Here is a 72089-nt window from a genome sequence, read left to right as displayed (position 1 = left end):
AACAGAAAAATAAATTACAATACTAATAGAATATATATTGGAAAAAGAAAGTTATAAATAGAAAAATAAATTGTAATAGTAATAAACTATAATTTGGAGAAAAGTTCCAAATAAAAAATAAAAAGATATACAACGCATAATATTTATAGTCTTAAATTTGTAGAATAACTTTTGGGTGGCAATTAGGGTTGTATAAAGAATTTTCAATTTGATAATTTTTTTAAAAAATTTAAAAGGGACATAATAAGTGATAAATATGAAATCAAATTCCTTGCATATATTTGAAATAATAAATTTGATAGTTTAAGTTGAAACACATATAATCCTTTTGATGATCATAATATTTATAGATTTAATATGAAAAAGCTATTTGAATTTTCAATACCTTACGTAAACTTTTCAAAGATAATTTAATTCAAATTAAGTTAAAGCATGAATTTGAAATTTAGTTCAATTGATTCATGCAATGCCTTAAAAATATAGCATCTAACAGGTTTGAGATTCAAATCTCAAAACTTGAAATCTCTTCCCTATTCTTCGTTAATCTTTGTAATTCTTAAACATGTCGAAAGTATTTTATAATTAAATAATTGATTAAATAAGGTTATTTGTAAATACCTAAAATTATTCACTACGAAAACAAAATGTATAATTCATGTTTTTAATTTAAAAAAATCTCATTTGGTTTGCAATTGTAATTTAAATAATTTTGATATTTGATTAAATTTGGGATTATCCAATATGTAATTAAATTTTGGTAGATGTGAGTTTAATTACTATAGCAGTGAGATTGTATAGTGTAATGGTGAGATTAAAATCAATTATGGGGATATATATTTAAATACAAATATAGCAGTGGTGATAAAGTGAAATGTAGTGAGAAGAGAAATAACCTTTAAAGATATTAGATTAAATTTTGCATGTAATGAAAATTTTAAATTATTTAACATTTATAAAATTAATAATAATTGAAAAATATTTAATTATTATTATGTCAAATAATAATTTTGTTAATAAATAATTAAAAATTAATAAAAATAATAGTAATGTATCAAAGGATACTTTTCTTGAATTTCTTTATTAATTATGTAGTTATCTATTTTTAATTGAAATAATAATAATAATAATAATAATAAATTTTACTTTTAGTTCATAATATAATATTTATTTATTAATTTCTAATATAATGATAAATGAACAAGAGCCAATCCATTATTCTAAAGTAGCATTTTGTATCATTTTCAAAATTACTATGATATTTTAATCATTAAGGTGGTGTTATTACTAAAGTGATCTTATCACTTCTAATCTGAAGCCATTTTATTTGATTAAGAATCATTAATTCTTAGTAATTTAAAGATATTGTGTTTGGTATTATTAAAAATTAAATATTATTTTATTTGAAAGTATTAAAATAATCATGCACATTATAATAGTTATACAAGTTAATGATTTTAATTTTATTTAAAAATAATAATTTGTATATAAAATATTAGTAATATTGTGTTTACTTCATAATAAATATAATAAAATTATTAAATTAAAAATATATTTATTGATAGTAAACTAGTTTTTATAGTATAAATTATGTAAAAAATATTGGAATTAGAAAATAAAATTAATATATTAAAATCAAAAGATTATATTATATATAAATTTTAAAAAAATCACACAAAATATTTTTGAACATATTATAATGAATATTAGTTTGAAAATGTAAAATTATAACATAAAATAATTACAATTAATTTAAGAAAAAAATAAAATTTTAATTCACTTATTAAATGCGTAATATTAACTATTGTTAATTTTACATATCATTTTATCCCAGTGATAAAAATTTCACACCTTTTTGGAAAGAATTAGACATCCTCCAAGGTAATGATCTAATTACTTTCAATTATCAAAGATCACTCCCATGTAAGATCGTTTAGTAGTTACCAAACAGGATAATCTAATCACCATAGGTAAATCACCATACTTTTTGAATAATCACCCTATACTAAACACTACCTAAGGATAAAACTGAAAAAAAAAAAAAAAAACACCCTAATTGACCATTGTACACATCTATTTTATTCATATTGATTGGAAATAGTTCTCAAATTTCATTTGTTATTAAATGTGCCCGATTTGAACCTATTCGACCACTTTGATCTAAAATTAGCTTGTTAATTGATTAAACTTTATTTTAAATTGATTTTTCTTAGGTCAAAGTCCAAATGTGTATAGATAATTTAGGCTTTATAGCTTAAAATCAATCTCTAACACCTTACAACTACCATTACCCCCAGCTCACCAACCACCACCATTCATAACCTTTATAAGTTTGACATAGTCTCGCAACCACTATTAGCCAAAAAAAAAGTAGCCTACAATTACCCACACCCGAAACAAGCCAAACACTACACCATTAACAAACAACCCTAAGTCAGTGACAAATAGCAAAAAAAAACCAAAATAAAAAAACAACAACCAAAAACTATAGAGATCACACTAATAAGATGATAGATAAAAAAAAGTTTCAAGTAAGGTATTCTCTAGAGGGTTTTGTCACCTGAAATTTAGAGAAAAAGAGACTAAGAGAAGAGAAAAGACAGAGTGGAAGCTTAGGGTGTTAGGAGCAGCAAAAAAAGGTGTTTCGGGGGTGTTAAAGCTACGAGTTTTAGTTTAGATCTATGGAAATCTAAAAGGCTCTAGGTAAAACTAGCTAGAAGGGTGTGAAAAGGTGAAAATGAGGAACTTATCAATATATTTGGTTTAAAACAGACATAGATGAGTGGTAGCCATGTATTGACAGCATCAAAAATTAAGTAAAGTGATGGCTACCAATTGTTTTTGTAGAGCTAGAGAGAGTGTGGGATTTGAAGAGAGAAAATGAGAATGTTGAAAATAAATTAAAAATTTTAGGGGTTTATTATGAATTTAAAAAAACAAGAGAGAAAAAGACAGACGAGTTGACCCACCCTAAGACCTGTGACTCGAACCCATATTTAACCCACTACCCAAGTTAGCCCTTCTTCAATGCTTGTCATAGGATTAGGATGAGGCCCAAATTTGTTTGAATTCAATAGATCATTGGCCTTAGACTCTTTTCTACAATTGGTTTTAATCAAATATTAATGGTAAATTTTTCTTTAAAGGGATTTTATTATCATGTTCCACTTATTTTTAAATGCTTACATGTTTGAATTTTAGATCTTGTTCTAGTTAAAATTAATAAAAATAAACAAAACTTAAATAATTGAATGACTATAAAATAACATTCGTGGGAAAATAAATTAATTCATTTGTATAATTAAATCTTTGTTTGCAACATTTGCATAATAAATGTTGACAATAAAAACAAATAAATCTAATAATAAAATTTTAGAAAATCACGAATAGGTGATTTTCAAGGAGATTTCTATGTGAGATTTTTTTTTTCTAAATTATTTATGAATGATGGATGATTAAGGTAAAAAATCCAATACTAAATAAAAATAAAGATATAAAAGATAAAATAATTTTGAATTTTCATAATAAAATTTGTAATAATTTTTCGATACTAAAATTTAAAAAAATCAAGAATAGTTGATTTTCTTAAAAATTTTAGGTAAGAAATTATTTTTAAATATTTTCAGAATGATAGAAAATTTAAATATACTTTCAGTATAAAAATAAAAAATAAATAAAAATTTATATAATTAATTTAAAGTTTGGAGTTGAATAAAACATTTAACAAAAACTGACACTCATGAGGTGAAAACTTTTTTTAAGAATTTTACCAAAACATTGGAGAGAACCTAACAAAAAAAATTCAAATATTTAAATTTCATAAAAGAAAATATGAATAAATTTTAAATTCAAATATTTAAGTAATGTTTTGTAAAAGAAAATATGAATAAATTTTTAATAAAAATAAAAAAATGAAATCAAATGAATAAATAAAATAAAACAAAAAAATTAGAAATTGAATAATAAATTTTCATAAAAACAAATTTGATAATGGAGTCTCTTTAAGGGAACATATGGTTTGTTTTTAATATCTTAAGGTGAAAAATTTTTTAAGAATTTTACTAGAACTTTTAAAAAAAATCTAAGAAAAATTTTTAATATTAAAATAATAAAAAAAATAAAAGAAAACAAAAAAAATGAAAATTTCAATGAATTCTCTCCATAAAAGGGAAAATGATAATCAAATAATAATGAAATAAATCAATTTTCTTCATAAAATATGTTATCAATCTAACAATAGAGCCTATTTAAGAAAATGTATAAGTTCCTTAAATATTCTTGATGTGAGAAAATTTTTTAAGGATTTCACCAGAATGATAGAAAAACCTTAAGAAAATTACAATATTTAAATGATAAAATTTAATTAATGTAAAAGACCATTAATTTAAACCATTTTAAGATAATACAAGAATAATTGGTACTGTTCTTAAACAAATATTGTATGTGCTAATTTTTTCCTACGCGTAACCGTACTTCCGTACTTAGCTCTATAAAGTATAACAAAACCTATCTTTTTTAAAGAACCTTACTTGAACTTACGAATTCTTTAAAAAGAATATATTCAATCAGATGGCCAATCGCACCTAATCAAAAAAGTTAGTGTCGACTCATTTTTTTTATGTTTAACGATCAAGTTTTAGACTCAAATGTTATAACAACTTGGTTACTCTACTGAAGACAAGTAAGAGAGTCGAGCTAGCAATTAGTTTTCCATTATCCTAAATCTTAATTTAATGGTCCTAATCTTTTTAACTTTAGTTCCTAAAAAAACATTTCTTGCATTCATATTTTTTTATTATGTTATCTACTTTCTGTTTTTGTGATATAGTTTATTAACTGCAAGGCATCATAGGTGTTTTGATGTTATTTGAGGTTTGACATATTTCTACACACACTACACTTGCATATGCATGCATGAGCTCTTGTTTCGAGTTTTATCCCTTTTAAGAAGGAGTAGTACTTATGGCTCTCACGAGGTGATAACATCCACATAGGCTAGTGAAATAGTCTCACTTAAATTGAACCCTTTTTGTTTGTAACTTGTCATGGGTGAGAATCGAGGTGCCTTATTAGTCCAGTATGGACTATAGTGAAGAATAATTTGGGAACTTTTTAGTTTGTTTGGTATCTTAACCCATCATATAAAAAACCTAAGGAGCCCACATTGAGTAGAGCAATGCCAATCTATTTTGTACAATTACCAACAATAATGATACATGAAAGATTTTTTTTATCTTAACACCTTTTTATCAGAATAATGACAATATATATATATATATGTTTGTATGCCTATTGTAACAAAAAAAATGCAAAATGAAAATTTAGGAAAAAATTTAAAAGAAGGGAAAAAAAACCATTTTTTCTTATGTTTAAATTTTTGGTATTATTGAACTTATTTTAACTTACCTCGGTTTGTCTAAATTTTATATTTTTAGAAGTTTTTTATTGTTGCATCCTAAAAAATGTGTTTTTCATTGCATTTTAACATTTTGTATTTTCAGAGTATTTTTTTGTTTTCCTTTGTCCTTAAAAAGAAAAAAAATTGTCATTATCGTTTTTTTTTTTTCAAAACAAAAAGTTTCAAAAAGAAAATTTTGGATTGCTTATGTAGTTTGGTCAATGTGTGAAAAATGTTTTGGCAAAAATTTCAAGAAAATGAAAAATAAATAAATAAAAAAGTGCATGATCAATCACAATTTTATTCATTTTCATTTCATTTTACATTCATTAGTAATATGATTTTTATATAAGAAAGTACATTATTTTAAAACATTTTTCATTTGTCACCATTCTACACATTTTATTCCTCAATCATTGTTGCATTCATGCATATAATACATTACTTGTACGCATGTACATAGCATTTTTTTCTAGAGACTTACATATGAAAAGATTTTCATAAATCAAACAAAAAAATTTCAAGATCTCGTCAAGATTTTAGGATAGTTTTTAGTGAATTTTTTTTTAAAACACCCTTTTTGTTATAACTTAAGTAAATGACACATGATCCTAATTTTGAAATTATGATAATAAAAGGTTTGAGGATACTTTGACCATTGAAGGTTTCAAATCAACTTGTCAACTACTTGTATAATACTTTTCCATGAGCTAGAGTTAGGGAATGAGAACAAATCGATAGGATAGATAAGATTGAAAATGCATAGGAAGAAATAAAAGAACATTTGATCACGATGATGACCATAGTGATTAAAATAAAAAAAGGGAAAGAAGTAGTGATGGGAAGAAGCTATCCAAGATTGGCATCAACAGTTGTTTACCTATCTCGCCATGCTAGCAACAAAGAGACCTACTCAATTTCAAGGGTACGCCACAATTGCTACATGAATAAAATTGTTAGATCCAATATATATTCATCATTTAGATGATCTAAGAGAACAAGAGAAACTAAAAACAAGAGCATCAGAAGTAAAAAATGACCTAAAGTCCTATCACAAGATAAATCTGTTATTCTTAGTACTTGATGTGGTTATTCCATTGAAGTTTAAAGTCCTTAAATTCGAAAAGTATGATGGGACTAAATATTTGATAACTCATATCACCATGTATTACCAAAAGATGGCTACCCACACCCATAATGATAAATTGTTGATCCATGTTTTCTAAAATAATATCATGAAATTTGTTGCTAAGTGGTATGTTCAACTAGATAAAATCGTATTTGTTCTTGAAAAGAGTTAACAAGAGCATTCATTTCTTAATATTAGCATATTATAGATTTAGCTCCAAATTGTTTGTCTTATCAAAACATAGAAAAAAAGGCCACAAAGAACTTCAAAAAATATACACAAAATGGCTATTCAAATACAACATCTCTTATGACTAAAAAAAAAACTATTGTCCTATTTGTCAACATCTTAAAAATTTCTTATTATGAAATAATAACAAAAAATGCCACTAAGAAATTTGTTGACATAGTAAGTCTAGTGAGATTATTGAAAAAACTATCAAGAATGGAAAGTTAGATGAAAAAGAGATTACCAATGCAAAAAAAAAAAAAGTGAAACACCTAATAAAAAAAATGAAGCTCAAGCTATGAGCTACTAGAGCCATCAATTTAAAAGCTTCACTCCATATTATCATTATCGAATGAACCCAAGCCATGTAGCATTAATCCATTATCCCTATTATCTAGCACTAACATTAACCTTTTAACTAATATTCCATCCCCAAACACCCACTTATATGCCTAGCCCTACTACTAAACCTATTGCAAGAGCAATTTCAAGGCCCAACAATTAGACAACAAAAAGAATGTCTCTTTTGACCTTATCCTTATGACATACACAGATTTATTCTCAAAATTGGTGAAGGATAATTTGTTGGCTTCTATCCCATGTAGGAGCTAATGAAACCTCCTTACTGAAATAGATATGATGCTAATACTCATTACAACTATCATTAGATGTTGCTTTGAACATAAGGTATAAGGTTTCATCGATGATAATCTGATAAATTTTAGGAATAAAAAAGGGCTAGATGTTGTTGAAAAGCCTTTGCCTAACCATATAAGGGTATAATTTTTAAAAGACTTTTATAATAAAGTTGAAGTTGCTTGTCACCTTTGGAGTTTTCAAAAAGTAATAAACATTAGGAAAGTCTTTTTTATGTGTTGATGTGTTTGTTTTTCATTTCAATAAAATGTCGAATGTATTTCATTACATATTTTTCTTTGTATCCTTACTTTCATATCTCACTCATTCCCTTATTCCAAACAATATCAATGTTCAGACAATAATGATAATAATTTGATATTTAGTTTTGAAAACTTTTTCTTTATTTGTTTCACAGAAAATAATTTTTGATAAATGATTTTTGTATTTTTAGGTATTTGTTTGATAGAAAACTTATTATTCAATGGAAAGTGAGGTAATTTTTTTGAAAATTGTCTTTTTCTTTTCAAAAGGGGTAGATAATTTTTAGAAAAGAGCTGTCAATGAGTAAAATTATTTATCAATGTGTTGAGCATAATTTTATCAAGTTAAACCTTATACGTGATTTTTTAAATTCAAACTTAACCTAACCCAACCCAAAATATTATTATATTAATAAATAATATTTTTATTTAATTTTACTTAAAAAATAAAATATTAATATTAAAAGTTTTTTAGTATTTTAATTTTGAATATTTTTATAATTATACACAAGTAAGACTTTGAATATAATATTTTAAACTCACACTTGATTTGATTCAACTTGAAATATTATTATATTAATAAAATTATTTTTATTTAATTTTAATTAAAATATTAAAAATTAGCATTAAAAGTCTTTTGATATTTCAATTTTAAATATTTTTATTTTGTATATTATTAAACATAAATATTCATAATATTTCAATAATAAATACTATTATATTATTATTTTAATAATAAATAATAACATATAATATTTTTATTATTTTAATAATTAATTTTAAATAATATAATAACACTATTTTCTTAATATGAATATTTTAATAATTTCTTTTTCTTTAGTTTAAAATATATAATTTTATATTTTATTTATTATGCTATTTATATTACTATTTTAATTATAAATGTAAATAAAAAAGATTTTTATTATGATTTAATAAAAAATACTTTTGATATAAAATATAAATTTTAATAGTATAAATATTTTAATAATAAATATTACTATTTTAATATTAATAATAATAATATTTTAAGAATAGTGATACTATTTTAAATATTTTAAAATATTAATATAAAGAATAATATATAGTTTTATTTCAAGTAGTTTTATATTAATATAATATTTTAATATAAAATATTATTATTAAAATATAATTATTCTGAATATTAATAATTTTAATAATAAATAATTTCAATATACTAAAATAATAAATAATTTTTAATATTTTAATAATTATATTAATATTCTTTGGAAAAAGAAATAAATTTTCCAGAAAACAACAAAAAACATAAAATATTTTTCATTAACTCAACCAAACAATAGAAAATTTCTACTTTTTCAAAAAATGTAAATATTTTCCAAAAAACATTTTTTAAAAGTCAATTTCTATGAAACAAATGGCAAAAGTGAACTCAAAGTTGCCATCCATTAAAAGGCAAAAGTGAAGTTATTTTATAAGCATGTGGCCATTTATAATAAGTTATCCATGTGTTTAATTTTATTCAATAAGTGTTCTTTAAAGAAAGTATTTATATTTGAAAAGAGAAATGACTATATTTCTTTTACCTTTTGCATAAAAAGAGAAATTATCCCTTTGTTACCCCTTTTAAACCTATTATAATTTCTTTATAAAGAAACCTACCAAAGATCATTTTTCGCATTAAGAGGCAAAGTTTGAAAAAAAAGATTTGTTCACAAAAAGATAAAATGAAGGTCATAAATGACTTCAGGGGCAATAAAAAAGACCTTTACTGTGCATGAATCCTTTTTGGAAAGAAAAAAAGAAATTTCAAGATGAAAGGCAAAAGAGATTAAGCGAATAGGTAAAATGTTAGGTGCCTCAAATGATGAGAAATGATCTTTTGGTCTATAACCTTTTAAGCATATGTTTTAAGCCTAATGTATCCATTTTAAAAAACAAATTCACCATAGCCTATATTACATGCCTTAAAAACCCCTTTTGATAAAAAATGATTGGTTGGATTAAAGAATTATGTATTGAACTAAGGCATGCACGTGGTAAAATCAAAGGATAATGAGATCATAATCTTTTCTTAGGATTGATACAAAACTTGATGAGAGTATGTGGTGAGTAAAAAAAAGTGAAAAGAGAGATAAAAAAATAAAAATAAGATGAAACAATAAAAATAAAGGAAAAGGAAAACTTAAATTGAAAACTTGAAAAGGTGATTTAAGTACAAGAAAATATTTTGGCCAAAAATATGAAAAAGTAGTTTGAGAATATAAGACCAATATCAATTGAAAATCCACGGAATAGGGGCATGATTTGGTTGATGAGTTAAAAGATATTAAAAACATCAATAAAATGAGTTTTTGATAAAGAATTCTAGATTTGTGTTAAAAATTGTTTAAATATTCATTATTTGGATGTTGTTGTATCCAAACACTTATCCTAGTGATATGTTTTGAAATTGTTCATCTGCCTAGTTGTTCTTTACTAGACTTATTCTTGCATTGAATATCATTTTCCTCAATTTACCTTATCATTTTTTTCCCATATTGAATTGAAGAGATATGTAATGAATTGCATTTTTCATGAAATTAGAATGATGATAAATAAATGATGAGACATATAAAAGATTCTTACATTAGTTCAGAGCTTAAGTCAATAGTGATAAGGGCAAAATGAAAATAAGAAGGAAATGATGAAAGAAACTTCAAATTTGGGAAGACTTATGGAGAATTTGGGTTAGATGATGGAATTAACAAATAAACATTTTGGTTCATAAAGTAGTTGATATGACAAGTGAAGATAGCTAGTTATGAAGTTATGATTACTTAAACGCAAAAAGAATGATTAGAAGTTGGAAAAAAAATGAGGAAATGAAAAAAATAGTCTTGAGATCTTTATTTTCTGAGTTGAAGTGCATTAAGGCACTACATTCATAACATTGCATTTCATGCATTGCATTCATGGCATTTATTGTATACATTGTAAATAAAAAGTATAGACTAGATTTGGAAATTGAAATCAACGAAAAGCTAATAATCTTTTAGGAAATGGACTTTAGAACTTGTCAATCCTTAGTTAGGAAAAGTTTTTCAACATAAGATTTTGATCCTCAATAAAGGAAAATTTTCAAAGATGTAACTTCCATCTTCGGTTGAGAAGAATTTTATAGAGATATATTTCAAATAAAGAACAAGATTTTTAAAATCTTCGAGTGAGATTCATAACACTTCAAAGAAAGATACTACATTGATTTCATTTTCAAACTTGGTTTAGTCCATGTCTATTTTGTTTTCAACCTTGGTTCAATCCAAGTCTTTTTTTATTTTCAACCTTGGTTTAGCCTAAATCTTTTGCATTTTTTACCTTGGTTTAGTTTAGGTCCTTTTCAGTTTCGACCTTAGTTCAGTCTAAGTCCATTTCATTTTCAAACTTGGTTTAATGCAGGACTCTTTCATTTTCAACATTGGTTCAGTCAAATCACATTTTTTTTTTACTTAACGTTTAGTCTTAATCACTTTCTTTTTTGACTTGTAACTTTGATTTAGTCCATGCCATTCATTATTAAACTTTTGAATCTACTTAGGTTATGACAAAAAAAAAATGGAGTCAAATGAAGAGTCAAGTTGAATATCTTTTTAATATGTTAGAAAAAAAACTAGTTTGTTTTATTATGTTTGAAACTAGAGTATATTGATATTTTTTAAAAAGAGAGAAATTTAGATTTTGTGTGTTTGAAACTTTTTACTAGGTTTGAGTCATTGTTTGTTGTTTAATGAGGTTTTGTTGGAATGCTAAAAAAAGGAACTTGGGTTGCAGTTTGATTTGTAATTGAGAATCATGTTTTCACTTTTTCGATTATGTTTTATCAAGAGTAAATTGGTTTGTTTGACAAAATTATTATTTATATCTTTGTCTATTCTTGATTATCAGCAATATGCAAAGAGGGGCAGTTGTAAATACTTAATTTTATTTAGGTTGATTACAATGAATCTTGAATTTCATTTGCTATTTTGATGTGCCCAATTTGAACCTATTCGAGCATTTTGATCTAGATTAGCTTGTTTAGTAATTAAACTTTATTTTAGATTGATTTTCCTTGGGTCAAAGTCCAATTCAAATGTTTATTAATGATTTGTGCTTTGAACCTTAAAATAAAAAATTATGACCCAAGTCTAATTTTATTAGAACAAATTAATCAATTTTGTTTGAAAAAAGTAAAAAAGCAAAATAGAGCGTGCCCAATAGCCAACCACCATCCAACCTTATCCATAAATCCTACCTTGTTAAACTTCTTTTCTTCATTACAACTTAGCCACCCTCATTAGTGAAAAATCTATTGGCAATGGGATTTTAATCTTTGAAACTAATGGATTTGGTCCTAAAACAACATAATAAGAACACAACAAAAAGAACAAACCAAAGGGAGGCAATTGATAGAAAAAAAAATCACTACTACGCCTATCAATTGAAACTGCCACTAGACACCGCCCTTTGCCTTGAACTACCACTCGTCCAAGCCATTAAAATCTCAATCTCTAAGCTATCCAAAGCACCCATCCCGACCAATCCATTAGCAAACAAATATCACAATCTGGCACTACCATGACCACCCTCAAAACACCTGAACTCAGCTTACGATCCTAAACCCCCCAAATTGAAATCAATTTCTAGCAACCTATAGCTATGCCACCCCACCTTACTATCTACCACCACTCACAACTTTTACAACCCTAACATAGTCCTATGACCACCATTAGCCATAAAAAAAAAAAAAAAAACTATAACTACCTACACCAAAAACATGCCTAACCCTACACCGCCAATAAACCACCCCAAGTCAGTGACAAACAACCAAAAATAGACCATAATAAAAAACCAACCAAAAACTAGAGAAATCACAAAAATAAAAAAAAAAAAAGAGAGAAAAGAGGGTTTCATTTGGAATGTTGACAATAAAAACGCATAAATCTAATGATAAAATTTTAGAAAATGATGATTGGTAATTTTTAAAGAAATCTCTACATGAGATTTTTGCTAAATTATTTCAAAATGATGGATATTTAGGTAAAAGAACCAAATACTCAATAAAAATAAAGATATAAAAGATGAACTATTGAATTTTCATAATAAAATTTGTAATTATTTTTCGATAATGGAATTCTAAGAAATTAAGAATGGTTTATTTTCTTAAATCATTTCTAAATATTTTCAAAATTATGAAAAATTTATATATACCTTTAACATAAGAACAAAAAATAAATTAAAATTTAGATAATAAATTTAAAGTTTGGAATTGAATAAAACATCTAATAAAATCCAACAATATAGCTTTTTTAAGGAAATGAACAGGTCTCGTGAATACTTTTGAGATGAGAAAATTTGTTAGGAATTCTACCAAAACATTAAAAATTTCCAATATTTAAGTAATGATTTTTAAAAGAAAATATGAATAAACTTTAAATAAAAAAATAAAAAATGAAATGAATAAATTAATTAATAAATAAAGGAAAACAAAAAAGATAGAATTTGAATAATAAATTTTCATAAAAATAAATTTGATGACAGAACTTCTTAAAAGGAATGAATGGTTTTTCTTGGCAACTCTTGAAATAAAAATTTTTTAAGAATGCTACTAGAATATTGGAGAAAACTTAATAAAAATTTTCTAATATTAAAATAATAATAAAAAATAAAAGAAAACCAAAAAATGAAAATTTCAATGAATTCTCTTCACAAAAAGGAAAATGGTAATAAAATAATAATGAAATAAATCAATTGTTTCATAAAATATTTAATTAATTTGATGATAGAATCTTTTTGAAAAAACAAATGAGTTTTTTAAATACTTTGAGGTGAGAAAATTTTTTTTAAAATTTTACCAGATTGAAGGAGAAATCTTAAGAAATTTTTTAATATTTATATAATAAAATTTAATTAAAGTAAAAGTCTGTTTAATTAAGACCATTTTAGGATAATACAAAATTAATTGGTACCATTTTTAGACAGGTGTTATAGAAGTGTTAATCCTTTTATTGTACTCATGAAATTAGCTTTACAATATAGATCAAAACCTATCCTTTTTAAGAAATATTACTTGAACTTAGTAGTTCTTTAAAAGTGGTAGATTCAATTGGTAGCCAATTGCAATTAACTAAAAAATATTGATGATGACTCATTTTTTTTACGTTTAGCAATCGAGTTCCCAGATTCGAATATTATAACCGCCATTAAAATTATGAAAAATATTGATATATTATTGTAAAATTTGTACTTTCTAATTATGAACTAATCTATCCTTTAGGAAAACTTTATTTTTGTTAAATTTCAAAAGTCAGACAACTTTATAAAGTTAAAAAGAATAATAAAAATGCAATTTCATATTTATAACTTTACAAAGAAAAACAAATTAAATTAAACAATTTAGAAAAAGAAAACAAGTTTAAAATGAAAAAAAAAAAACATATAAAGAAGATGATTACCTTTTACTTGCAATTAAAGTATTATGAGAATTATAAAGTATTAGAAGGCTTATATTTAAAGTATTATGTGATCAATATGCTTTTAACATATTGAATTTTTTTTTTAAATGTCATCGGAATCTCCTAACAAATGAATACTACTTAAGTAAAAAAATTAAATTAATTAAAGATTCAATCTCTTTTAAAAACTAAACAACAAATATGGATTTTTAACAAAATGAAATATAATTGACTTACTCGACTTAAACACTTTGACTTTATCTGAGAACATAAATTCTTTTTGACAATGTATTGCTTCCTTTGGATTTGATTGGGAATATATAATTTAACCAATCTTTATGCAAAATGAGAAACCCATATACATTGGAGAAAACAAAAGACACTATTAACGAAGTCAAAATGAGAATTATTCATGGAATTATTAAACATATGTAATCACATCTAATATGCAAAAACCTTAGTAAGATGCAATGTACATTATATGTTTTATAATTCTCTTACTTTTTTCTCCTTTATTGCATGCGTGTGTGGGGTGGAAAAGAATGACATGAAAATGCAATCTTCAAAATAATAAAAAGCATGATTGAGAATATGCAAGTATACAAAACCGAAACAAGTAATATAAAATAAATAGAGTATCATTCCCATGGAGAATGAAATATATGGAAGAGAACTAAGTATTGAAACTATTCACCCTTAATTATATCCAAAATAGAACTTGAAGAGCATGAATTACGAGATTTAAAAGCACTTAAAAAGAGAAAATAGAAATTGAATTGAACTGAAAGCAAGAACAAAAATTTAAGAAAGCTTAAATTGATTGAAACAAAACAGAACTTGGATTTAAAAAAAAACTAAAATTGAATTTTTCTTAAACTTAAATAACTTTAAAAAAGCTTAAAAACATGAAAAATAAAGAATAAGAAAACTTAAAGAAGCCAACTATTTCAGATTAGGCTGTCACTCCAAATCCTACTTCAAATTTTCTCAAAATAAATGATAGTTATTTATAGAACAAGAATCTTAAAATTAGAAGGATTGGTATATAATGCCTAAGGCTTTTTTAAGAGAAAATAGTACTTTTTAATTACTTTTAAACCCTCAGTAGCCTTTTTGAATAAAAACTTTAATTTGGACTAGGCTTTAACACTTCATGGACCTTTTTTAAATTGGGTTAAGTCTTCTTGAATAATAGAATGGACAATTATTCTTTCTTCTTGATAGCCAAGAATCTTGATATCTTTTGGGCTCTTTTAGGACAACTTATTCCATTAGGCTTGAATCTTGAAATCAATTGGTCATAGATTAGACTTTTAAAGTTTGGATTTATCTTCTAGTTGAAGAGTTCTTGGAGAAGAGAGAAGTAAAATTCTGAGTTGTGTCCTTTTCATATGCTACCCTTTTTTATAGTGTTTTTATTTTATCATTATGCAAATCCTATTTTTGGTAGGAATACCCATTCAAAATAGGATTTTTAGTCAACTTAGGAAAGACAACTCTAAGTAGATAACCAAGTGCTTTTCCTAATTAAGGTAGGAATTCCAAGTATAGATATAACTACCAAATCATCATGCCATATAAGCCCCCAAATCATGTCTTTAGGCTAATAAAAAAAGATTTATTGTCATGTCATCAATTAGTAATCCCATGCATTGCGTACTATGTAAAACACCATGAGCTTGAATTTAACTTGAAATTACACATTTATCCCTAATCATAGCCAAACATCCCTTATACAATTTTTGTATAAATTTTTTAAAATTTTCAACAAGATTCATCAATTCTAATGTCAATAAGTTCAACAAAGCAAATCTTGTAGAAATTTATCAATCCAACTTCAAGATTTCCAAAAATCAACTAGAACACAGCAAGAATGGTCCAAGATTACTCCAAATGTATTAAGAATCATCCAAGAGTGATCAAGAATCTCCAAAATTCTTCAAGATTCACCAAGATTCAATATTTCTTCAAGATTTCTTACAAAACAACAAATTAAACACATTAGGAGTAAAATGATCTTTATTTAGCTAAGAACTAAGCAAAATTAACTCATTTAAACACAAAGATATGTCTAATCACTCTATTTCATATAATTATCAAAGGACAATAATTAAGCAAAATAAGGGAGAAATTTTCCTCAAGTAATGGACCTATTATTACCCAAATGTTATTGGAATTTCTTAATAGATGAATACTACTTTAGTTTGAAAAAATAAATTAATTGAAGTATCAATCTCTATTACCTGAGAGCATAAATTTTTTTAGTTAATCCTTCATCTTGATTTGATTGGCAATTAAAGGCTTTTTTTTATCTCTCGAATGACTTTTCAAAATAGGATTAATATTTTCTTCTTTAAGTTTGGCTAGAGAAGGGGTTTTTATTACTTTTTGTTTCTTTAGGAGAAATGCTTGGACAATAATTTCAATCAAAAGAGGTGAAAAAGATATGAGATTTTTGGGTGTGTTTGAACCTCTAGATTGTTCTTCTTTCATCTCTCTTTCTTTCTTTCTTTTCGTTTCTCCTCTGATTTCAAAGTCATTGGCTATCTTTAGAATTCTCATCTTTTATTTTCTTTTTCCTTCTCTATCCCTTATATTTTTCTTTCTTTTTCCCCATTTGCAATCCTTCATTTATTCTTTCTCATGTTTTTACATTTCTAGAGTCTTCTTCTTCTTTCAAATTAATATAATAAAAATAATAACTTATAAAACAACTAATGAAAAGATAACAAATAGCTTAAAATTGGTTGTCTTATAAATAGTGCATGAATAATAATAATTGAGAAGTTATTTTGAATAATAGTTATAGATCTCCATAATAAAAAAAAAACTTATATAAAATATAAAAAAATTTATTTTGAAATTGAGAAAACTAAAAATCAAATGATAAATAATCAAATATATAAAAAAAACTAAAATAAATTAAAATACAAAATCAATATATGGATTTATTAAATTTGAATGCAAATTGAAAAAAAAAAATTTAGACATCTTTTTACAATATAAAACTTATAAAGAGCATTTGGATGAAACTTTGGTGTATTTTTTGGTTAATTTTTAGAGCGCGTTTGTATAAAAAAATTTGAAATCTTGAAAAATTTTGAAATTAAAACATTTTAAAATATATGAATTCAAAATAACAACACTTATAATTTTATTATTTGGATAAATATTTTTTAGAAATACATTTGTTTATATAAATTTAATTAGATAAAGAATAATTGTACAAAAAATAAGCATGCAATATGAGTATTATAAGAATTCTAAAATTATATAAATATTATCAATACAAATGAAAAAAATTAAAAATACTGATATTTTGTTTTTGAATATGATTTTGTTGGCTAAATAAATGGCACCAACAAGAAGAGGGTTGGTTGGAGGTAAGAGTGACCAATAATTCGATTCGATTAATTTTGAATCAAATTATTTAAAATCGGATTAATCAAATTATATTATTTTATTTTTGTTAATCGAATCAAATTTATTATTTTAAAAATTAATCAATCGAATTTAATTTGATCAATTCGATTAATTTTTTTGATTAATAAAATAATAAAATGCATTTAAATTAAATTTTATTTTAAATTTTAAATTTTTCATATTTAAAATAAATTAAATAAAATCATTCAACAAAATATTCAAATACCAAGTATTAAGTTAAAAACTTTAACAACTTATAAAATGAAATGGTCAATTTCATGAATTTTAATTTTATATTTGAGTTTTTATATTCAATTAAAATTTTGATTAATTCAACTAGAATTAATTGAAAACCAAAATTATTTTAAAATTATTTTTAATAATTTATTGAAATTAATTTAAAGATTGACCAATTAATTAATTTAAATCAATTTAATCAATTAATTTGATTAAAATTAAATACCTTTAATTGGAGGATTTCCAAAACCTAAGGATTTGAGGTGCTTTAATCTCCCTTTCAAACTCTCTTATATTCTCAAATGAATTAATATCATGAATGAATTATAAATTATATTAAAAAATTTAATATGATATTTAAAAATTTTTAGTATAATATTTAAATTATAAATTTAATAATTAATATAATATTTACTTTTAATAATGATAATAAATAACTGATAAATAATTTTTTAAATATCACATTGATTAATAAATTTATAATTTAACTAATATACTAAAATTTTTAAAATTTAAATAATATAGTAAATATTTTATTATAATTTAAGAGTTATACGATTCTTCAAACTCGGTTTTTGCCCAACCGTGTGAATGAAGAAATTAAATAACGCCCAGTCGAGCCTAATACGGATACCGCCCCACGCTCTCCTTCTTTATATTTATCTTATATTTATTATATTTTTATCATTTAGCCATATTAAAACGGAAACCCTCCAAAATTTCAAAGCCCCGAAATCCAAATAATTAAAAAAAAGTCCGCCAACTTATCCACACGACTCAGCACCACCGTCTCACGAGCTATGGACGATTCCATAACTATCGACGGCTCCAATCAGGACTTGGCACTCTCCAAGTCGGAGTTCCTGAGTCGGCAAGAGGTTCTTCGTCGGCGGTCGCGGCGGGTGAAGCAGTTGGGGAGGCTCTATAAAGATCACTACTGGAATCTAATGGAGGAGCTAAAAAGAAAGCACAAGGAGTACTATTGGGTGTACGGAAAGAGCCCATTCAAAGAAGACGAAAAGAACAGCACGGAAGAGAACGATGGAAAGAAGTTAGGGTTAGGGTTGCAGTTGAAGTGTCAGATTTCAGATTGTAAAGAGAAAGCGATGGCGTTGACGAGGTTTTGCCTTAAGCATATTTTAAAAGATTCAAATCAGATACTTTATCGTGGCTGTAATTTTCCTATCAAGAGGTTTGTTCTTCTCTTTCTATAATTTTAACGATTTCTTTTCTTTTCTTAAGTATGATTTCTTTGTAGGTTGAATTAGGGTTTAATCTTTAATTTATTTATGAATTAGGATTTTTTGTCGATCTTGGAAAAATAATTATGCACTTGGATTTACGGGCTTTGGCAATTTAACTTAATAAAGAATGAGTCTTCTATAAGATTTTGATCCCCTGCAATGATTTATGGAGTCTTGGGGACGAACTTTAAGAATATCAACACTAAATTCAGACTTTTTTTATCTTTTGGTTACTTGTGGGACAACACCTTCATACTAACAAATATAAGCGAGTTTTCTGTAATTTGAGTATATGCTATTTTTTCAACCCCAATTTTATGGATGGAAAAATTTGCTTGGTTAGACTGTTCACAAGTTTAGTTATGCTTGGTATGTTGAATTAATGAAGGTATTTTTCACGTTCTCTAGTTAAATTTGACTTAAAATGGAATTTAAATGCCATTGGAACTATGTTGCCATTGCAAGCATGTTGTGTATTCTAATAGAAGAAGTCTTTATGGTTGATATGATTGGTATTAAGGGAGAATGCCATTAATTAATTATAAGGTCACATTTATGATGCATTTAGTACACAAGATTATTATAGGATAGGATAAGATGATATTATGAATAGGATTAGATTAAATAATGTCATCCTATCTTTTAATTGATATATGCAAAGACTAGGATAAGATAATTAATTTATTAGTCAAAATTATCCTTCTTCAAAGTTTATACAATTTAAATTATTGATATAATTTTTAAGGGTATAATAGATATGTATGTTCAATCCCATGGATTAAAAATAATCCTCTCCACTTTGAGAGGATTGAATCATCCTATACCAAGAGGATGATTAATCTTGCTTATGATCTTATTTCTTTAGATACAAACTAAATATCATATAAAATAATTAGCATTGTATCTTATCAACCATCCTATGCACCAAACATGACCTTAGTGTACAAGATTGTGTATAAGATAGGATAAAGGGTTTAAGATAATATTGATGGGTAAATTGTCCTCGATTCATAAACCTGTGCCCCAAAGACAGTTTACAAGAAAGAAATAATCTATAGAAAAATGTGAAGTGGTAGTTGGTGGAATACAGTATTAAAGAGAGTTTGGCTTTGTTTGCCACAATTCCAGTTCTACACCAGCGAGCCATCTTTTAAAAACATTCCAGAAATTTGGATTACTCTTAAACTCTGTTGTGGATGTGAGAACTAATCCTTTCTGTTACTTTCATAGTCTCAACATTCGACTGCACTGATTTTAGTGTCCTTTGATGTTATTTCAGTCATTTAGGGTAATATTTGATTAAATTGTAAAAATTGATAAAATTTGGTGCTTGGGTCTATTGGGATGTAATAATCACATGCTTGGCATGGGATTTTACATTTTTAATTTATTTAGTAGAATAGGTTAAATCATGTATGGAATTTTTGGACCCTGGCACATGTTGGCTAGACCATATTTATATAAAGTTCTGTGATGTTTGCACCTGGAATTAATACTTGGGTGTCAATATTTTTTTATCACCTATGTAAATGACTAAACTAGGCTATTGGTGGGATCTGTGTTGCTTTCTCCATTTTAAACATTTGGTATGTGCATGCTAGCGGACACATTCAGGTACATAATTTTAGGTATTGTCTTATAGGTGCCAATGGTTATCGTACCTCTTCTCCCCTACGATAGTAATTGCATCATTTGTCATTAGCTTTATTTCTTGTGTAGGTTGTTATATTGGATAACCATGTTCTCCTATGTCAGTTCCTGTGCTCTATATTTGGGTTTGTGTTTCTTGTATTTGGATAGAGTACTTGTTTACAACTTTTTTGCATGTGGTGTATGTGTTCCAAAGGTTGACTTGTATAATATGTTGCTTATAGTAAATTTTACAAACTATATCTTCTGTGTATTCAGTGGGCAGATATGCAATAAACCAGTGCTAAGATCCATTACTCCTCCTCATTGCCCTGTTCATGCTCAAGCGGCTGAAAAATATCTTACACGAGCATTGAAAAGGGCAGGCCTCAATGTCACTTCACCAAATAAGCTTGCTCCCAAGTTGCACGTTGTTGTTGCTGAGTATGTTCACCAGATTCAAAATAAAAGAAGAGCTGCACAACAAAAAGCTATGCCCAAAATCAAGATTGAGAAAACTAGTGAAAGCTGAATATTTTTCTGCAAAAACATGTTAAGCCAACAGAATTAGGTAGTCTATTGCTGCTGGTGGTGCTTACATATTTCAGTCTGGGTCTAGTAGTGTATCCAATTGAGTGGAGTTAGAGTAAGATACTGTGCAACACTGGATTTGTGCATTGGAGATGATTATTTCTGCATATGATGTGAAGGTAGCTTTTCGCTGCTGCTCTCTTTTTCTATTTTTGTTGCATTTTGATGATAAGTTCATTTATGTGCTTTGGTCCTGAAAAAATGCCTTATTCCTTATACTTGGCAAATAAAGAACTCAAACTATTACCAAATGTTTTCCTGTGTATTTCCCATGTACTAGAATTTCACTCATTTATTTGGAATTTCACACTGTTGGTCTATATGTGTGTCAAAAACTTTCATTTGGGGCCTAATTATGGAATGACAGAATCTGTGGCTTGCATTTTACTTGTATTTGCTTTTACTGGTTAAATATGATATATGCTTTAGTTCTCCTAGGCTTTGTTTGGCATTGCTTTTTCTGTTGAAAACTGTGGTCTAGTTAAAAAGTGTCATTTGAAATTTGTAGCGAATAAGTGATGTTTGAAACTTGCAATGTTTGGCATTGCTGTGAGAAGGCGTTGTTGTGAGATCAAATGTCAAAACGGGACATAATATTGTAAATTTGTGGAAAAACATAATAAGTATATAAAAGTATTTTCTAGCTGAAGACCACTTCTCAAATTTTTGGTTTGAAAAGCACCTTTCAACCTTAAAAGCCAAAATTTTTCCAACTTGAAGAATGTTTGGCATTGACATTATTTTTAAAAGCACTTCCAACCTTTATGCCATGCTCACCCTTAGAGTGGTGACTCAATGCAAAAACTACTAAAGAACATGATGGCTTTGATATCATCCACTAAGATCTTACTTTTTGCAGGCTGTGAATGGATTATGATCCCGTTTTTCTTTAACTTGAGATAAAGTTCTTGCAATCTCTGTATGGCACTTGCTAAGTTGTCCATTTTTATCATTGATCATATTGTGTCTCATATTCTCAAACATTCCAACTATTTCAGGTTTTCTCGTAACACCAATCAAGATGGTTAGCTAAGTTAAATGGTGGTGTTTTTGGTGTATTTGGTTAAAGCTGACATATAAATTAGGCAAGACATGTAAGGGTGCAGCAGGTTCCTGTTCAACTTTCGCACCATGATACCTATATGTTTTGATATCTTTGCCGTGGAATTTTATATGTTTCTAGAATATAACTTCCCTTTTGTTTGAATATTGTTTCTTATGTTGGTACGTTTTCACTTTTGTTCCTCTAATGAAGTGGGAAAATTATACCCCCTCTCGAATATTTTTTGGCCACGTTTGACTTGGCACTGTTTAAGAAAAAAGTTTTCACTTTATTACATTTTATATTAAAAGTTTTTAGAATATTGGTGTCCAGTTGCTTTTAATGTCAAAAGACAAAAGAGCAGCCATGGAATACTAATATAAAATACGGAAAAAGTACAAGTACTATTTGTTCAAAAAAAGGAAGAGGATTATATTTTGAGACAACCCAAAAGGACAAATGGACAAAGAAAGTTGAAGAGGAGGAAGTGCTAACCTAAGAGAGTGGTACATACATTCTGAAATTACATTATTGGTTACATGTCAAATTTTGTTTTTGTTTTGGGAGACATTTGCATGCCTTTGAGATAAGCATGTATGAACTGAGCTTGAGTAAGCATATCCCGGAATCCTAACAATAAGTTTAGGGAAATAAATATTCAAGGATGAGAGTTATGATGGTGAAGAATGTTAGTTGTAAAAGGTTTCTAATTTACTTAAGTTATAATGCTTTCAAAGTATAAATAAAAATCTGTGCTTGTCATGTTAATTTGGCTGTAGAATGTTAAGTGTGTTGGAAAATATTTGGTGGCAGGAATAACTGATTTAGATGGCATTGCAGTGTAATATTATCAATACCTGGTATTACATATGCAGACCTTGTATGTAGACACAAGTATATGATTTTGATTTTGATAGACATAAGAATATAATTTATTTCATATCCCTTGTACAATCTAGAGTGTGTCTTGAGTTATGTACAAGTAATAATATACTAAGTAAAATACTTGCTATAAAAATTGATATGTGGGCTTATGATAAACCTTAAAATTGTTTAGAAGTTATCTCTGCTAATGATAAACTCTATGACTGAGTTTGGTATCACAAGTCAAGTACATCAACTTGGTGAATTGACAAAAAAATATCAAATCACAAAATGACAAATATGTATTAATAAGGCCATCTTAGTTATTTATTTTTCCTTGAAAGTAGGATTAGGATCCATATTCTTAAACCATTTCTGTTCCTACATTTTCTCTAGTCTAGAAAGCTGTAGTTTTCCAACTTTCTTTAATCTTTTTCATTTTAAGATAACTATACATTCTTTTCCTTTTTTCTGTGGCCCTCTTAATATTTATTTAAATAATCAAATTATTTTTCTATTTCACCTACATTGTGGATGTGCGTAGAACTAGTTCTTTACTCAATATATATACATTTACATGCATTGAAAACTTATTTATGGTGAGAAACAATCATTTCTCCAACAGCGACTGTGTTTTTAGGTTATAAAGCAATTAAGCCAATAGCGATTAATGTCTTTTGGACCTCAAGGTTCAACTTTAATTCAAGTTCATAAAATGTGGTAAGGAATATTATATGATGGCCAAATATGTTCACATATCAGTCTCCAAATTCCTCAACATGAAAGCTTGCATGACATTTCTGTGTCAAGCATGATAACTTGTTTTAGTGCTAAGAATCAAGATATATGTAGAAGCATAAAAGACATCCAACTATTTCTGATTGGTTATTCAGAATTATTAGACGGTCATTCAGAATTATTAGAGCTATAGTTCTTTCCTGAAACAAAATTTACTTCTTATAGGATAATAGTCATACATGTGTAAAGCAAAGTCCAAGCTATCTGCTTACAGAGCCTGTTCTGCTCCTAAACTGAAAGTCAAAATAGAAGTGTGTAGAAGATATTTTGCTCCCCACTTCCCCTTTTCTTTTCCTTCTTTCACACTATGTTTGGTAGAGAGGAAGGAGAATGGAGGAAAGGGAAAAAGGTGAGAAAAGGAAAAAGGAAGGAGGAAGTAAATTTATTTTTACTTCATTGTGCTTGCTATGCAGGATGGAAAATAGAGAGAAAGAAAGATGGTAGGGGCAAAGTGAAAATAAAATTGTTAATTTAAATTGAATGATTATTTTTTCTTTCCCACATTTGGAGTGATTGGATTTGGAGGGAAGGGAAATGTGCAACTCTACTCATTTTCCTTCTTTCTTCCTATTTTCCTCCTATCAAACGAAGGAAAGAATGGAAAGAAATTAGTTTTTCCTTTCACCCTTTTTTGTTCCTTCGTCTTGCCCTCCTGCCCTCCTACCAAACATTGTAAATGTTGTGCACAAGTGAAAAAGAGAAGGATTTTGATTCCTTGGTAGAATATTCATAGTATGCTGTGATTGAACAGTAAAAGGTTCCAAATTTTCTGTGATGTGAAGTTTGTAGTTGTTTCTTTTTAATTATCGTTATATAATTATTTATTTTATTTCATTTCTTTTTCATGTTAAATCCACTATCAATTATTTGTTACTGGAGTTAAAGAAATTTCTTGGCATAATTTCATCATTTAACCAAAAGGCTCTTGGAAATCCATTGTACCTTGTGCATGAAGTCTTCAAGACAACGTCTTCTGATTTATCAGTCAGTGATTCCTTATGAAAGGAATCCTGTTCGTGTTCCTCACCACTAACCAAAAGGTTTTTGATAACATCCCTTGTATTTATTCCATGCATCGCACAGATTTGTATAACAGTATAAGAATGTGGGTCTTACACATTGTTTTTATTCAATGCCCAAAATGAATAGTGAGGATTGCAGGTTGCAACAGAAATTCTGTGCTTAGTTGTAGGATTATGTTCCAGACAGTATATGGTGAAGTGACCTTTTGGCATATTTGTCTTGATCAACATCAAGGTGGATTTGATTGTTTATATAGGAACTTGGGTTGGTATTTTGGTGAATGGAAAGTAGATTGCACATTATACTCACTCTGCATCATTTTCTTTTATAGGATTATTTCATCATTGAATGTTCCTTTATGGTGTTTTAGATGCATAAACTAATGTGTTGTAGTAGGAATGGTTGGTTAGAAGCATGTTTGAGCTAGACTCAGTTGAACTACATGATTGAAGGTTTATTGACTTTTGTTGTGCATGATATTCATATTTTATCATTGTGGCTCCATGATTTTTTTCTCATGGTGTCCACTAATAATATATATAAAAAATTGTCGATGGATTTACTAAATTTGTGGGTGGAAAGGGTGTTTGGGGGAAAATTTTAAGGGTGTTCAGGAGAAAATTTTTCTTCAAAAATTTTTATATTTAAATATTTTGGGGTGTCCACCGACACCGTACTGCAAAACATGGATTCACCTCCACATTTTACACCTCATGGATGGTATCTTTGGAGGATAGTAATGCAGGTGAGATAAGGTTTACTTTGTTTGTTGTAGGTTATTCTTCATGTTATCAGATATGAGGTTGGTGGAGACATCTGAAGTGCAGATTCAGTTGTAAAAGCAAGGGGCAAGGGTGATGTGAGTTTTTGCATATAATTTGGTATGAGCACCGAGTAGATGCATAAAAAATTATATTAGTAGAAATAAAAGATGATTACATTGATAGATTGAACATTGAAAGATTAGGTCAAAACTATTTTGATTTTTTAATATTTGGGTGACCATGATGCATTGTTAGACGCTGGTCATGATGCATTGTTAGACGCCACTCATGATGCATTGTTAGATTTTGCTCATGATCTATGAATATGTTGGTCATATTTGACAATTTGAGATTATATTCATCGTCAACATATTGGAAGCTTAATGGGTCACACACATAAGGTGACATTGCCTAATTTAATTAGAAATATTCAATTAAGTAGGACTTGATTGATAGAAGCAAAAAACATGGATGGTAAAATTGAAGTCTATAGGGGATTGAATTGTAAAAGGTGTAAAAGTTACGTCTTTTTGTGTTAGGGCTAAAATTGAGTGGGATTATAAATACCCCTTTTATGCTCTTGGCTGAACATACTAGACATGCTAGAGGTCACTAGGCAATTGAGAATTGTAAGTTTGTGACACAAAAGAGGGCTAGCAGTAAAACTAGGGTTTTTCTTCAGGTTTGGTTACACCTTATCTTTCAATGAAGAAAAATTGTTTTCGGCCTCCTTAAGTAGGTTTTGGCAAGAGTTGTTGTGTGATCACCATTGAAATCAAACACTAGTTAGCTTAGTTCTTGATCTCCTTTGGTTTCAAACACAACCAAGGGTTGTTTGCTCATGATTATGAGATCTTTGAGTTCTGGTATAATTCAAATAAGATGTGTGCGTAGTAATATTTTAAATTACAAGCATAAATAAAGGTATGGTGCTTATGGTATACTCTACTATGATTGTTTGTTTCATTTCCGTTGTGTTCTTTGATACATGTGATGTATGTTATAGTTAATTGTTATCTGTTTGATGTCATATTTTTTGGAGGATAAAAATGCAGGAGAGACATATTTTGTCTTGTTTATTGTAGGTTATTCTTCATGTGAACAGATGATGAGGTTGGTGGAGACATCTTAAATGCAGATTCAGTTGTAAAAGCAACGGGGCAATGGTGATATGAGTTTTTGCATATAATTTGATATAAGCACCGAGTAGAGGCATACAAAATTATACCAAAAGATGATTACTGGGCCGACTGTTGGTAATGCTATTTTAAAAATTGGTTAATCTTTAAGTTTTCTTAGTTAATTAGTGTCAACGATTGATTGAACTTTATCTACAATTGATGAATAGTTGAAATTCATAAACTTTTTGTTTTATATTAACATACTTTTTAATGGCAATGCTATGCATTTCAGAGGAAGAAATTAAAATACAATGAAAATACTGACCTGGCATGGCACTTCAAAGGAAATTTAGTTAGACTGTGATCAAATTGGATTAATTTTTATTTTTTATTTTTGAATATGATGATTTTAAATATGATATAATAACATGATATGAAAAAAAGTATAAAAATTATACGGTTTAAAATGTTAGCAACAAATTTTATATGAATTTAGTTAAAATTAAAAAAATATAATATTTGATATGCCGATGCAAATTTTAATATTGTAATTTGCATGTTCTATTTATGTTAAACATAAAATGGATAGATATAGATTCAAATTTATATGAATTATTATTATTATTTTTAAATAGCAGCGGGTTAATGTGAGTGAAGTAAACAACTTTTTTGATGGATCGAAAAGCAAAAGATAAAAGAAGGAAAAGTTTGTAACATTGTAATGGTGTGCTACCCACAGGCACGGTCCGGATCGGTGGTCGTAAAGTCGGGTCATCGACGACCAATGTAGGGCTGGTCTTAACAATTTTGGAAGGTGGATCCATCCATTCTTTCAATTATTTTGAAGACCAACTATATTGGCTAGTGTGATCTAAGAATTTATATAAAATTATAATAGAATAAGATAATATTATAAATAGAGTTGATAGTTCTATCCGAGTTTAATGGATTATCGATTTTTTTTTTAAAAATAGGGTTTCGGTCGATTTGTGTATTATTAAAAAAAAATCGGGGGTCAGGTTGAGTTCGGATTTTAGATAAATTCGATCAAATTCGATATTATATTAAAAATTATTTTTTAATTTTTTATTTATATATAATTATATTTTTATATTTAAAAAATAATATTTTATTAATTTCGGGTCGGGTCTGAGTATGGTTTATGCAATATCGAGTTTCGGGTCGGGTTCGGAGGTTAAAAAATAAAAAAAAATTTAGGTCAAGTCGAGTACAAATTTTATGATTGTAAAATCAGATCGGGTTTAGAGCGAGCAAAATCTCGTCCCAACTCGACTCATTGTCAACTCTAATTATGAATAATATTATATTAAATAATTTATCTTATCTTGTATTTAATGTATGTAAAAATAAAAATAAGATAATTTATTTATCGGTTAAAATTACTTTTTTTCAAAGTTTATGTAATATAAATTATTGATATAATTTTTATGGGTATAATAGGACAGTAAATTCAATCTTAATGATTAAAAATAAATTTTTTTACTTTGAGAGGATAGAATCATTTTATATCAAGAGAATAATTCATTTTTTTTATAATCTTATTCTTTTTGCTAGATACAAATCAAACATATTATAAAATAATTTTTATCTTATTTTATTCATTATTCTATGCATGAAAAATTATCTCAGATCTTATAATTATTTTTTGATATATAAATAAAACAAATAATATGTCATTATTATAAGTGTAAATTGCACCCAATGTCATTCATTAATATTACAATAAAATTTATACATTCATGTTTCGATTCACATTATAATTTATTTATTCGTTATAATTAGGTTTTATTAAATTTTTAAAGCATTTACAAAATATACATTTAGATTTTGTTTAGTAACGAGTATGAAAAGGGAAAAAGATAAAAGAATTATTAACTCAATAATTAAATTTCCTTTTTTTTTTTTACTTTATAACTTAGTCATTGAATTGATAATTTTTTATTTGTTCCTTTCCGTCTTACAAAACAAAGCTTTAGTTTGTAAGCCTAATTGAAGTTATATTATTTTTTTCTTTCATAAGTTTTGGAGTGTCACTTTAAATTTATTTAATAACTAGAAAAATTATTCACCTACACTCGGGTCATAATTTTTATTTAAAAAAAATAAATTGTTTGATTTATTTTGAAGGATAAGTATTTTTTATTTATATATGAAAATATAAAAAGTTGTCATTTATAATATTTTACAAATTTTTATTTTAGGAGTTTTTTTAAATAAATTTCTTTTACTATTTAATTTAATAAACAATAAGTAAAATGAAATATTTTAGGATTTTTTTTCTAAATAATCATATTTTATTACTAAGTTTAAATTTTTTGGCCAGTCATTATTTATTATAATTAATTAAAAATTTTCATTAATTTTTTAATTGTTTTTTATTAAATTAATTAAACAATTATATAAATGAAAATATACACATAATAATTAGAAAAAATAAATAAATAAAATTATTCGTGCTAAGCTTGGTTTGGGGGTTAGAAATCTAAAATCATAAGGTCGGAGGTCAGTTAGAAGTAAATGTTGGAAGTGTCTTTGATATTTGTATTTTGACACTCAAGTCAGTGCTCGAAAGATAGGAGGGATAAAGAAAATAAGGAAATAGTTAAGAGAAAGATTGAAAGAGTCAAGTCTTTTTTTAACTGGAATGAAAAAGGGGTATTTATACCTGTTGGAAGGTGTGATTGGGTTGGAATGACCTATCCTAAGGAAGTGGGTGTCGAGTAGACATGTCTTGACTCGTGTCAACATGGTGTGTTGTCTTTAAATATCTAAAAGACACATTAGTGTCCCCATATTCATATCAGATAGGATGCTTGGCTGGCATTGTTGAGGTTAATTGGTCTACCACATTAGCTCAGCTTTATTATTAGAAATACCCTTCAGATTTTGTTGACTTGCTATCCATAATGAAAAGACAAATTTGCCTTTTAAACTGAAAATGCATTCATCATTTTGTTCCTTCATCAAATTGTCTGATGTGTCAGACTGAGTTATTGGGGTGTTGTATTTGGAATGATGGTCTTTGGTATTTTTATTTTTATGGCTGATCTATTTGGTTGGCTACTTAGCTCGACTGTGTACTTTTAGCTTATAGTAAGGTCTTGGTTTTCACCTATTGATTATATATGCTTGTACGAGGTCGACACACATGTACCTATTTACTATTCTTAGGTTGGTTGAACCTATACGTTTTTAGTTAAGACTTGTACCAAATAAGAGAAATTGACTGGCTTGCATTTAATGAAAAGGGAGAAGAAAATTTCTAATAGTAAATATTTTTAATTAATTAATTTAATTTTTGGTCGTAAAATTGTATTTATGATAAAAGAAGTCAAAAGGTCATCCTTGATCTTCGAAATGGTGACATGGCCCCATCTAAACCATTTGTTGATCTTAATATCTGCCTATAAATACTTAAATGCCTTCATTTTCTAACCATTTTACCATTTTTTAGCTTTTAGAAATTTTTAGCATCATTTCTATTTTGCTATCCTTTTGAGATTTTTTTATGTCAATTTTTTTTCTCTTTGTCTTTCATTAATCTCTTCAACATATTTTGCTTTTTATTTTACATAAAAATGCCTAACTCAGGTATTTCAATGTTTTCTTTTCCTATCCCTATCTTCAACGACCTTAGGACTCAAGGAGAGGTCAACCAACCTTCTAAAGTTAGTCAATGGATCAAGGTAAAGATCTTTGAGGATGATGTAGTCTCTGCCATGATCAATGGCAAGGACCATTCAAAGGTAGCTTTTTGGCTAAACTTTATGACCAAAAAGGCCATAGAGTAATTAGATGAAAATATGGGGTCTTGAGGTGAAATAAACCTCTAGCCTTCTTTCATATTTCTTTTTTGAAGCCCGTTTCATTTTCTTTTTGTTTGACATCCTTATCACTGAAGGAACCAAATAGGGCATTTTCCTTTTAAACATAGTTTTTCTTACCATTTTTGTTGATCTTCACTACCTGGTTAGTTTCGAATCCAACCTTGAATCATACGAGGTTGAACAACCTGCTAATCTTGAACCTTAAGACTTTGATCTTGAGGATCTCGTTGACCTTATTGTGAAAAATTCCATTCAAACCGACCTTTAAGGGGCTTTTTACTTTCCTATTTTTATTGTCTCTGAGTTTAGCTCGACCTCTACCAAAGTCATAAAGAATCTAAAGGGGCAAGCAATTCCCCAGAATTGTCCTAACATATATACATCCTACCATTTTTTCAAATTCAAAGTTTTGTTTGATTTACTAAAGTCTCTCTCGATTGAAACCTTTAGCCTTGATGATAGAGTCATTAAACCCCAAGGTTTTACCAAACTTTGGGTGTGTAAGGAGTCTATGTTCGCTACATGTTGGTTTCCCTTACATTCTTTTATTGTTCAACTATTAAATGTCTCTGGTATAAGTATCCCTTAGCTCGTCCCAAATGCATGGAGTTACACCATTAACTTTATCATTGTCTGTGAGCAATTAGGATTTACCTCGAAATTGAACCTGTTCAATCAATTCCTTATAATAAAGTTCCACCCTAGTGATTGAAGTTGGTATTACATAATAGTTTGGTCAAATATGAGGCTTTTTACCAACATACTGACATCGATAAAAAGGTGGAAAGTGTTATTTTGCTGTTTAGCTAAACAAAAGGGGTAGGAGATTGGTATGCGTTGAACTCTCATGAATAATATGGCCGAGGTATTTGGTCCTCTCTCTGAGGAGGAAGAGCACCCCAATTTTGATGCCATTAATAACCTTTAGAGATGAAATAAGGTGAGGTACTCATAGATGCCAGTAGTCTAACAACTAGAGATGTCTTAGAGGCAAGGACCAAAATAAGCCCTTAAATATCAAGGCCAAAATGTTTTTGCCAAATATGGTTTAAAGGGTAAAAACTTGAAATTATAAGGTTGAAAGTTGATTAGAAGCAAAGGCTGGAGGTATCTTCGGTGTTTATGTTCTAACACTTAAGTCAATACTCAAAAAAAAGAAAAGATAAGGAAAATAAAGAATTAGTGAAGAGAGAGATTGAAAAAGTTAGGTTTCCCTTTACCTAAAATGAAAAGGGGTATTTATACTTATTGGGAGGCGTGATCGAGTTGGAATGACCTGTCCTAAAAAGTGAGCATCGAGTCGACGTGGCTTGACTCGTGTCGATATGGTGTGTCTTTTTCCAGTGTTTGGGAGACACATTAGCTTAGCTATATTCATATCAAGTGGGATGCTGTACTAGCATTTGTGAGTCCAACTTTGACAAATAAGGTCGGATTGCTATATTAATTCACCTTAAATGTTGAAAATACCTTTCAGATCTTGTTGACTCATATTCTATAGTGAAAAGATAGATTTTTCCTTTGAATCCCAAAATGCCTTCATAAAAAATAATTACCTCTTTTTATTTTTTTAGTTTAAAAAGATATAAAAAATATTAAAGATCTAATTAGACGATAAATATCATCCAATTAAGCCTTCTGTTTGGTCTCAATTACTATTCCTATTACTTCATAGTGGTATAAATAGATTTTTCAAGAGAATCATCATCACCATAAAGGCTTTTGATAGAAAACCAAAATTCCAATAAAAACCTCTTTGAGCATGAAGAAGAAAAAGCCCGAAAGAGTAGCAAAACAAACATCTCTCTTCTAAAATTCAAAAAAGGCTAAAAGAGCCAGAGAAATCTACCACTAGTCTGATTTTAAAAGTACCTTATTGCCAAAATAAAAGCTTGATTGATTGATAGAGATTGTAAGAAGCCCGAAAAAACAAAATATGATACCTTTTACACACAAATTCTAACAAAATCTAAAATTAGTGGACATGTGTTAACCCTTAAAACTATTAGAAATTCTTTTAATATAAGGTAATATAGATAAGTGGGGATTTTTGGAGCCTTGGATACTATGCACCTAAAGAGATCCCTGACTTAACAATTTGTTTAGTGTTGTTGGTGAATTATTATTATTATTATTATTATTATTATTATTATTATTATTATTATTATTATTATTATTATTATTATTACAAAATTATTTTTTTATTTATGAATTTTAATTTTTATTTTAGAATATAAAAATTGAGAGATAAGAACATATTTTATAAATAATTATATATTTAAAATAACTTAGTTCATATTAATTAGTAAACGTTTTTAATGATTAAATTTCTTTTTATTTATTTAACAATTAAAATTAAGTATTTTCCAGTTGTAAATTTAAAGTAATATATAATTTTTTTAAAAAATTAAAATATGCATAAATATGAATATTTGCATGATTATTGATAAATTACATTATAATATAAATTATAATAAATTCATAAGATAAAGATTTTAAATAAAAATAATAATTTTATAAACAAAATAAATTAAAAGCTTACATTTAAAGATTACAAAAATAAATCAAGAAAAAGATCTAATATAAATAAAAGAAAGATTTTGTGAAACAAACTTTTTTTGTTCCACACTTTAATTTAATTTGATTAAATAGATTTCAAAGAGTGTCATGAGTTACGAGACCCATCCTTCCAATTTAAAACTGTTAAAACTAAAAACTGTGATGGAATGAATGGGAAATGTGATTAGTAATTAATATATATTCTAATCTATGATATATTACTATGTGCAAAATTCTTGTTACCACGACACTGGTTAGAATCTCTACTTGAATTACCAAAAAAAAAACCTTATGTCATTTAGTCAACTTTTTTTTTATTATTTTTTTAATTTGGCTCAAAATAAATAAGGATATATATATATATATGTTCACAAATATAATCAGTAATTCATAACGAGAGTTGTTACATAACAAAGTATTATCTTCATTTAATAATGTTTTATTTAGTTAATTTAATATTGTTTAACTTTGTAGGAGTAAAGTAATGAGCATAAAAAGAGACTATTTATTTATTTTTCTTGCAGGTTTTGATTTTCAAAGGAGATGTGGTAGAGAACTTTGAACATCTGTAGCATTCAGAGGCACGTTGAGGATTGAGACATTGAATTCAATTGGGCCAGGATAAAGTTAAAGGCAAAAGCTTCGGTCACTCTCATAACTAGGCTTATAGCTTTGGGAAGTCTCCCGTTTCTCATGGGTGACTTAATTTTTGATCGGAGAATAGTAGGTGACATTCGTGGATGGCTACATAAATTTAGAAGCATTTGTATTTCTTAACATTGAGGTGCTTTTGGATTAGATGGATAAGATCCATAGGTAGCTTGAGGAAAGAGTACGTTAATCCTATTAAGGAAGAAAGTAATATTAAAGTGACTTTATAATTAGGATTTAAAAGACATATTTCGATGCTTTAGTCAGTGATATAAAAGTAAGGAAGCAAATAAGATAGCTTTGAGAGAGTAAGGTTAGTTTTATCTTCTAGCTATTTATCTTGTAGTTCATATTTTTGAAACATAATTACATGGTTTGGATCATGTGATCCATACTAACTTTTTGGTCAAATTGTATGGATACTCCTTATACTTTATTGAAATGGTGAAATTAGTTCCTTTACTAAAAATAATAGAAATTGAATCTCTATACAAAAATAATCCATACAATTTATAAAATTGATAACGTGGTTAACTGTTGTCATTACTATAGCTGATGTGGGTGTTGACATTTCTGACATAGTTGTTGACTTTGTATATGTGATGAACTTTTTTGTCCATTTGGGCATTAAATGCTAATGTGACAATTTTTGTTTTGTCCATCTAGGAAGAAAATGCTGACGTGGTAATTTTTTTGTCCACACTTAAAAAAACTAATCTATCATTTTTTTGCATAGGCGGTAAAAAATTCAACATCATGTTAGCATTCACTTAAAAAAATTGATACTTCTACCTAGTTATGATTTTTTATTTCATCCAACTTAACTAATCTTACGTATGATTGAGGTCTAAGCATTGAGTTTCAAGCCTTGCTAGGGTAAAGTACCAAATTGAAATATGGGATGATAAAAGGTAAAATAAAGGTTTGGATGACAGAAGGACATTATTGAGATTAACTGAAATCTCAAAGAGTGAAATCTAAAAATGTCGAATACAAAAAAACAAGTTTGGTAAGTTTGAAATTTTTTGCTAATTTTTGTTTATAGTAATTAAAATAGAAAAGAGGTACGATTCACAATCAGATGAACCAAGCATTTATAATTATGAATAATAGTTACTTATTTGTTAATAATTTTAGTATGCTCATTATATGTTAGGACATGCAATTTTTATCTATGATTATAAAGGTGATCCTATATACTACTATTGTGGACTTAAAGCTCCATTAGTGACATCAACTAGTAATGATAACCTTGGAAAAAGATTTTTTGGTTGCAGAAACTATCAAGTAATTGATTTTGCTATAATGGATGGAATGGTACTTGATTTTTCTATGATGGATGGAATGAATGATTCTCTTATGATGAACATTTAGGAAAGCTTAGGATTTGTTGGGTTAATTTGAATGAGGTACTATGAAGAGAACTTAGGGTTTTATTAATTAAATTAAATGAATGCTACTTGGTTATGCAATTTTGTTTGTTAGGATACTTTGATTTTAATTTAGTTTGGTTATGTTTGGTTGTGTTGCATTTTAAGACAGTTTAGAACAACTCATGGAAGAATTTGTTAGTTGTATGCAAGTTGAACATTGTGGATTTTTTCTTTGGCATGATATGGAATTAAATGAGTTAAGAGATGCTAATAAAAAGTTGAAACAAGAGAATTCTAAATTGATGGAACATAACAAAGCATTGAGAGTTGAGCTAAAGAGTGAAGATGGATTTGTAAGGCAAAAGATGTCTTATAGAATCAGCACTATGGGTGTAATCAAGCTGATTTAAGCTAAGCTGATATAGTGCTATGCTCGAGCTCGATTGAAAACTTCAAATTCAAAGCTTAGCTTGAGCTTGACCGAATTTTATTTTTCAAGCTCGAGCTTGACTCAAGATAAAGCTCGAGCCAAGCTCAAACTCACTCAATTAATCTTGATATCTAGTAAAAATTTACATATCAAATTAACATGATTGACAGCAAAATCCCAATTTAACTAATCAAGACAACTGCAATTAACAAATTAATTATAAAAAAAAACTTAACAAATTAAATCTAAATAATAAAGAGTTAACAGGGAAGTTAAGAAAAGTTTTAGCATAGAATTAGACAACAATTTTCAAGGGCCTATTTCAAAATTCAAGAAAATGAATGTAAAATGAAAAAAAAAAAAAACTAAGAGACCTTACCTAGAATTGCTATTACAATCAGACTTGGTGTTATTGATGGAGAATAGTTGTTACTGCCATTGGCTTGAAAGGGGTATTGTTGGCTACAGTAAAGAGCGTTGAATCAATCTCAAGATAGAGAGAGGAAGAAAATTATAATGATGAAAGCTTAAAAGAGTAAGAAGGAAAGGTAATGGGTGGTTGTTGGAAATTTGGGAGGGGTTTGGAAGAGAGAGGATAGGGGTGCCTAGATTTAGAAAGGAATCAAGAGAGCAAGAGTGAGAGTGAATGAGATAGAAAATGGGCATATCAGTGTTAGAATATTAAATGAGTATGAATAATGGTGTTTAGGGTTTATATACATTTAAGGATAAAATTGTAATTTTTAATTAAATAATAAAAAAATATATATATTAAAATAGAAAAGCTTAATTGGGCTCACGAGCTACTCGAGTTAGGTATTATGATATTCGAATTTGGCTCAATTAATAAATTGATCTACTCGAGTTTGAGCTCTGTTCAACAATGATTGAGCCAAATTTAATTTTTTTTTGAATCGAGCTTGAGTAGCTTATGAGTATAGATGTATCATTTACACTCGTAATCAACACTAAAGACTTGATGGATAAAATTGTTACATTAAAAACTGAAATTGAGGTTCTCCAAGGAGGTCGACAAATGCCTAGGTTGATGGAAGAAGGGAAGCAAAAAGGAAAAATTTTATAAATATGCTTTGATATTTAGTTAGGTAATATTGTTTTCTTTAGTAGTAGGATATAACAGTGATGATATGATCCAAAATGATTTGTTAGGCTTGCCATAGTGGTTGTATAATTTGAACAAGAATGTAACAACTCATTATGTTATACGACCTTAATGATTGTTTTTAAGTTATATAATAGTTTTGTTTAGTATACCTTGTTTTTTGGCCTACCTATTTTTAGCATTTACACTCAAACATTAAAACTATAATTTCATATTTCAGAAACATAAGAAAGAATAACAACACATAATTTGGAAATGTATAATTTCATTTCATTTTCAAAATGTCATGAATTGCTTAGTTTCTAATATACAAAAAATTTTCATCACCATTATATGTCAATATACAAAAAAATAATGCCAGTAGATGCTACATACAAAAAATTTCCATCAATTATCATTTCAGAACTTATACTAGCAGTAGATGTTACATATAAAAAATGATGGCAGTAAATGTTACATATAAAAAAATTTTATCACTAACATCAAATTCCCAAAATGCTAGTAATAGAAACATTACACCATTCCTAACAACATTTATCATTCTAGAACTTTTTCTTTTCTTTTCCTGGATGTAGTTGCAACATTTTCTTGTGCAAAAATTGTAGACAACCCTAAAACTCTTATGGAAACCTCTATGGATTCTTTTTGTCTTGACCTTTCAGTTTACTTCTGATTCTTTTGTGCCTAATAGTAAAAAAATGAAAATATAACATTATTAATCCTAAAGAACAATATTGAATGAAAGTAATTGGTGTGCATTAAATTAATTATCAGTAATTGATTTATGGTAATGCATGGAACAGGTCTTCTTATTCCCCTTCCGGTAATTATCTCACTAGGTCTGCCTGGCTTTAGGAATAGAATTGTTTCAGTTAACATTATATAATTCTTTCAGTTACCAATATCATATTGTTATAGGCTTTATGAATAGAAATAGGATTAAAATATTACTTAAGTTGATAATAGATAATCCACTGTCAGGGTCAGGTGTGTTTTTTTCATTTTCTTTCGACTTCTTTCTAAAGGGTCATAAGTCTATTTGAAGCAGATGGTAGCACATTATTTTGGTTTTAATAATTAGCCTAACTATGATAGATTAAATTTTGACATAAATTGAAAAGTACCTTCTTCTTAGTGGTTGTAGATTTTTCATTTGTTTTTTTTGCACTAGGTTGAGAACTTTGTCCACAACCCTACAACATTGACCAATATATTCAACTTAAAAATAAGTCCAAGGTTAAACATAAACTAAAATAATAACATGATAAAGAAAACAATACCTTCTTTATTTTTTTTCTTCAAGGATCAGCATTTTTAGCTTGGGCCTACAAATAAGCAATAAAGAAAGTGTTTAACATATAATTACCATTTAGCTTATTAAATATCTATTAGCAAAAAGGAAAAATTCTTACAAATTTGGCTTTTCTAGGACATCCTAATCTGTTATGACCCTTCTCATGACAATAATTGCATGTCATCAATTTTTTAACCCTAAAAAATCTACCTTTGGTTTTGTTTTCACATGGTTCACGCTTTTTTTTCTTAGTTGGCCTACTAGATATCCTTTTTACCAAAAGAGCCAATAATGGTCCTTCATTGCTTTTGGGTCAAAACATTATTCATTTCATTAGGTTTAAAATGTTTTTATAGGTAGAAAGTAGATTTTTTTCTTGAACCATGATGACAAATAATCTACAGAGTTTGAACCATCACATAAAATAGCACTTACAACATGGTAACAAGGGACTCCATTAATATCCCATTTCCTACATGAGCATGAATGTAGCTGTAACATCATTGTATAACTCTTCCTTTCATGTTTCACCAAATTATCCCAATATACATCATGTTTACCACCTCTATTCCATTCAATTTTCCACTTTGCACTAAGCTTCCTTGCCTTCTCAAACTTTTTAATAATTTGATGCCCATAATTAGTTTTCCACTTACTAACAATTTGTCTTTTCAAAACCAATCTCTTTATCAAATAAAATTTAATATCCTCGAACATAGTTATTATAGGCTTGCACCTAGCTTTTAAGGTTATCCCATTGAATGTTTCACACATATTCTTGTCAATAACATCACATTTTGTTATTTTAGAGAAAAATGCTTGACACCAATTCTCTATAGGGCATTTTTCTAATAGATTTTTTACAGTAAGTTCTCCAGGGATGGTTGCCAACTTATTTAGATGCTTGTTCAATCAGGCTGATTAGGAGACCTAACACAATTCCAAAATTGCAATTGTATGTCTTTATCCCTATGTGTTTTATCCTATCTAGCATAGATATGCCTAACACACATTCTTTGCTCAACTAAAGGCAACAACTCCTTAACAGATTTTATTAGGCCTATAACAAACAAATATATTATGTCACTATAAATTTAATACACTTTAAAAAGGTAAACAAATTAAACTGTCAATTTATAAAGAAACAAGTATAAAACATACCTTTTGCAATGTAAGAAATCATTGACCATCCAAGCCCATCTTAAATGCGCAAATCAGAACATAGTTGGTTGATAAACCATATCCAGCTCTCAATATTCTCTGTTTCTATCACTGTTTATGCAATTGAAAATATGTGATTATTCTCATCCTTCCTACTACCACAAGTTACTGATCTTTAATCAATCCTTTCAAAAAACATCCATCCAACCCAATAATGTGTCTGCAACCATTCAAAAAATTTTCTTTGATAGCTCCAAAGTACTCATACATCTTTTGAAAAATAGGTAATGAATTTGGAGTTGGCCTTTAAGAAATAACAATGACAGTGCTTCCAAGATTTGTACACTTCATCATCTTTGATTAATCATTTAAAACTTTAAAATTTTCTTTATTTCTTTTCCATTTCTCTACACACACTAAAAGTCACAAGCACACCCAAATCTTTTCTCATTAGAGTTTTTCAATGTTTAGGTTTAATGAATGGCATAGTATTAATCACATCCCTATATTTTTTTTTCTATAATAAAAGATGTCACCATTTTGTTCTTAGTTATAGGTAGGCAACTATGCTTAGAATCATATGATTTTACAATAAAAGTTTTTTTAGCATTGCACCATGAGCAATAAGGATCAACCATTACAACCTAATGTAGAACATTTAACCTTAGCTTATCATTCTTTAAGTACTCAAATTGAAACCTTTTTTAAGTTAAAAAGTCAGCAAGCACATTTTTAAATATCTTTAAATCACCAAACCTAAATCCTAAAAAAAAAAAAAATCCAATGGGACATTAGGATTATAATATTTATTGTTGGACCTCACTTTTTGTGCATTATCTTCATTAGACCTATCATCAGTATCCACAAAACTTCCTAGGTCTAATGAATCAAAATATTTACTTTTATATCCATCACCATTTAGACCATCATTTGCATCCCCAATTGTAACTTTACACCATTATTTTCATCACCATTATCATCCTTATCATCTCTATCAGCATTATCATCATCATTGTCATTATCATATCCATCAGCATCATCATCATGGAAATCAAAATCACTATCATTAATATGCAATTTTTTTTCTTATCAATGTATTTTCTTAAATTGTTCCTAGCAATTTTTAATTTATCATTAGCATCTGAGTCATCACTAGCCCATGGTACATCTACCAATCTCTTTTCATGATCTTCACTACTAACATTATTGGCATGGTTATCATTAACATCTACATTACTATTTTTCTCATTATGTTCATCACTTCCTAAACTCACATCCCTATTTTGTTCACAATCTACATTACCATTTTCTCTATTTTGCTCACCACTTCTTAAACCCACTTCCCCATTTTGCTTGTCATAACATCCAGATTCGGATATCTATCGCTAGACATTGACTTGAAGGAGTCGCCACCAATCTTTTTTATATAGGTGCGATTAGCCACCTAAGGAATCTATCCTTTCAGGGAACACCTAAGTTTAAGGGTCCCTAAAAAAATAGGTTTGGGTCTATTAACCAGAACAGGGTTCGAGAGTTCGGTTATGTGTGAGGAAGGTTATAGCACCCTCACAACACCCATCAAAAGATGGTACCAGCTTAATTTTGTGTTATCCAATAAGCCTTAAAAATTTACCAAGTAATTAATTATTGGAAATTATTCTCAATTGACTCTAATACTTTTAGCAAAAAATTGAAAAAATTCCCTCACCTCAAGAGTATGCAAGAAAACTACTGTTTTACTTACAGAGGCTCCATTGTCGGATTATTTAACATTAAAGAAAATTTAAGAAAATAAAAAGGAAAAAAATGATTGCTTTTGTACAGGAAAAATTGATACTTTCAACTTTTTTCCAAAATATTTTTTAGAAACTTTAATTTTGAAGAAAATTGATATTTTCAACTTTTCCTTAAAAATCCATTTTTGAAAACTTATTTTTAAGGAAAATTGATACTTTCAACTTTTCCTAAAAATTTTATTTTTGAAAACTTATTTTTTAGGAAAATTGATACTAAAAATATTTTTTTAGAAAGCTTATTTTTAGGAAAAATTGATACTTTCAATTTTTCCTAAAAAATATTTTTTAGAAAGCTTATTTTCAAGAAAAATTGATACTTTCAACTTTTTCTTAAAAATAATTTTTTGAAAAAAACTTATTTTCAAAAAAAATTGATACTTTCAACTTTTTCTAAAAAATATTTAAGGAACTAGATCCCAACAATGTAGAGACCTCAGCAACATTCTTGGCAAGAGAGCAAATGAGCCAACTGTATCCATATGGAGCCTTGTCCTTACCCACGTGTCCACCACAGCATGCGTCACCACTCTTTGCAATGGCTCCAGCGCTCACAACTTTGGCTATAACAGCTTTCATGTCTTCAGTCTTGATGCAAAACACACATCCAGTTTCTTTACTTTTCATAAGAGCAGAGTTACTAACGATGTCAGATACAAGAATGGTAGAGCAAGCGAGCTCAAACTGAATCGAGAGGATATGAAGAAGCTCTTGCTCAGCCTTGCACTTGGGTAAAAAGTACAACTATTATCGATAGTGTCAAACACGATCTTGTAGAATTGCACTGCATCAACTACCTTTGGTGCTTTCACCATCATTTGTGGCTTCATCGTCGTGAACTCCACTGCTATTACTTTTTTGGTTCCTTTATTCTGACCTCTTGTAACTAAAGGAATGGATGAGGGAAGAGAAAACAACATCTGTTTCTTCAAGCAAAGGTGTCATATCAAACTTAGGATCCTTCTCAAAGCACTTATTTATCGACTTTGTTAAGATAAGTATCATCTGACCGTAAATAAGCTCCAATTGTCCTTTTAATGATTCAAAGGGCTCTTCTGTGCAGCTAATGCAAACTAAATAAATTGGTCCTTTCATAAGAAAGACTACCTGGTGTTTTCCAGCCTTCACCAATTTGTCATGATCTCTTCTATTCTCCACGAAAAAAATAATGGCTTGAAGTGTTGCTGAAAAACTAGTTAGCTTGTGTTCATCACCATATCTGAAATATATTGGTTTGCTAGAATTACTCAAAATAAAGAAGTGCTTTTTCCACTTCTTCCATGATATCGAAGCATCATCTTCAACGATGTGGCGTTTATCGGGCACCCAAGAGGAAGCCTGAGAATTGGTGATTTCTTCGAGTGACCGATCGTTTCTCACTACCTAAATCTCACTATCGTTAATCTCACTCGCTTCATCGATCCTGGACGCACTCATGGCACTGCTGCTCCCTCTCTCAGTGGTGTATCCGTTATTGCTGGGACTCAAAGGCCCTTCATCGCCAAACATTTCCTCATTCTCCACTCGCAATCGATCATTGCTGGGGTCATCACTGGAAGCCGAAGATAAGCTAGAATCCGACGACATTCTCTTTTCACCAGTTGTCATGTTGTTGTTTTTTGTTGGTTAGTTTTTCCTTTTTTTTTTTTCAGGGAGGATTCCTAGATGCATTCATTGATTTCAAGGATATTATGAAACAAAATGGCCTGCTGTTTCTGCTAGTCTTTGGGTGACCACTACATCAAGATTCAAGCCTAAATTTGCTTACTGCCAAAGCTTCATCAACATTTCATTTCAACTGCTAAATCATCAATTATCCTAACAGTAGTCCTATACAGAAGTTAGTTACAACATGTTCATGCACAAAGATCTGGCAAATGCAATGTCACAGAAGCTTCTCACCAGGTAGATAAGAGGGAGATCCACCTTCAATTTGGTTATTTCTTCGATTTAAGATGCCGCTGATATTGGGTAAAAGCATTTTTTTTTAGACAAAAGACTTCTCTTTTTCCAACTTTTAAGCTTGAACAATTTTCTCTGATGGATTTTGTTTTGAATTCTGTAGTGTTATGGGGATGATTCTGCTGAAATCTGTGCTTCTGCTAGAATTCGAGATGCAGCTTCAACTGCTTTCTTCCGTTCCCTCTTTTTTTTTTTTGGTTTCACTCTTACCCTCAAACCAGTGTCTAAGAAGCTTTTTTTTTTTTTTTTTATGATCTCTCCCTAATCTCTGTACTCTTATCCCCTGTTGCTCTTTTATTGCTGTTGTCGTTTATAGGACCAGATCAGAAGAATTTTTAATCAAATCAAAGTCTTCATTTGATTGGGTTATCAAAAACTTAAAACTCATTCTACCTCATATTAAAACCTATAAGAACTCTACAACCTCCAATTTAGGACCAAAGATATATTTTTTATTTTTTATCACTAAATCTTGTTAAACTAATGATAAATCTAATAAAACAGATAAATCAACTAAAAAAAAATCAAAGAAAAATAATAAAAATAAATAAAAATAAAGACCAATTGGGCCTGCTAGTTGGATCCTAAATCGGGTCTAATGGGCTTAGACCCAAACCCTATTGGACCAGGTTGAATGGGCTTGGGTCTAGCCTAAATAGGGTGTCTACATTGCTCACCATCTATATTTACCATATATATTACCACTTTTCCCATTCTGCTCACCATCTACATTACCATTTTCCCCATTCTACATACCACTTCCTAAACACACTTCTTCACCTAATTCCCCATTCTACTCACCATTATCCCAACCCCACCTAATTCCCTTTTATGTTCACCACTACCATAACCCAATTCCCTTTTCTTTTTACCACTATCATGTTCTCCATTATGCTCATTATCATTATAAAAGTCTTTTAAAATTGGTGAACAAGGTCTAAGTGGTGGAGGGGTTGTTCACTATCACTATTTTTACTTACACTCACAATAACAACATCATCATCATCATCATCTATACTTATATTTTGAACTGGTTCCAAAAGTGCTTTTAGCATGTCATTGTCATTATCATAATTCAAATGCTCTACATATAAATCAATACATCTATTCTTCCTTAATTGTTACGCCATTTCTAGTATACTACTATCATCACCTAACAATTTCAACCTTGTATTTAATGTTTTGCCATCCTCAATATAATATACTTTAATTACCTTATTTAGGTCATAACCTAATGCCTTTACAGCACCTATTATAGTCCAATAACAAATTCTATTAGGATCCTCTTTAAATTCAACTACAATACTGTTTACATATCTAACATTATGTCTAGTTCTTGACAATGTCCCTCGTGATGGTACTTTGCTAAACAGACTTGCCTTGTAGACATACTAACATGTGAAAAAAGACAAAATAAAACAATTACAAAGATGTTTCAATGGCAAACAAAGTATTGTTATAATCAGACAAAAAGATAAATTAAAAAATAGTATTTCAATGTTAGATGAATAAAAGCCATATGGTCCACTCAAACACCATTATTGAAACATAGTAACACCAACAGGCTAACCATAAAATAAAAAAATAACTCTAAACCATACAAATATTTAGGCAAAATGAACCTTCAACTAGTTGTTGAGAATCTATAAGTAGAATTCCTTGCTTCGAAATCCTTATTCCATGATTCTAATGATCTTCCTTCTCTTATTCTTCAACAAACTTTTCATCTTCAATGATCTTTCCTTGCTTCAAAATCCTTTGCAATGATCATTTTTAATTTTGCTTTGAAATTCCACTAAAATGGAATGAAAAATTTTTTAAAAATAGAGAATTTTTTGTTTTAGGGTTAATGAGATTTTAGGTTAGAAGAACAAACTAATTGAAGGATTAGAGAGAGAAAAGCCATGGTGGAAAAAAAAGGGAAAATACTAATGTGGTGTTGAGTTTTTTACCACTTATACAAAAAATGACAAATTAGTTTTTCTTTTAAATGAATGGATAAAAAAATTACCACGTCAGCATTTTTTTTCCCAAATGGATAAAAAAAATTGCCATGTTAGCATTTATTACCCAAATGGACAAAAAAGTTCACCACGTATATGAAGTCAACTATCACATCGTAAAAGTCAACATCCACATAAGCTACAATAATGAAAATAGTTAACCATGTTATCAATTTTACTAAATTGTACGGATTATTTTTGCATAGATACTTAATTTCTACTGTCTTTAGTAGAGAGACTAATTCCACCATTTCAATAAAGTGTAAGAAGCATCTGTACAATTTGACCTTACTTTTTTACTTGTGGATGAGATGGAGTTAGAACAAGTATCATATAAGTGGCATCTTTAAAACTTTTCTAGATTTTTTTTTTTGAACCTCTTGAGTTTAATCTTATTTTAATCTTTAATTTAAAGAAGTATTGAATATAATAATTATACATAAATATAAAAAAAATTATAAAGTGATCGCCTTCAAACCTATTTAAAGTTGGATAAGCATTCTGATTAGGGCACCTGTGGCACCTAGATGAGTGTTTGAAGCTTTGAGTAGGTTGTAATAAAGTGATTACCATGTAGTATAATTTTTTTTAATATTAATAGTACTAGTAGTGTAGAAAGTGAAATTAATGTTGCTTAAATAGGTAAAAGAGCTTTGTCGTACAAGTAAGATTGTGCCATAATTGCATGAAGGAAAAGTAAACATTGTTATCATGTCTTATTAATTGTAATCTGCAACTAATATTTTCGCTTTCATTTGCTCTTGCTCAATTTTCATGAATGCAAAATGTCTTTGGTGGATGTCACTCTTCATTTAATATGCTAAATATCATATATCTAAAATCATACATATACTTTTTATGTATTATCACTTATGAAGCACAAAAAGATGTCATGAAACAACTACCTTCCTTCTTTACCTCAAATTTTGAATAGAGTTTGTTGGCTAGGTCTTTCAATTAAAACACAAGCTAATTATCCATTTTGGTCACTTAACTTTCATGATTTTTTACTTTTATCATTTAATTTAATTTATCAGTTTCATTTTTTTGGTTACTTAATAGGTAAAAGAATAACAAACCTGTCATCATAACTTGGGTAGGTGAAATATATATATATATATATATATTCTATACTTGGATGATAAAAAAGAGAAAATTTTATGGTTAATAGTAAATTATAATTCAATTAGATATCTTGATTGTATCCTTTATTTTTAAAAATGATTTTTATCTTTTATTTCTTGAAATATTATTTGACTACTTATATCCTTGGCAGAAATAATATGTTAATTTTTTTACAAATTCTTTTTTAAATAAAATATTATCTAAAAGTTAATTATTAATTAGTGTTATTGAAAATTTTTAGGTAATTAATTTTAAAGTAATTTTAATTTCAACAATTATGTTGCACACATATTCTAAAAGTGTTGGATTAAACCATTTAATTTATATTTATTATTGAAATAAAAAATGATTTTCTCTTAATATTTTAATTTTTAGAAATTAAATTTTAATAAAAATTTATTTGTGAATATAATAATATTTTCAAGCGAAGATCAGGCTCTGGTAGATAGCTTGTGCTCGTGGACACCTTTATTAAGGTGGTGTCACATGCACGTCAATTAATTAATTGTTATATTTATTTATTATTTTTTTATATAACTTATTGAGATATGTAACAATATTTTAATTCTATTAATGGAAAAATAAGATTTTGTTGAAATATAATAAGGCTCAAATTTAAGAATTTTATTGTGATATATTTTCATTAGGGTGTGTAGGATATTTATTACCCTTATATTAATTGCAAAATTAAGTACTTATATGATTGTGTGCAATATTGTCGACTTGATTCATTAGTTAAGAACAAGATCACGAATAAGAAATTATTCCTTGTTCAAAGCTTAAATCCATTGTTTTGGTTGCAAAAAGTGTGTGGGAGTTTTCCCTTTCTCTTTTTCTTGCCAGTCACTCTTTTCTTCTTTTATTTCTTTAGTTTTTAATCACTTTATTTCATTTTCATCATGTGCCATATTTATAGAGGAGAAATGAGGCAATTGTTCATAGTTTGGATTCAAACTAAGACAATAACTACTGAAGGTAGTTTCTTATTTGAATTCAAACAAGATTATTAATTACCCATGGTAATTTTTCTTATCAGGCATCTGCTTAATGGCAATTGCTTTTGTTTGTAAATACAAGGCTTTAAAAATATAAACAAAATGTGTAATTTGTAGCTTGAACTTGTTATCTTCTTTTGGTATTCCCTTTTTCATCTAAGCTGAATAAAATAGAAACTTCAAAGTTGAATGAAATAGTTTCATGGCGTGCTGCTTTTGTCATTGTCCTTAAGGCTTATTTCATCTCTATCAATTATGGTAGCAAAAGATGTTGAATAGAAATGCCTTCCAAGATATAATGAAACCTTGTTTGAATCACCTTGCACTTATGAAATCAAACCACTAAAAGCCCTTTGATGACAAATGGAAATACCTTATTTTTAACAAGGTTCTCTGAATAATCAAAGATTGTGATTCTTTGATTGTGTTATTTTAGTCAAAGATCATTTCCTTTGATCATAAAGAGTCTTTTCTAAACAAGAAAAGATGAATTGGTTCTTTTAAATAATTACCCTTTTCATTCCAAGAGAAACCATTACTTACATTTCAAGAAATTGTAACTTTTCAACTAGAATAGTTAGCTCCAACATGAAGATAGTTGACTATCTTTTTGTATTTTAAATTTTAGAATGCAATTTGAACCAAGGTAGTCTACTCTTGTCATAATGTACAAGTTTGTGAACTTGACCACTAGACATGGAATTTAGGAGTTGCCACCGATCTTTTTCATTTAGATCTAATTAACTACCTAATTGAGTTTGTCTTATTTTAAAGTGAAATCCCAAGCTTGATTGGAGTATCTTTAAAAGGTAGATTCTAGTCTATAAAATCAAGCTAGGTCTAGGAATATAGTTACCTATGATGAATCTTATAGCACTTTCATAATGCTCATTAAAGGATGGTACCAGCTATTTTTATGTTATTCATTAAGCCTTAAAAATTTACATGTATTGGGAATTATTCTTAAGTGGCTCCAATATTTTGACAGAAATATAAGAAAATTCCTTCATCTCAGGGGTATATAAAAAAACAATTATTTTTCTTACAAAGACTCCGTTCTTGGATCATTTAACATTTATCTTACTTGTTGAAATTTTTAAAAAATTTAATTTTAAGAAAAAATTGATATTTCAACTTTTTTCCCAAAATCTTGAAATTATTTTTATTCAAGGAAATTTAATATTTCAACTATTGAAATTATTTTTGTTTAAGAAAAATTGATATTTTAACTTTTTTCCCTTTTTTTAATTAATTTTTTTTGTTAAAGGAAAAACTGATAATTCAACTTTTTTCTCATTTTTGAAATTATTTTTATTTAAGGAAAAATTTATTCTTCAACTTTTTTCTCAAATTTTAAAATTATTTTTGTTAAAGGAAAAATTGATAATTTAACTTTTTCCTCATTTTTTTTAAAATTATTTTATTTTTTTAAAAAAATTCACTTAAAAAATGTTAAATAAATGAGCAAAATAATAAAAAAAAAAAGACAAAAAAAGATGGCTTAGCTTAGCGACTTGAATTAGCTTGGCTTTTATCTCATTAAAAATGAACTTGGCTTCATCAACTTAGCTTCATGGCTCAACTAAAAACTAGTTTCTAGGTTTTTAAGTCTTCTCTATTGGTTTTGAGTTGGGCCAAATTGGATGTGCAAAACTTTTGGTTAATGAAATAGGGCGTTTTGCTAATCTTTATAAACAAAAATTTCTTTCTTTTCTCACTTTCTTGTTTTTACTTTAACTCTCGAACTCAATTCTCTCTAATTGTCTCTTAAAGGCAATTGAAACTCCAAGTTTCTAGATTCCATTGAACACTCATATTTGCTACCATTAGAGGTCACCATTGGTCATTATTGTAGGTCTCCACTCCAAGGTATATTCTTCTCCCTGCTATCGGCTATCTCTTTATTGGATTTGAAGGCCTAAAACCTCTGAAACTCTCATTTCACTATTTTTTTTTGTCTTTTTATTTTTTATTTTGTTTTTCCTTATTGGATTTGTAATGATGGGGCTTAAGAGTGGCTATTTCATAGGGATCTAATGACATTGACAACAAAGTAGTTGAGGTGATTTTAGTGATGGGAGCTTGTCAATTGTCGAGGTATAATCTATTTGGGAAGGATGGCCATTATGGTGTTTGCTTCGATTGGGATGGTTTGTTATTTTTCCTTTTGTTAATCTAGGTTTGATAGTGTTTGCTGTTGATGCTTGAGGCTTGTTGAAAATTGGATTTGCTTTTTGGAAATTGGTTTAATTTGGAACTATGATTGTTGAATCATGTTAGATATTGCTCACATGGAATTGGTTGCCGAAGGTTGCTTGATTGTTGGTGTCTGCTTTCCAAATTTTCCCCTTTTTCCTTTGTGTTTAGAAAACCCAGAATGAAACTATACTGATACCCTCCTTTCTTGTTTTGTTTTTTCTCTAATTGCCTCTTTGATCCTATGTGTTTTCTTGTGTGATTTTTGTATGTCTTACTCTATTGAATAAAGGTTTATATGAGATTGGCAGAGTTTCAGATTGTTTCTAATTCAATTTAAAATCTTAAGGATTATCACTTAATCTCAATAATTTCATGATAAAGATTATCACAAGCCAAATTTAAAACAAAAACTTTGGTTTATTCTTTTCATTCTTTTTTTTCTTTTTATTTATTTTTTTAGGGAATTAGCTGGATAATGAAAAAGAAAGAAAAATGATATAAATGAAAAAAATATAGCTAAAGATAAACAATAAATAAGAGAAGTTAAACAAGCAAAATAAATAAAGAAATAAATAAAATTAGATAAAATCAAATAAAAATAAGTAAAATATAAGAAGATAAATAAGATAAAAACGTATATGCAAATAAAGCAATAAAAGTAAAAGCATGAAATAATAATAAAATAAAATAAAAGTAAAATAAAATAAAAATTTGACCATTGGGCTTGGAGCTAGTCAAGTCTAAGCTAATTTGGGCTCTAGACTAAATAGGAAGGCTACAGTTGCCATTTTTTATACATTTTATGTGAAATAAGAATTGTACAAAGACATAGACATTTATTATGTCTGGGCCCAAATTATTCAACTTTTCTCTCTTTTTTTTTTTTGTAAAAGATTCCTCGAGAACATAGGCTTACTACTACAAAAATTGAAATGTTCTTTCAAAATGAAGGCACACAAGTTTAAAAATCAAGATGACACCTTAAGGTTTTAATGATCAAGGTTGAAGATCTTATAGATCGTGTCCAAAAAATTAGAGATTATACCTAGAGGTCTTATAAATCTAACATTGAAAAATGCTTCTTTAAAACAAAGACTCCACAACTTAAAAAAAAAAGTATTCAAAGGTTTTAAAAGATCATGTCTGGAGGACTTGGAGATTATGCATGGAGGTTTTACAAATAATTTTTAACTTTGAAAAATGCTCTTTTAAAACAAAGGCTCTAAAACTTTAAAAAAAGGTACCCAACGGTTTTAAAAATAATATCCGAAGGTCTCATAGATCATGCTTGGAGGATTTACAAATCATGTTATATCTTGTGCCTGGAGGTCTTGGTGATTATGCTTGGAGGTTTTACAAATCAATTCTAATATTGAAAAATGCTCATTTAGAGCAAAGGCTCCATAACTTTAAAAATTTTGAAAAGGTACCTAGAGGTTTTAAAAGATCATGCTCAGAAGACTTTGAAACGAGTTCAAAAGTTTTGAAGATGTATTAAGAGGTTTTCAAAACTAATACTTAGAATTTTTAATAAATATACCTTGAGGTAAAATCTCGTTAGATCTCCAAATCAAAGGTTTTTTTATCTAAAACAACTAAAGCTATTTTCCATCAAAACTTTAAGCCTAAATCTTTCTTTTATGTGTACTCAAGAAGATACAATGAATGCAATTCATAGAATGAATGTGATGTATATAATGCATGAAATGCATACGATGAATGCAGTGCATGGAATCAATGCCAGATGTCCTTAGTTGTGGTAATACCATTCTTGAAACCATCTTCCTCTTTTAAATTTACACCATATAGCTTTAGAACAAGCTAACAAGTTCTTTCATGAACCAAAGCAAATATTCTCACCTTTTCTTGACTCAAATATCTTCAATCTTGAAAACCATTCTTCTTATCTATGAGTTTTTTTCACTAGAGGTCCCTTATGTTTGGCATCCATCTTGTCCTAGAAAAATCTCTTTTTATCATAGTATTCACCAATTTCCTACAATAAGCATTAAGATTCAAAAACACCTATTGAACATTCTTAAAAAATTTCCAAAATAGCAATAAAAATTACCCTAGACAATTATCTTCCAAAAAGTGAATCAATTTTCACATATGATAAAATCTCTTAAAAATTGGTGATTACTACCTAGAATGAATGTGAAAAATCACAACATGGTCTTTACAAAAAGATGCAATGGTTTGGCACATCATGATTTTAGTTATTAAAGGAGATTTGGCCATTGAATAAGAAAAGGGATATCTTTTCATTTGGGCTCACAAATGAAAATTGTCTTTTAAAGTACAATATATTTTAGCACTCTCTTAAGTTCTCAATATGTGGTATTTTAATAAATATCAAGACCAATTATAGTAGGCTCAAAATTTTAGGTATGAAAGAAGAACATGGGCTAGCTTTAAAAATAATCTTCGTAGTGAGGTTGACCTCTTTGGGCCTTTTTTTTTTTAAATGTCTCCAATGTCTTTTGGTTTATTCAAAATGTCATTTTCTTGGTGTTTCTATCTTCATCTTTGAAGCATTAAAAAAACTGCTTTTAAAGCTTTAATTTTGCTTTAAACTGCCCTTTCAAGTTTTCTCCCTAGATCTTCATTCTTTATTCTTTTTTTTTTATTTTTTTCAATTTTTTTTATTTTCCATTCCACCATGCATTTGAGAACTCAAAATTCATCTAAAACCAAATTGATGATTTTCTTAAAGAAAAGTTCTTCAATTTAGGTATCCATACATGATAAAAATGGATTTTGCAAATGACGTAATGTAGGCCAGGGTTTGAAGTTTTGAAAGAAAGGATAAACTGGCCTAAAATATGTGTTTAAGGGTAATTGAACCAAGGATTATTTCTTTTTCAAATGACATATTTCCATTTTCTCAAAACATTCATTTTCTTCTTTTTCTTTTTCCTTTTTTCATTTTTTTCTTTTTTTTTTCTGCTGGCTTATACATTTGACAAGCTAAGTTCAAAACTTTGGAAGCTCCTTACTTCAAACTTGCCCTTTAACATACAACATTATTTCCTAACCCTTAATGTAGGACCCAATGTCATTATAATGAGATATTTTTTGAATTTGCCCTCTAATTTGGAGGGTGATCCTTGGTTAGGGTTTATTCAAAAAGAAAAAATCAATATGCTCAAAAGGGAAAGCAAATGGGGAAAGCAAATGGACATTTTCTTTTTTAATGAAAGGAATTTGAAGGAAGACAATTTTTCATTTCAAGTATGGATACTTCCATTAAAAAACAATTCTCAGGAGACAAATTTCTTTTCTCATTGATTTTAGATTCATTTAAATGTGTCACATGTATGATGTCATAATCAATTCTTTTTTTTTTTGCAACCTATACTCATAATTTATTTTCTCAACTTTCTATAACAATATTTTTTTTCATAATCCATTTAGATTTTCATCAGTCAAAATGGTTAAAAGGGGTTATTTGATATGTCAAGTAAATTTGGGGTTTTTAATAAATTTGCCCCAACGGTAAGGATGAAGGATCAGTTGGTGAAAGATTGAAAAGGAGAAAAATGTTGCACAAGTCAAGATACCTAACAAATTGAGAAAATTTGAGTCTAAGATATGTGAAGGAATTTGGGTGCTAAAGTGTTTGAAATAGCCTTAAAATTTATCAAATCTTGAAAATCTAGAAAACTTAGGAGAGTGCCTTGAAAAATTTACAAATTAATCGACCATGTCATTACTCATAGCCTAATGAATATCAATAATCTTTAAGGTTTATTGTGGCTAAGTGGGGTGAAGTTCAAAAACTTTTGTCCCTAAAGATTATCAAGGTTTTGAATGTTTAGTGAAGTGGCTTAGGATACTTATTTTTAATAGTAATCATCAAATTTCTAGAGATTTTTCACATGCGTATGAAAAATTAGCTATTCAAGAACTCAAATAATTAGAATTGAAATAGCCATAACTTATTACAAACTTATAAAATTGTCATGCAATGAATTTATGTTCGAGACATCCATACACAGAAAAAATCAACCTATATTAAAACAAATTTCCATTGCTAAAAAAGCTTTTGGTTTAAGGTGCCACTATAGATGAGATCTTTAATTTTCTCCTTCAATTGCATGTATTTTTTAGTTGAGTGCCCAATTTCTCCTATGTGATAATCGCATTTACTATTTGGATCATAACTCTTCGTTGATAGATTTAGAGTGGTTCTCAAAAGGATACGAGTAAAGTACTAGTGCTTTACTAGCAGAGGTAAAAAATAAAAAATTAGAATTGGGATTTTGTCATGATTGTTTCTTGAAATTATTTTTGTTTTAAGAAAAAAATGATATTTTAATTCTTTCCTCATTTCTTGAAATTATTTTTGTTTAAGGAAAATTTGATATTTCTACTTTTTCCTCATTTTTAAAATTAATTTTTTTGTTAAAGGAAAGAATTGATAATTTAACTTTTTTCTTATTTTCTAAAATTATTTTTATTTAAGAAAAAATTGATATTTCAAATTTTTTCCTCAAATTTTAAAATTCTGTTTTTTTTAAGGAAAAATTGATAATTAAACTTTTTCCTCAATTTTTGAAATTATTTTATTTTTTAAAAAAAATTCACTAAAAAAAATTACATAAATGAGTAAAATAATAAAAATTCAAAAATACAAAAATATGGCTTGGCTCAAAGGCTCATATCGTCTTGGCTTTTATCTCATTAGAAATTGGCTCAACTTCATTAATTTGGCTTAATAACTAAACTAAAAACTAGTTTCTAGGATTTTTGGTTTTCTTTGCTAGTTTTGGGTCAAGCCAAATAGGACGTGCGGATCTTTTGGTTAATGGAGTAAGGCATTTTGCTAATCTTTACAAACAAAAATTTTTTTCTTTTCTCACTTTCTTGTTTTCACTCTATCTCTTTAATTTAGTTCTCTCATTCTTTCTAAAAAATTGATGAACATAGGTAACTGAAAATCCAAGTTTCTAGATTTTGATGAACACCTAGCATTGCCACCAGTATAAGTCACCATTGACCATCACTATAGGTCATCATTCCAAGAGATGTTCTTCTCCTTGTTATTGGTTGTTTCCTCACCAGATTTAAAGACATAAAGCCTATGAAAACTCTCATTTCCCTTTTTTTTTAGGTTTTTTTATTTTTTATTTTGTTTTTCCTTCTAGGATTTGTAATGATGGGACTTATGAGTGGCTATTTTATAGGGGTTAGATGACGTTAATGGCAAGGTAGTTAAGGTGACTCCAATGATGGGAGCTAGTCAATGGTCGAGGTACGACCTGTTTGGGAAGGATGGCCTTTTTGGTGTTTACTACGATTTGGATGGTTTGGTATTGCTTTTTTTTTTTTTGTTAATTTAGGCTTAGTTATGTTTGTTGTTATTGATTAAGGCCTGTTGAAAATGGGTTTTGCTTTCTAGAAATTGGTTTAATTTGGGACTGTGATTATTGAATTTTACTGGATATTGCATGCCTAGAATTGGTTGCCAAAGGTTGCTGGATTGTCGGTATTTGCTCTTTAAAATTTTTCCCTTTTCCCTTTTGTTTGGAAAACCAAAAATGAAACTATATCGAAACCTTCGTCTTTTGTTTTGCTTCTTCTTTGATTTTTTTTTATCTTCTGTGTTTTCTTATGTGATTTCTGTGTGTGTTACTCTGTTGAATACAAGTTTATTTATAGGGGGAGATTGGCAGAGTTTTAGATTGTTTCCAATTCAAATTAAAAACCTAAGGATTATCATTTAATTTCAAGAATTTCCTGATAAAGATTATCACAAGCCAAATTTCAAACAAAACCTTTTTAGTTTATTCTTCTTATTTTTCTCTTTTATTTTTCTTTTTATTGGAATTAACCAAATAATGAAAAAAAAGGAGATAAATGAAAATAAATATAGCTAAAGATAAATAATAAATCAGAGGGGATAAACAAGTAAAATAAATAAATAAATAAAATCAAATAAAAATGGGTAAAATATAATAAGATAAATAAAATAAAAATGTATATACCAATAAAGCAATAAAGTAAAAAATAAATAATAAAAAATAAAAAATAAATAAAAAATAAAAAATTTAACTATTAGGCTTAGAATGAGTCCAAGCCCTAATTAATCAACTTTCATGCCTTGATGACCTATTAGACCTTATTCATATAACCAGGTGCCCCATAGTCAAACTTGAATGAACTAAGTCGATAAGTCATAGGGATGAATTGACAATAATCATATAGCTTTTGAACCATGAAAGGTGCATAACTCACTGCCTTCTATATCCCTAACAATGGTACCCATGGCTCATCTCCATAATTGTACAAAATGGTTATGGGAAGCATTCAACGTGCCTTCCATGTTACATCATCACCAGTAAGCTTTAGAAAGAATGACATCTATTGATCTTTTGTTCAATCCTTCTGCCATTCCTTGGTGACAAACTCCTTGATGGAAACAAAATGAATAGAGAAAGGACAAAACAAAATCTTCTCTTTTCCCCAAAAGTGACTTTTAAGCCAAACAAATAGTAGTTGAGCACATCTTATGAATCACCCCTCACCATTTTTTTGACAAAAATTAAACTATCTAATGGTCTTTGCTAAAATGGTCGGTGTATACCTTTATCCAACTGCTCAAAGAAATCAACCATTGATCATGTCTTAAGATCTTAGGAAATATTATCAAACCATACACACCCAAAACAGACAAATCCAATCCTCGATCAATATCAAGATACTTCTTTATATGCTTTAACATGAAGGTTAATGGAATGGTCTCAACCCCTTTTTTTCCTTCTTCTGCTTGTCTACCTTCTCGAAACCTATTTGCATAATTTTGGCCAACTTTTTTCTATATCCGATGGTTTTTTACTCCTTCCAATAGATCTTGTCTTAACTAGCAAACTCTATTTGAAGTAAAGAGGCATATTTTTCAATGGTAAGGGTCAAGTCTTGTTGGTTGAACATGAAACACCAATAAGATGGATCCCAAAACTATATCGCAACCCTAACTAGTGCCTTATCAATCTTCTTCAATAGGAGCAATGCCACATGCTATATTTCTTCAAAAAAGACTCCCTTTTTTCTACTCCCCACTATTGCCATATGGTTTCCAATTCAGCTACGTCATTCTGACTCAAATCCATGTGCACCAATAGTGGAAGTGTAAAGGCATAACCAACCCCTAAACAATCTTTTTTTTTTCCTTGGGTGTTTTCTGATTAGCTTTTGACTTCTAAATAATTATTGTTAAAGGTTAATGCTACTAATGGCTTCGTGAATGCTTCTTTTACTATTGATTGACCCAAAACAAATACCTCTCTTAAAATGCAATATCTATATGATGCATGCAAAAAATTAAATGTTATACAAACAAAAGAAATCAAAGATCCAAACAAACAAATAATAATAATAATAAAAAAAAAACCAATCATATCATACAACAAAAATAACAGAATATCTATAGTGTCTTAACCTTTGGCAATTTTCTAAAAAAGGTGACACGACTCTATCCTAGGTGAGCTTCCTATGGCTCACAATATGCTAGGTTGGGATTTACTTTTCTAAAGTTTCCCAAATCAATCTTACATTATTGTTTATTACAGACTAATAAGTTACACCAATCCTTACCCATTACAGGCTATAAATGGAAAAGATTCGATCTGAGTAGAAGTGTTTTGCTAGCAAATGTGGAGGTTATCAGCTTACGAGAGCATAGCTACTTCACTTCCTTATAATAAAGATAGAGCCTGGGTCTAGAGCTCATACATGTAAGTGAATATGCAAAGTGTGCAAAGTGACATATTAATTAAAACAACATAAATAAATCACAAAGACAAAAATCAAAACAAGATAATAATAACATGCATTATATTTTGTTTATTAACCTATATATATTTTTAAAAATTAAAATAAAAGGAGTTAAATTAAATATAAAATATAATCAATTAAATCTAAAAATTTTTAATAGTGCATAATTAACATTTTTGGCATGACTCTCAAAATGTCCCTAATGAAATTGTCAAGCTGTCATAACATATCAGTTTGGAGACTCGATCACTAGATGTAAAAATTTAAGATCATGAAAAAATATAGGGAGTCACCACTAACCTTTTTAAAAGTGTGATTGGCCACTCAAAAATTTTATCTTTTTAATAAAATGGGTTTAGAGCTTTATTAAAAAGATAGTTTTGGTTTACGAAAATAAGATTGAGTTCGAAAATTAGTTACGTGTAGAGAAGGATTAGTATCCCAACAACACCTATAGAATTAGTAACAATTAATTATGTGCTATCTATAGTTTTGGATAAAAATGATTTTTTATATGAAATTTTATTATAATTCACTTTGTTTTTAAGAAAGAAAATTAATTTAAAGAAATCTTTATTTGGGAATATTATGAAAATTTTATATTAAAGAAATACTTTTAAATTCTCCGATATAAAGGCAGAATTCAAAAATAGTATTTTTACCTAAAATTTATCGCAACATTTCTTTTAAAAATAATAAAATAATATTTTTTGTAAATGATAATTATTGACAAATCTTCAACATCTTGGTAGAGTACTAACAATTATATTTCACGGAAGGCTATTTTATTTTTATTTGTTTAAAACTAAATTTTTAAGAAAACTTTTTATGCAAAAAAAAAATTAATATAATTAATATTAAATATCAATAATTATAACATACATTTATATGCATTATGAATGTGCACATTAATTAAAAAATGAGATATATGCAAATGATGATCAAATATGAATTTAAAAATTGAGTTTTCAACTATAAAGAGACCACCTAGACTCTCCAACATTTCGACAGAGTTTGGGTGTGATTTTTATATTTAAAATCTCATCTTATTTTTATTATTTTATTATTTTATAATTACTATTTTAACAAAATGGATTTATTTTGAGTTGCAAAAATATATGAAAATACTTAAGGAAATAAACTTTCATAAATACTCTAACTTCTAGACAGCATCTGGGAATAAATTATTTCATAAAAAGTTTTCATGCAAATCTTTAAAAATTTGAAGCAAGTTTAGGGTTTTGGGTAGGTTCGAATTTAGGGTTTCGAAATTCACCTAAAGTTTTGGGAACTTATGAACCTCTCTAAAAACCTCCAATTTTTAGGTAGACTTTTAGAGCAAGCCCATTGTTTGTAATTTCTCTAAAAAATAAGTTTTTTTATTTGTATTTATTTTCTTTTCATTTGTAAAAAATTATTATTATTATTTATTAATCTCTTATTATTTTATTTTTAATTTTTAATATTTAATAATTCTTCAACATTTAGGCAAAATTATTATTATTTTTAAAAACATGAATTTTTATACCCTCTAACATCTAGACAGTGATTTAAAATAATTATTTTTTTATTTTTATTAACTTTTTTATTATTTACTTAGAGGATCTTTAAATAAAAATAAAAATGACAATAAATAAATACAATCAAAGACGATATAAACATATCAATTAATAACATAATATATGTTTATAACCATTAAACAACCAAGATAAAACATAGGTTAAAATAATCATAGCTTAACCATTAAATAAGAGAATACTTAATTAACCAATTAGCAATCACAATGAAAAGGTAAAACTTGAAGTCCTTGTCCTCCATTATTAGCCCACACGCACCAAGGATAAAATTCTACTGTGGCATCAATCACACATCCTAAAAAACCATAAAAAGGAAAAAGTCCAAAGCTTCTTACAAACCAACCTCATGCTTTAGGTATTCCTAACACCATAAGGGACTAAAGCTAGTTTACTGAAACAACTTCCTTTTAACCATGAACCCTAAAAACAAAAAGACAGAATGTACCTCAGTCTTCAACTTGTTTTTAAACCCTATCGAGCTTTCCCTTTTTTCATTTTAGAAACGTTGTTTTACTTTCTTTATTTTTTTTTTTAAATTTCCTTTTATACGTTAACCCAGGGAACATGAATCAGAGAAACTTAAAAACATAAACTAAATGGACTTGAGTAATGGTGATAACTGGGGAGGCTACTAGGTTGCTGTTGGATTTTTGAAACTACGGTAAGGTCTCTGACTTTATTCATGGGTTGTTGAGTGAAGGTTGTAAAGAAGGTGGTGGGGTGGTGATAAGGCGACTAACAGAGGATGGCAATAGGCTTGAAGTTTGTTAATGATTGGGTGTCACTCCATTGCTTGCTATTAGTTTGGATTGTCAATAGGAATGAAGATGAACTCATGGTGGCTTGAGGATTGGATGGATGTGGTGGATTTTTTGAAAACTAATGGTCACAAGAGAAGCTATTTTTTTTTTTTTGCCAGTTGCTTTTGCTTTCATTTTTTGTCCTTTTGGAAGTGAATTGCAAGTCTATTTATAGGTGAAAGTTTAGTAGAATCCCAATTCTATTAGATTAAATTTGATTTAAACAAAGCTCAGATTATTCCCCAAAACTAATCCTTATTGTTTTGGGTATGGTTTATCACCGAACAATCACCTTACCAAAATTTTAAACCTCAAGTTTTTCAGTTTTTTTTTTTTAATAAACAGATAATTTAAAGATAAATGAAATTAAAGATAAACAAAATCAATAATAAAGATAACAAATTAAATTAAATTAAAAATAATAAAGAAAATAGATAAAATAATAATAATAATAAATAAATAAGATGAATATGATAAATATATATAAATAAATGCATTAGTAAAAACATGAAATAATAATAAATAAAATAAAATAAAATAAAATAATCCGACAATTAGGTTTGGAGTGAGTCCAAGCCCAATTGATTTAGGTGATAAACTAAATAGGGTGTTTATATTTGCCCTTTTTTCTTTTTCTTTTTTTTTGCAAAAAATTCCTCAAAAATAGTTCGTTATTTTTAAAAATTAAAGGTTTCTTCAAAACAAAGGCACACAACTTTAAAAATTGAGAAAGGTACTCAGAGGTTTTAAAAATTAGGCTTGAAGGTCTTACAAATCGCTTTTATCTTATGCTTGGACATCTTGATGATTATGCCCGAAGGTTTTACAAATCAAACTTTGAAAAATGCTCTTTTACAACAGAGGCTCCATAACTTTAAATTTTGAAAAAGGTAGCTAGAGATTTTAAAAGATCATGCTTGGAGGTTTTATAAATCATATGTCCAGATAACTTAGAGATTATACCCAAAGGTCATACAAATCACTTTTATCTTATGCCTGAAAGTCTTGATGATTATGCTTGGAAGTCTTACAAATCAAACTTTGAAAAATATTCCCTTAAAACAAAGGCTCCACAACTTTGAAATTTGCAAAAGGTACCCAAAGATTTTAATAGGTCATGCCTAGAGGTCTTATGGATCATATGTGTGAAAGACTTACGGATTATGCCTAAAGGTCTTACAAATCACTTTTATCTTGCATTCGAAGGCCTTACAAATCAAACTTTAAAAAATGCTCCTTTAAAACAAAGGCTTCATAACTTGAAAATTTGAAAAAAGGTACTTATAGGTTTTAAAAGATCATGCCTAAAGGTCGTGTAGATCTTATTCCTTAAGGGCTTTGAAAATAGTTCAAAAGTTTTGAAGATTTACCTAGAGGTTTTAAGAAAAATTATCTAGAGGTTTTCAAAATTGATATTCAAAAGTTTTAACAAATATTTTAAGGTAAAATCTTGTTTGATCTCCACATCCAAGGTTCCTTATCTAAAACAACAAGATCTTATCTTAAAAAGTTTTTAAAACTTTAAGCCTAAATCTTTCTCTAATGTCTTGTCGAAAATAGGTAAAGAACGCAACACATGGAATGAATATGATTCATATAATGCATGAAAAGCAATGAATACAATGTATAAAATCAATACCATATATTCTTAATTGTGGTAACATGATTCTCGAAACCTTTCTTCTAACTTTTCATGACATAGCCTTTGAACTAGCTAATAGGCTTTCTTACGAACTGAAGCAAACATTCTCACATTTTTTTTACTCAAACATCTTTATTCTTAAACACCATTCTTCTTATCTATGAGTCTTCCTCACTTGCAGTCTCTTACATTTGGCATTTTCCTTACTTCAAAAAGATCACTTTTATTATAACATTCACCCATTTTACTACAATGAGCATTGAGATAAGAATATTTCTTGAACATTTCCCATATTTTTGAAAAATAGCAATAGAAATTACCGTACAACTATTTTTCTAAAAAATGAATAAAATTTTCACATGTGGTCAAATCTCTTAAAAACTAGTGATTACTATCTAGAATAAATGTGATGAATTGCAACTTGGTCTTTCTAAAAAGATGCAATGGTTTGGCACATCTTGATCATAGTTATAAAAGAATATTTGGCCACTGAACGAGAAAGAGAATATCTCTTCATCTAGGCTTACAAATGAAAATTTTCTTTTAAAGCACAATCTATTTTGGCACTCTTTTAAGTTCTTGATATGTGCTAATTTAATAAATACTATGACTAGTCATGTAAGATTCAAAGTTTTGGGAAATAAAGAAAGGGCTCAACTTTAAAACAATTCATTAAAATAGGGTGGTTGATATTAAATTTCTTAAAAGTCTCTAACACCCCGAAGTTCATTCAAAAATACCTTTATCTAATGCTTTTATTCATCAATCAGTTCATGAGTTGTTTTTAAATTTTCACTCTTATCTTAGACCTCTCTTACGGGTTTTTACCTTAGAGCTTTATTTTTCTTATGACTATTCCACCATGCATTTGAGTACTAAAATTGATGATTTTCATAAAGAAAAGTTCTTCAATTTAATATCCATTTTTGATCAAAATGGACTTTTCAAATGATGTAATGCAAGCTAGGGTTTGAGTTTTGAAAGAAAGAATAATCAAGCCCAAAATATGTGTTTAAGGGTAATTAAACCAATGATCATTTCTATTTTTATAATAACATTTTCCTTTCCTCTAAACATGACTTTTCATTTCTTTTTCCATGCTTCCATTTTGGCAAGATGAGCTTAGAATCTTGGGAACTCTTTCTACTTTAAAATTGCCCCTTAATTCTTGTTTTTTTTTCTTGTTCCATACTTGCCTTTCAGTGTATTGAGTGATCCTTGGTTAGGTTCATTTAGAAAAGAAAATTCAATTAGCTTAAAAAGGTAACAAACGGGCAAATTTTTCCTTTTGCGGAATGGAAAATGAAATATGGCTATTTATCATTTCAAATGTGGAAACTCCCATTGAAGAATCGTTTTCAAGAAAAAATTTCATTTGAATAATTCCATTGCATGATGTTACAATCAACTTTTCTCTTTTTTTCTGTTTTTTCTTTTTTGCAACTCATATTTATAATGCATTTTCTCAACTTTCTACTCAAGTGAAGCTTAATGTAATAGTTTTCCTTTTTCCAATAATTTGGATGTTCATCAGTCAAATTTAATGTAACAATTAATTTGATTTTAAAGTAAATTTACCCTAATATAAGGGAGAAGGACCACTTAGTAAAGGATTAGAAAGGTAGAAGAATGTTGCACAAATCAAAATACTAAACAAATTGAGAAAATATGGCTTTGTCAGGATTGGGATTTGTGAAGGAATTTGGGTGATGAAGTGTTTGAAATAGTCTGGACATTTATTAATCCACAAAATCCAAAAAACTTAGGCAAATGCCTTAAAAGATTGACAAATTAAGATCCTTATAACCTAAATGACGATCCATAATTTTTAAGGTTCACCATGGTGTTGTGGGGAGAAGTTCCAAAACTTCCATCCCTAGAGATTCTCAAGGTTTTTAATCTTCGAATAGATATGTAGAATGAAATGTTCAGTCAAATGGCTTAGGATGCTCATTCTTAATGGTAATCACCAAATTTCTTGAAACTTTTCACATGTATATGCAAGAACAATCAAAATTAAAGGAACCAAAACTTATTACAAACTTATAAAATTTTTCCATAATGAAATCATGTTCGAGACATCAATAAACAAAGAAAAATTAACCTATGTTAAAGCAGATTTCTACTGTTCAAAAAGCTCTTGGATCAAAGTGCCACTATGGATGAGACTTTCAATTTTCTCTTTCAATTACTTCTATTTTTCAATTGAGTGCCCAATTGTTCCCATATGATAATTACATCTATTGTTTGGATCACAAGATTTCAGTGATAGATTTGTAACAATCTAAGTTATATAACAATTCAAATGATTATCAATTAATCAAATTACAAGTTGTTATCAATTATTATTAATTTATAGTATTTCTTATTAATGTTATTAATATTCATTTCTATTTTTATATTATTTAATATTAATAAATATTAAATAATATAAAAATATATTAATATATTTTGATTTATAAATCTATAATTTACTTATTTTGTTATATTTTATTTATTTTATTATTATATCTATTATTATATATTAGTATTTATATAAATAATAGTATATATATTATTTTTTAAATATAACAACTTTATTATCTTATATTATTATTTGTAAAATTTATAAATATTATTATTTATATTTAATTTAAGCATAATAGTAATAAATTTAGGTGTTATAATAATTTATTAATTTATAATTTTTTATTTTTTTCAAAGGAACTAGGTAAGAAACTGGTACTTTACCAACAAAGGCAAAATATTAAGAATTGGAATTGAGATTTTCTCAAGAATGTTTCTTGATCTTTGTTTATTGCTCACTAGTTAAAAAGCAAACTAGAGATAAAAGGTTGTATGAGGACCTGATTGTTGGGCTGGCTGGTGAAAATAAGGATATTAAGAAAGGTTATTTATGGTAAGGTAGTAAGGTTGGTACATTGAATAAAGATGGGCCTCCAACCTGTTTCCCTTCAATGTGAGCATCTTTTTTTATCATTGTCGGTACACCAACTTCCTTTGTAATAGCTATATCATCACCTTTAGGCTTCACATTTTTTATGACATTTTTTATTATCTACCTAGATATAACCATGTCAGCAAAATTTTTAGTTGCATTTTCAATCATCCTTTCAAAATATAAAGCTTTAAGAGTGTTCACAAACAAGATTGTAATTTTTTTTATAGAGGTAGTTGAACCTAGGCAGCAACATCCTTCCACCTTTAAGCATATTTTCTAAAGCACTTAACATATTTTTTCTCCATGCTTTGTAAAGACAATCAATTTGAGGCCAACTTTATGATATTTTTTTATTAGGCAACGAATGCCTTAACCAGTTTTTTCCATGAAGTGATGCAAGTTCTATCTAGCTGAGCATACCACCTAATAGTAGACCCTATAAGACTTTTTTGGAATACATGAATCGAAAGCTTGTTATCATGTATAAGAATAACCATTTTTTTGTAGTACATAGTGACATAGGTCACCTGATATTTAGTCTCATTATACTTCTCAAATTCTAAGACCTTAAACTTGGATGAAAATTCACATCTGGCATTAAATAAAGTTTTATTGCACCCATGGATCTACAAAAATCTGTTCCCTTAATAACTCAAAACCGTTCCTCTATAAGATCCATATTCTTTTGGGAACTTGAATTTTCTATTGCTTCAAATAAATTTTCCTTCAATATTTTTGGCTCTTTAAGAGCATCAGGGATTTGCATTGGCTCTGATTTTTTTTCAACTAAAATAGGAACAATGTATCCTTGGAACTATCTTTGTTTAACTATTAAAGGTATTTCGAAATAAGAGTATGCCCCAAAAGGTGGTGCTTGTTGTGATTGAACCCCTTGGAATGTTTATGCTTGATGTAAACCAAACCTAGAAGGGTATAAGGGGTCTTTGGTTATTTGAATGTGAGCTTTTTCCACCTATTTTCTTTATTCATATTTTTTAGCATTTCCATTATCTGGGCCAAGTTTTCTCTTAATTCATCTTGAGCTTTCTCAACTGTTTCAATTTGACTATGTTGTTCTTGCTCCATGGCAAGTTGATTACTGTGAAACCTTTGACGATCAAGCTTTTGAACTTTTATTACCACAATTAAGAATTAGGATGATGTCTAGCTATAATTTCATGCAAAAGAAAAATCTTTATGAATGAATAAATAGATGCATGCATTGCATCCTATCACATAATAAGAAAAAATTCTTTAATTAAAGATTAAAAATTATCCTAACAACAAAACTTTCCAAATAACATTCTTAAACAATCTTAAAATCTATTGCTTGGTCTTATATTTTAGCTTTAAAATCATGGTACTACCATTAATAACTTCTGCAACCATTCTAATTAGAAAAAGAACTCATCAACAATCTTAGGCTCTCCTTTATTCTTAAAACTCAACAAACTAGCTTTGATTAAATCCTACACTTTATGTTTGAAAGCAAGGCAATTTTTTGTGTATTGGCTCATATTCCTAAAATGATAATCACATTGAACATCGGCATCAAACCATTTAGGATAAAGAGGTTTTAATAGCTCTAAAAGAATTGGTGTGATCATATGGTTTTTGAAGAGTTATAGGAATAACTCAGTATAAGTCACTGGGATTTGATCAATAATGGCTCTCTCTTTCTTTTTACACAATAGTTTTTTTAGGTTAAACAATTGTTAAACTTACAAGTATGAGTCTTGGAGTAAAATTAGGTTTATATGCTCGAGGGTTCATTGGGAAACTTGGTTGTTGGATTGGCTGATAGACACCAAGATTTTGAAAAGCATTGTTCATAACTGGGAAACAATATGGGTTTGGGCCAATTTGTAAAGGTCAAATGGGAACAAGTCTTGTTTGGGATGCCAAAAAAGGTTGTTAAGGTATAATTGATTAGGAATAAGGATTTAGGTATGAGCTAATTTATGGAGTTAAGGTGAAGTTAGAAGACCCTATCTGTTTTACTTCTTTTCTTGCTTGGTCTTTTCTTGGACCATCAGATGTATTAGCATGACTTAGAGAAGCATCAGTACTGTGAGAGGTTTTTTGATCCTAACATAGTGGTTTGTTAATGCATAAACGAATTGGAAATGATAAGGACTCTTGAAAACGTGTTGCTTCAAGATTTTCCACCAACTTGGTAAATTGCATTTTTACTTCTCATAGGTCATGCCTAAATTCTTCTTGGTTAAGTTCCAAGGCCTAGATCTATGCTTTTAATTGATCACCCATGTTTTCTAAATTGCTACCCTAGATAAAACAAATAACTTCTATATTATGCAATGATATTATGAATGCATTAATGGTGATGATCTATGAATAAATGAGATGCATGAAATGGATGAAATCAATAAATTAATAAATTGCAATCCTTTTGATGTTAATATAGTTTAGATAAAAAAAAAAAAAAACAAGTTAGTGCATAATATGTACATATAAAAAGGTACGTAACCAAATTCTAGGTTATTTCTATAAAGAAAAGGATAGGGCTCTACTTACAAGTTAGGTCTCTTAAGGTTTACTATATGAGTGATTTGGATTCATAATCTAAAGGTTCTAAAATTGTTCCTCACATCATTATTTATCACAGACTAGTAAAGCACTTCAATCCTCGCTCATCATAAGTTACAAGTGAAAATGGTTCAATTTGAATGGGAGTATTTCACTGGCCCATTCAAAGACATGAAACCTTATGAAAGTATAGGTATTTTACTCCCTCTTTAGGAATGGAGCCTGGGTGTAAAGCTCATATTATGCATATGCACATGAATGACAAAATATTATATGGTTGAAATAAATAAAATATAAAAATCCTTTAAAGAAAATTTTTTTAATTATTAAGTTGGGCTTGGATAACATGAATTCATTTACTAGCATGACTCTTAGTGTATCCCTAGTAGAGTTACCAAACTATCATAACTTATATATTCGTGAACTTATCACTTAACACAACAAGAAGAGTTACCACCAATTTTATTTTTTTTTGTTTAGTTACAATTAACTACCTAACTGAATTGTTCTATTTTAAAGAGAGATCTTAAGCTTGACTTAGATATCTTTAAAAGGTAAATTCTAATCCATGAAATTAGAATTAGGTTCGGTAGTACGAATACGCATTAAGAAGGATATAACACCCTTACAATACCCATATAAAAGATGGTACCCATTTGATTTCGTGTTATCCAAATTTTAAAATATTTTTTGTATTTTTATAAAATAATTTAATTATTAAAAATTATTCTTAAAATTACTTCAATAGTTTATTAACAATTTAAGATAATTTTTTCACTTCAGTACTCATTCATGAATACTAGTGTCTCTCATTGAAAAAGCTCCGTCATCGAATTTATTAATATGTATTCAAAAAATTAATTATTTAAAAACAATCAATAAAATCCTCCAACAATTTGATAAAATTTTATTTTAATACTTATCCCTCAATAGTATAGTAAGATTTTTTAAAAAAATTCATTTTTAAATTCATTTTAAGAAAATTCATTAAATCTTCCAATAACTTAGTAAGATTTAATTCAAGATTTAATTCCTTTAATAGTTTTGTAAGATTAAAAATTTTATTTTTCATAAAATTTATTAAATCTTTCAATAGTTTGATAAAACTTAATTCAAAATTTAAATACTAAAATTCAAAATATTTTTAATTAAATTTCATTATGAAATTCTTCAATTATTTAGTAGAATTCATAATTTTAAAAATAATTTTCAACTTTTAAAAATCTTTCAATAATTTATTAGTACATCTTTCAATAATTTGTTAGTACATCGCAGATTAATTTTCAAAAATTTATTATCATTTTTATATATTTAAAACATCCCGAATCAAAATAAATAATAAATAATAAATAATAATATAAGATAAATAAAAGCAAAAAAATAAAAAAGATTTATGCCCGTTATTACTACACTGACAGCAACTTGAAGTCCAAAAGATTGAACTTGAAATCACCCATCTTAATCCTGATGCAAGGCTTAAGAAAAGCCAAACTTGGGCTCACGACTGGGCCCAAGTTTATTCAAGATGGCACGTCGGTTGGGGCAATTAGGCTGGACTCAAATCCGGTCACCAAGAACGAGTCGATGGAACTTAGCTCTTCTAATGCCCAAAACTACATTGTTTTGGCCACTGTATATAACCCAAAATTGGACTTCTTTCAATTTTCCATTTTTTGCTTCTTTCTCTAATCTTTTTTTCTCTCTCTCACTTCTTTCTAAACATAACCCAAGAAAGCATCCATAATTTCTAGAACCCGACTGGACTCAACAGTACCGTCACCGTGCGCTCCGTCGATCTTCGCACGTCGATGCCGGAATCTCGCCAAACTTCTTCTCCCGATTCCTCTCTTCCTTCTTTCACGATCTTTAACTAGTCTTCTCTAGAACCCTTAAAAATCCATGTAAATCTGAGTCCGAAGATCGCGATTTCCTTCTCCAAAATCTTTTTCTCCACTACTTTTACAGTCACTAGCTCAAGGCATGTTACTTTCCTTCTCTTTGGCTAATTTCTCAATAAGTTTCGAAGACTTGAAACCCACTCAAGGAAACCTGAACTAGAAACCAAGAGGGTGCGTCTTTTCCTTTGTTTTTGTTATTTCTGGCTTTCTTATGTTCCTAACTTTGCTCCTTTGTGTGTGTCTTATTGTCTGTTGATGGCTGTTTGACAGAGGGTCGATGATGATGATAAGATTAACTTGAGTGGAGGTTGGCGGTTGTGCTGGGTGCTGGCTGTCTTGGGTTACTTTAGCTATGTGATTATATAGTGGTTGGGTTCATGATTTTGCTAAGGGAATTTGAGACTGAATGGAATTGACAATGAGGGCACTCGGTGGGTAGTTTGCAGACAATGGTGAGGTGCTTAGGGCTTCTTGAATTTTCCTTTGCTTTGGGGTCTAATTGTGGATTGTTGATTGAATCTGGTTATGCTTGCTTTGATCATGATTGTGTTGGGTTTTGAGTTTTCTGGGTCAATGTCTGGTGAAGGTAACAGTGAGTAATGGTGATAACTGGGGAGGCAACTAGGTTGTTGTTGGATTTTTTAGACTGTGGTAGGGTCTCTGACTCTGTTTGTGGGTTGCTGAGTTGCGGTCGTAAATAAGGCAGTAGGGTGGTAATGGAGTGACTGACAGGATGGCAGTAGGCTTGAGGTTTGCTAGTGATTGGGTATCACTCCATTGCTTGCTGTCAGTTTGGATTGTCAATAGGAATGAAGGTGAGCTCGTGGTGGCTTAAGGATTGGATGGAGTTGCTGGATTCTTTGAAAGCTAATGGTGACAAGAGAAGGTAGGTTTTTTGGGCCGGTTGCTTTTGCTCTCGTTTTCTGTCCTTTTGGAAGTGAATTATAAGGGCCTAAATCGATTGGGTTTTATAAAAAAATTTTAATTTAATAATTTATTAATTATTATTTCATGTTTTATTTTTTTTGCATTTATTTGTATATATATATTCATCATATTCATTTTATTTATTTATTTTATTATTTATTTATTTAATTTAATTTTTTTATCTACACTGTTGATTTTGTTTATCTTCAATTTCATTTATCTTTAAATTGTCTGTTTATTTAAAAAAAAAAAAAAAAACAAACAAACAAACAGAAAAGCTTGAGGTTTAAAATTTTGGTAAAGTTATCCTTCGGTGATAATTATAAACCTCACTAGAAACGGTACGGATTAATTTTGGCGGATGATTTGGGCTTTGTTTATTAAAACTATCAACCATCGGGCTTATTTGTCGACATATGTTTAATTGACTGTTTTAGCTCTTTCATACTATAAAATGATTATTTTATCCTTTAATTAAAAAATAATTTATAATATAAATAATAAAAATAAAAAAATCCTAAAATTAAGAAAAAAATATATTTCTACAACATTTTGTAGATCAAACACGTACATGAATCTAAAATTTTTCTGGATTCCTAGGTTTTTTTATTTACTGTTTTAAAGAGGCAGAAAATGTTTTTGCCAAAAAAAGGGCTTTGAGTTTCGAGATTAGATCTGCGCATAATTAAAGGGATTTGAGAGATTTTGATTCAAAAAAAGTGAAAGAGGAGATTAAGTAGAATTGAAAAAAGAATTTTAGGAATTTTCCTATCACAAATCAATGGCGATGGTAATGACCATCCTTGCAGTCGGTTCACAAGTATTGCAGCCGGTTCATTAAGTTTGAATTTTTTTATATTAAAATCTGGAATTTGTAATCAAAATTTAGGTATTTTGATTTTTTTTAATGCTAATGTTTTGCGGTTTTTTAAGGGGAAGTCAGAGAGAGTTGGAGATAGAGACAAATAGAGAAAAAAAAAAGGAAGAAATAAAAGAAAGAATAATGTATTGAATAATCTTTAAATTATAGTGTAATGTTTAATATAATATATAAATTTTAAAAATTTTTATTGTAATATTTAAAATATAAATATATTAATTAATGTAATATTTAAAAAGTTATTTGTCATTTATATATTATAATTTGAAACTAGTTACATCGATAGGTGTTATATTAATTAATAGATTCATAATTTAAGTATCATATTAAAAATTTTAAAATTCAAAAATTATATTAAATATTTTATTATAATCTAAGGATCATATTTGACGTCAACTCTAAAAAAATTAATTTTTTAATTTTATAAGTGAACTAAACGGCATCATTTTGGAAAGGAGGTTTGCATGACCCGTACTTCAACTTATAAACCGAAACGACCCATAAGTAACCCGAAATCGTTAACTAAGTCAACCGAAATCGTTGACCAAGTCAAATAAGCCGTTTACCGAGTCGAATAAGCCATTGGTCAAACCAAATGAGCTGTTAAACTCTTTTTTTTTTTTTTTTTTTTGTTTATTTCATTAGTTAAATTTCAAGTCTTCAGCATATGTTCCGATTAATGCTTTAATTATTTTAAATTAGTGAAAATAGCTAAAATAAGAAATAAAAGTTATAAAATTTAATCTGATAATATTAGGTATTTTTATTGCATAATTATTCTATCATGCAATTTTTAAATAAATTCAAAAAAAGTAAAAATTTAACCAATAATAAATAAATCTAACACATATATGAATTTAACTTTGTTTGTATCATTTTGGTCTATTTTTCCAAATTTAAGAAATAGTACATCAAACAAGTATCTAAATGTAATATTTTTAATATAAAACCTATTCAACCATAAAAAATTCTTGTCACAATAATAAATTTAAATAAGACTTTTTTCCTACAACAAAGAGCAGACCAAATTTCTAATTGAATTTGTTCCTAAATTTTAGTTATGAAGATCATCAAGTACTTTTCTTTCTTTTATAGTGTAAGATGGAAACCCATATGTTATTGTAGGTCAAAATTTTTTTATTTTATGATCTCTATTATTATTATTTAAAAAAAAAATTTAGAGGTGTTAATATCTAATGAGCCCCACATAAAAAAATTATAAAATATAAATAATAATTTGTTAAATATAAAAAGAAAACGGTAAGTAGAAAGAAAAAGAAATAGGAAAAGAAAAAAAAATAGAAAATGGTGCAGTCCATACATGACAGATTTTGGTGAAAGTCTAAGTTAACAAAATTAATAGAACTGTTTGTATTGGATCGAGCTGACATTTGAAAAATCTTTTGTAAAATCAAAATTGTAAAATTTATATAATGAATTAAAAAAGCAAAAAAACTTTTAAAGTAGTGAAAAAAAAAACATTTTTAACCAATAATATCAACTACGATTTTTTTTCAGAAATAATTTATAAAATATATAAAAAAAATTAGAAAAAAAAATGTCACATGATTGTCCAATGGCAAGTCAATCTTACCAAAATTAATACTCCTTTTATCTCAATTTATTTATATGTTGATGACCTTTCAAAATTAAAAAAAAAAAAAAAGTTTTGGTGTTAATATATTTAATATTAAAATTAATTTTTTAAAAAATTAAAGTTTTATAATTTTTAATGTCAAAAAG

At 28.1% G+C, this 72089-nt stretch overlaps 1 protein-coding gene, 1 long non-coding RNA gene and 2 pseudogenes across 13 annotated transcripts; 2 read left to right on the top strand and 2 right to left on the bottom strand.

Annotated features, from left to right (window-relative positions):
- The first annotated feature begins 18443 nt into the window (after positions 1-18443).
- LOC111296035 (uncharacterized) lies at positions 18444-27116 on the top strand. Of its 12 annotated transcripts, none has more exons than XR_016325853.1 (5): positions 18444-18955; positions 20916-21346; positions 22226-22321; positions 25730-25813; positions 26824-27116. XR_016325853.1 is itself a non-coding variant. In XM_089740528.1 (2 exons), the coding sequence occupies exons 1-2, from the start codon at positions 18564-18566 to the stop codon at positions 21166-21168; spliced, it is 645 nt and encodes a 214-aa protein (XP_089596654.1). In that variant the 5' UTR covers positions 18444-18563; the 3' UTR covers positions 21169-21547. The 12 variants fall into 12 exon arrangements, 1 of the variants encoding a protein (XP_089596654.1); XR_016325850.1 differs by having other exon boundaries at positions 26804-27116; XR_016325852.1 differs by having other exon boundaries at positions 25730-25835.
- An 11005-nt stretch (positions 27117-38121) lies between these two features.
- LOC149515658 (uncharacterized) lies at positions 38122-39548 on the bottom strand (annotated as a pseudogene).
- Positions 39549-41464: 1916 nt separating this feature from the next.
- Positions 41465-42210, bottom strand: LOC111297510 (uncharacterized protein At5g48480-like; annotated as a pseudogene).
- Positions 42211-67967: 25757 nt separating this feature from the next.
- LOC149515657 (uncharacterized) lies at positions 67968-69616 on the top strand. Its single transcript, XR_016326256.1, has 2 exons — positions 67968-68710; positions 68810-69616. It is a non-coding gene; the product is annotated as an uncharacterized LOC149515657 (long non-coding RNA).
- Positions 69617-72089: the final 2473 nt, after the last annotated feature.

The sequence above is a fragment of the Durio zibethinus genome, chromosome 12 (genome assembly GCF_047325235.1).
Source record: "Durio zibethinus cultivar Kanyao isolate XHJ-2024 chromosome 12, ASM4732523v1, whole genome shotgun sequence".
Taxonomy (NCBI): domain Eukaryota; kingdom Viridiplantae; phylum Streptophyta; class Magnoliopsida; order Malvales; family Malvaceae; genus Durio; species Durio zibethinus.
Note: the sequence above shows the minus strand (reverse complement) of the source record. Positions and strands in the feature narration are given on the sequence as shown.

What these genes read in the sequence shown, in the direction of transcription:
- LOC111296035 (XM_089740528.1), top strand. Translation starts at nt 18,564, where the DNA reads ATGGACGATTCCATAACTATCGACGGCTCCAATCAGGACTTGGCACTC. An exon ending in TGTAATTTTCCTATCAAGAG is followed by an intron (nt 18,956 to 20,915) that starts GTTTGTTCTTCT and finishes CTGTGTATTCAG; the next exon opens with TGGGCAGATATGCAATAAAC.